The sequence below is a fragment of the Arachis duranensis genome, chromosome 6, assembly GCF_000817695.3.
Source record: "Arachis duranensis cultivar V14167 chromosome 6, aradu.V14167.gnm2.J7QH, whole genome shotgun sequence".
Classification (NCBI taxonomy): Eukaryota; Viridiplantae; Streptophyta; class Magnoliopsida; order Fabales; family Fabaceae; genus Arachis; species Arachis duranensis.
Genome location: NC_029777.3, coordinates 104744884 through 104801045, shown reverse-complemented (window position 1 = coordinate 104801045; position 56162 = coordinate 104744884). Strand labels below are relative to the sequence as shown.

At 32.2% G+C, this 56162-nt stretch overlaps 7 protein-coding genes across 8 annotated transcripts; 3 read left to right on the top strand and 4 right to left on the bottom strand.

Moving 5' to 3' along the window:
* Positions 1-13252: 13252 nt before the first annotated feature.
* Positions 13253-17751, bottom strand: LOC107495318 (pentatricopeptide repeat-containing protein At5g16420, mitochondrial). The gene is made up of 2 exons (XM_016116436.3): positions 17338-17751; positions 13253-15859 (listed from the first exon to the last, which is right to left on the bottom strand). Exon 2 carries the CDS (start codon positions 15596-15598, stop codon positions 13985-13987), a length of 1614 nt encoding a protein of 537 aa, XP_015971922.1. The 5' UTR covers positions 15599-15859; positions 17338-17751; the 3' UTR covers positions 13253-13984.
* Positions 17752-18810: 1059 nt separating this feature from the next.
* LOC107495319 (mitochondrial metalloendopeptidase OMA1) lies at positions 18811-20731 on the top strand. Of its 2 annotated transcripts, none has more exons than XR_001593462.3 (3): positions 18811-19085; positions 19244-19408; positions 19874-20731. XR_001593462.3 is itself a non-coding variant. In XM_016116437.3 (3 exons), exons 1-3 carry the CDS (start codon positions 19050-19052, stop codon positions 19977-19979), a joined length of 297 nt encoding a protein of 98 aa, XP_015971923.1. In that variant the 5' UTR covers positions 18811-19049; the 3' UTR covers positions 19980-20731. The 2 variants fall into 2 exon arrangements, 1 of the variants encoding a protein (XP_015971923.1); XM_016116437.3 differs by having other exon boundaries at positions 19244-19398.
* Positions 20732-24760: 4029 nt separating this feature from the next.
* On the top strand, positions 24761-26512 carry LOC107495321 (uncharacterized). Its single transcript, XM_016116438.3, has 2 exons — positions 24761-25056; positions 25529-26512. The coding sequence occupies exons 1-2, from the start codon at positions 25003-25005 to the stop codon at positions 26510-26512; spliced, it is 1038 nt and encodes a 345-aa protein (XP_015971924.2). The 5' UTR covers positions 24761-25002.
* Positions 26513-26570: 58 nt separating this feature from the next.
* Positions 26571-27641, top strand: LOC110272864 (uncharacterized). Its single transcript, XM_021125384.2, has one exon. The coding sequence runs from the start codon at positions 26571-26573 to the stop codon at positions 27639-27641; it is 1071 nt and encodes a 356-aa protein (XP_020981043.1).
* Positions 27642-28723: 1082 nt separating this feature from the next.
* LOC107495345 (E3 ubiquitin-protein ligase KEG) lies at positions 28724-33276 on the bottom strand. The gene is made up of 5 exons (XM_016116469.3): positions 33177-33276; positions 31601-31965; positions 31404-31495; positions 30458-30931; positions 28724-30085 (listed from the first exon to the last, which is right to left on the bottom strand). Exons 2-5 carry the CDS (start codon positions 31955-31957, stop codon positions 29104-29106), a joined length of 1905 nt encoding a protein of 634 aa, XP_015971955.1. The 5' UTR covers positions 31958-31965; positions 33177-33276; the 3' UTR covers positions 28724-29103.
* Positions 33277-42585: 9309 nt separating this feature from the next.
* Positions 42586-46244, bottom strand: LOC107495399 (uncharacterized). Its single transcript, XM_016116549.3, is given in 6 exon segments — positions 42586-42959; positions 42962-43119; positions 43934-44025; positions 44445-44544; positions 45089-45188; positions 45809-46244. Coding segments are annotated over 6 exon segments (699 nt in total). The 5' UTR covers positions 45999-46244; the 3' UTR covers positions 42586-42900.
* Positions 46245-46932: 688 nt separating this feature from the next.
* Positions 46933-52704, bottom strand: LOC107495360 (UDP-N-acetylglucosamine transporter UGNT1). Its single transcript, XM_016116495.3, has 10 exons — positions 52266-52704; positions 50936-51012; positions 50230-50391; positions 49980-50113; positions 49496-49626; positions 49353-49397; positions 49162-49259; positions 48094-48201; positions 47716-47772; positions 46933-47365 (listed from the first exon to the last, which is right to left on the bottom strand). Exons 1-10 carry the CDS (start codon positions 52417-52419, stop codon positions 47291-47293), a joined length of 1041 nt encoding a protein of 346 aa, XP_015971981.1. The 5' UTR covers positions 52420-52704; the 3' UTR covers positions 46933-47290.
* Between the last annotated feature and the right edge of the window lie 3458 nt (positions 52705-56162).

Here is a 56162-nt window from a genome sequence, read left to right as displayed (position 1 = left end):
TCATTTTTTTGCAAATTTATTTTATTAGTCATTCTACAAATATTTTTTATAAAATAAAAAAAGATTTAATTTTTTCATTTTTACATATATTAAAAATTTAAATGCTAGACTATATTTACTTAATTAATAGAATTATACAAATAATAATTATATCAATTAAATAATAATAATACTATATTTTTATTATTTGTTTTACTTATGGCATATGTAGTTACTAAAATTTGTGTGCTATTTGTGACTTATCAATATATATAAACTACATTGTTTGTACATAATAGTTTTAAATTTGATATTTACTTTTGTTAATAATTTTGTCAAAAGATTTAAATTAATTATATATTTTCTTGTGCTAATAAAATAAAGCAAAGTAAATAATTACTAATTTTTTTTGTCAGCATAAAAATAATATAATTTTAATTTATTGTCAATATAAAAATAATTTTACACATACATTCAGATCAATATCACCCCAATCTTGACAAACATATAATCCTGTTGTAGTAACTCATGTCAATGATGTCACAATAAAGCCATGTGTCCCAATTCAATGTGGATACAAGAAACCTTAAATGTGTCCTTCTATTTATTTTACCAGGTTCACTTAGCGCAGCTGAGACAACTTCTTTAATGTGCAGCTGAACCTCAATCAAGCCCAAGTGAATTGTTAAAGTCAGTTCTTTGATCCGTTATCTGACAAACAAAAACTTGCATGAATAAAGATGGTAATGCCAATAAAAAGCAATTTTAATATCTACAATGAGTGTATAACCAAAAATATATGTTCCTTATGAACTTTTTTGTTTTCAATAAAACTTAAGGAACTATATATTCTAATCAAATAAGTAAGTGACAATCTTAACATAAACAATATGGAAGAAATAAAATCAAATCAATGCAGATTACACATATAAGCTTAATATATGAGGGAGTAGTTACTTTAAAAGCATATATGTATTTCTTGTATTGGAGAATTTGCATACTTCCTTAAAAAATTACAACCTGTAAAAGCAAATCTTTCAATAAAATAGCATATGCAAGAGGGGTCACATATATCTTAATTGATTTCAAAAGGAAATATTAAAAAGAAAAAAAATAAAAGACGACTACAAAATTCTGACTATACTTAAACTGTCGCTAGCAGTGCAATCAGAAATAAGTAAGCAAAAATATGAAGAAATTCAAGGCATAGAATATGAGTTATGTGCATTCATAAATTATGCATCTTTAGAAACTCATGATTTTGTCAAATTCCAAAAGCATAATCAAAAGTTTTAGCTAAAATAGGGTAACAAAAAGTCAATGCAAATTACAAGCATTTGAAAGAGAATTTAAGAAAGTGAGACTTAAATTTCATTTCTCATCATAATCCATCATAACTCTTCTAATTACTATTTAAATTATTTTAACTTATAGCTAATTAGTCTACTAATGATTTTATGATCAAATTATACATTTTTCATGCCTAAACTTCAATAATAAAACTCAAACTTGTAAAATTTTATTCGTAGAATCATAAATTTGATTGATTTTGAACCTAAACTTGTATAGTTGAGAATTTTTATAACTTCTGTATGAGATTACCTTAATTGAAAAATTTTCATGAGCACCAATGGAGGCAAGAAGTTTGTGCCATGAAGACTTCTTATGAACCAAATGTGTTGCCTCAACACTTTGTCCCGAGAGCCCAAGTGTAACGGGTATAGTGCATTGCATGTCTCCCACTTCAACCCTCCATGTCTCCTTCACTACGCGTTTGGTTAGTGGGTGTGTCTACCCAAAATATAGATACGAAAGCACACACGTTCTTTGTTTGGTTAGTAAGACACAAAATTCTGATAGACACGAGAAGACATAAAGGCACACAAAAGACACACAAAATTTGTGTATAGCAAGGAGGGGTGGAACATTAAACTTGAGACATAGACACACTATTTTTAACATTTAATTTTCATAATTACCCTTCAACTTCTTCTAAAATATAGAGAGTTCAACCTCTCATCTTCTCTTCTTGTCACTCCGACCACCACCGCCTCCTCCAGTCGTAGCACTAGTCTACCGTCGGGTTTCTTCCTCCTTTCCTTCCACCCAAATCATTGCTGCCTCTCTTCCTCCTTTCCTTCCACCGCCTCTCTTCCACCCAGACCACCGCCTTTCCTCCCTTTTCTCCTCCCTCACTTTTTTTGTCTCTTCACAGTTGTCTTTTCGCCGTTACCTTTTGCAGTTGTTGCCTTTGCTTCACTTCTCGTCGACGATCCAAATCTGTGTACTATTCTCTCGTCTTTCACCATCTTTTCAGATCCATTCTCCGTTCTTCCGCGCACTGTATTTCTAGATCCGTGCTTTGTTATCATGTTCCAGATTTGTTCTCCCTTCTTGCACTATTTTTTTGTATAATTTAATTTTTTATTTTTTTGAATTTTTGTTAAATTTTGTTAAAATATTTTTGTTTTAATTTTATTAGATTGAATTTTTTGTTGATATTTGTTGGATTAAATTTGTTTTAGTTTTAGATTATTATTGGTAGTTATTTTTTGTTGAGATGGTGGCTGATTGTTAATAGTGGTAGTTTGGTTGAGATAGTGGTTATGTAGTGGTGGTCCTGATAACAGTTTGCAATAAGGGTAATATTGAAATTTAACAAGATTGTGATTTGTGTCTTCTGTTTTATATTTGTATATCAAACAAGTTTAAAAAATTTGTGTCTTGTTGTATCTGTGTCTTCAGTGTCTATGTCTCTGTGTCTATGTATTAAAGGATACACAAAACAAATGCAGCCTATTTGAACACATTAACAAAGAAACAAAATTACAAACAGGTGGTGAGCAAAATGCAAAAAGGAAAAAGCTGCCAAGCTCTGAAGGTATCCAACATCATAAAAAGAAGAATTCAAACCAAATTTATAAAAATTAGAGAGAAATGAAAGATGGATATTGATAAAATATGAGTGTACCAATTGCTTGAGTTGGAGAGCAGCATGAACAATGCCCTTATCTCATAATCGTTATAAACCTGAAACATCCTTGGAATTATTATTTTCAAAACTTTGACAAACAAAAATACAAAATTAAGTTTGGACAAAGTTTATCAGGAGGGTATTTAACCAATTCTCTTTATGCAAATATTTCATATACTCCTAGAGGAATTTTCACTTATAACAGAAAGCACAATCCCTTTCTTCTTCCCCCTTTTATCATTAACTTACTCTCAAAATTCACTTTACAATCCACTAAAACCGTGAAAAACAACCCCAGATACGTGTGTTTATTTCCTCCAACGAAAGAAAGAAAATTAGCATGGTGACATACAGAACATTCATTAAAGATTAGGGGTTGTCGTTGTAGGCTTCCCCAATTCCTAGCTCAAACATTCATGCAGCAAAAAACTACACTAACCTCGTGGATCTAAATCACTGGATCAGGTGGATAGAAAGCACAGCAGAGAGATATTGATATGAGTGTCCTGAGATTCAATCTTCCTCCGTCACAGCAAGTAGCCGAAAATACCCCTCCCTTGTAGCTCAGTCGAAGCAATTTCTCCCTATTTCTAAACAATTTCCTAAAACAAAGCTTTTTAAATAAATTAATATTTATAAATCAATTCCTACAACTTTTTTATTTTATAAAACCTTTCAGATCTTCAGAGGACCACATTATTCTTTTTTTATAGTAGAATCAGCCTTGTTTTCCTCACACAAAAATGATATGTGCATCAAATTGATCAATTAACTAGTTAATAAATAAATAAATAAACCCATAATAATAATAATAGAAAAAGTATAGGTGAATAATACTTCTAGTGAACAATATGAATAATTGGGTTACAAATGCAAATTACTCATAAATTTAATTAATGATGTAATTAATTTAATTATAATAATAACTATTTTTCAAATTTTAAAAAATAAGATTTTTGAGTAGAGAACAGTTACCCGTTTCCTATCCTCTCAAACCATATCTCCTCCCTTTCTTGGTGGTCCTTCCCAACAACGAAGCTAGCCTTCCCCGCCCACTCACGACCGACGCTGCCTCCCCCTGTTCTAACATCCGGTCAGCCCCCCAAGCAGAGAAATTTTTTTCACCATACCCCACAACCAGCGCACCGTGCAGCCCGCCGTAGGTCTCCGCGATCACGCACTGTGCAGCCCCTGCAGCCCAAGGCCTCCACCATTGCAGCCTCGTCGTTACCAACTGATCCGATGTAATACACGGAAAAGTTGCGGCTCCTGTTTCATACGTACGTGACTTCTCACAGCCATTTTAATGGAGCATAATTTCATTAAATTGAGTTGTCTCGCACCAGATTCTTTCACCGGTGGCATTACCATGCATTCGATTGACAACCTGTTCAATTCGTTCGACGAGGAAAGTGAACAATTGGACAAGGTAAACAATGTATCTTGTTTCTTTCAGACGTATGTTTATTTTCATATAAATTAGATGGTTATTAAAAGATCAACATTCTTAATTCATGATGATATTTTGTTACAAAAGGAACAATTTGGATGGTGTTCTTGTCCGTTCATGTAGTAATTAGTTAAAGTGTAATATATAAGTGGATGATCCCGTAAAAAAAATTAGTTTCAATTTTTTCTACCTAAAAAGAAAAAATAATTACATTTTTAGAATGGTGGGATGTCATAATACAATGTACTGGTTAGTTGTTACTACTTACTAGCTACAGATTGGGTTCTTGTTAAGTTTTTATAACTAGTTACAATGAACCATGGTTCAAGTTCTAAAGAAGATGAAGATGGAAGTTTATTTACTGGAGATGATAAGTTGTTACAATACCTTTTTAATAGGTTACCCTGAGATGTTTATGTATAGTGTTAAATAAGAAAATTTTGTCCATGGTTGCGGCTAAAATGGTAAGAATCCCCATCTGTATGCTATCATACCATGCATGCACTAACAAATGTGGATAAATATGTAAGAAAATTATAGGAGCTAATAACGAGACTTTTTCCATGATAGTAGAAGACTCTCTTTTAGTTTGTGTAGTGATATTTTATATGTGATAGATTTATGCATTTTCTATATAAATAATTAATATAAAACTAACTGGTTAGGTGCCACTTTGTATGAGTATAGTCTCATTGTTCTGATTTCGTTTAAATTCATGTATATTAATAAATTTTAAGATCATATTTTTTGATATAGTATTAATAAAATCTATTTAGTCAATATTTTATTATAGTATCTATTTACGTTGTGTATGATTGATTGTAGGCCATAGAATGTACGGAAATTACTGAGTTGGGATGTGATGACACAGAACTTGTTGATGAGGTTTGGACTCAAGTTTATTGTTGTTTTTTCATTAACCGCATGTTTGAATTGACCATTAATCATCGTGTTCATCAAATGATGTCTATTTTGAACTGATTCGCAGTTACCGGATCATAGTTGCATTGCTGAAGATGAAATACCAAGAATTGAGATGCGGTTTGAGCATTTGAAGTTGGCCTAGGATTTTTATGCGACCTACGCAAAGAAAGTTGGCTTCATAAGTAAGATACGTGCCACAAATTTTGACAGGATGACAAAGCAACCAATCAACCAATCTATTCATTGCAATCGGGAGGGTTTCCGGGGGTCTTATGTCAAAGCACCCACACGAAAGAACACAATTGCAGGTGTGGGGTGCAGAGCAAGAATATATGCAAAGTTTGACAGGAAAAAGCATGATTGGGTCTTGTTGAAGGTTGAACTAAATCACTCACACCCGTATTTAACTAAAAAGGCGGTGCACTACCATGAGAACAGGGAGTTAACAATGCATGCGAAGTGCATCATTGAGGTTAATGATGAGGCAGGTATTCGATCCAACAAGACCTTTCTAGCATTATCCAATGAAGTTGGTGGGCCTTCGAACTTGGGCTTCTCAGAGAAGGACGTCAGGAATTACATTTTATCAAGACTCCGATCCACAAATGTCAACGCAGATGTCAAGGAGATGCTGAATTACTTTATGCGAATGAAGGAGTTAAATTCGAACTACTTTTATGCAGTGAATGTAGATGACGATTATAAGTTTACGAGTGTAGTTTGGGTGGATGAAAGGTGTAGGGCGTCTTATGAATACTGACTTACGTAGTGCAGTTAACTTGCAAATTCAAGACAACGCACTATTTATTTCGATCTGGTGTGTCAAAAGGACTATTCATACTAACATACTCACTGTTTTTAAAGTCTAAAGCTGGGTTATTTAGAATGTTCCCAAATATTTATTGCGATGGTAGTCAAATATGCTGATCAACAGGTAAATAGAGTCTTTACATAGTCAAACTCAACGCCAAAACTATTTTCATTTAGATCCTATCCAATCAAATGCATCAAATGCAAGTAGACATGTGAGAAAAAAGTAAAATACACTTTCAGCTAAGACTAGAAAAATATAAATTGATTCCAAATTATACTTACAATTTTTTCCTTAAATAAATAAGCAGGATACCAATTCAAACCTATCTCTTCAAAATCAAATATGCATGATCAGAGAATTGAACAATTATTCAAATGTGACACCCTTTTAAGTTAGGTATTAGAAGGAAAAAAAGTTAACATCCTCAACCAAATTTCAAACAACTGTGCAAAAAATTAAACCATCCGTTTATGTATAGAAATGACCATCCGACTTAGAGAGATTAAACAACTCACAAAGCAACAAATTTAAAGCACATGCTTCACACCAATTGCTGACTTATTAATACTCGGTTACAAAACAAACCCAAAACAGTCAACCATTAAAAATCAAGACGCGAAAAATCGGATCCTCAACAACATGTACGGATCATTATTCTTTTTAGTTTCCTTATGTTAACAAACACTAGAAGAAGTCAAACAGGCCCAGAAATTCCCACAAGCAGCAAAATCCTTCTATGCAACCATAACATAAAAATTACTATGAACATCTAAACCTTGAAGAAATGGCTATCGGGGGACTAAGCTTCAATAGAGGCAAGCAAACACACACCACGGTTGCTCTGGTTTTATCCGAGGAAGACTCCAAGCGGCGCGGACATACAGGGGATCCAACCTCGGGAGATGGCTGTTAAAAGACAACGCGGGTGGCGGCTGGGCGACTTCCACGCGACGGCGACAGGAGGTTTACCTGCTGCTGCTCGTCTTCACAATGGAGACACCCGGGGGATAGTCGGTTCGGCGAGGGACGGGATGGACGACAGGATGCAGTAGAGAAGAAGCGCCGGATGTGGGAATGTCCTCTTTTGTCAATGTTGTTTCAATTGGGGGTAGGGGAAGACTACTACTTTCTGAATGCTGTTTGAATAGTGAAAAAGAGAAAAAGTTTTTACTGCTAGGTCAAAAAAGGGGAGGAGTGGGTGGGATGACTATGATGTTAGTAATTAAGATGATTAAAATTAGGATTTGGGAGAGGAAGTATATACAGGTATACTGTGTTAATAATCTAATTAGACTAATTTTTAAAATCCGTTGTTTATATTATTCAACAAGATCATTGTCTACCTAGTATTTCCCATAATAATAAGTACTATACTAGTAGCTAGCCAGTACACACATAGTAGTGTTAGAGCGTGGTGTGTGTAACGTACCGTACGTTGAAGTAACAATGGTGAAGCTTTTTTATTTGTCCGCGCTAGCCGCCTAGCAACGCTTCAATAATTACATATATAATGTTTTTCTTTTTTTTTATTCTATGCATGTATCTCCTGTGTCCCTCCAAATCGAGAGAAATGGAGAATGCATGGCTACTTCAACTCACAGGAGATAACCTCCGATGAAAAAGCCTGCTACATACTCCTGTGGTCCCTTTCGCTAGACGACAAATTTAACATCTATGTTACCACTCAAATATATAACTATGTTCATGTTATTCTTAAACTTGCAGATACCAGCAATAATTACAAGTTGGATTTTTTTTTTTGAAACAAAAAGTTTAACACAATAAGGTGGAATATCAACAGAAAAGTATTAAATAGATAAAATAAACTAATTCTTAATCTTCTTCGGTAAAAGCCATCAACAACCAAAAGATCAAATATCACTCTACTCTTTGTAATTTTTAATCGATCTGTTGACTACTCCTGTAAGGTCCGTTTCTTAATTCCTAAAGATTCTGTCATTCTTTTTTACCTAAGTCCTCCAAATGATAACAATAAAATCAAACTCACCAACATTCTATCAAATCGACTGCAAGATTGACTCCTGAAGCACGCAAACTTATGGTCATTCAGCTTTATATCCACCAGTTTCATATTGCTCTTAACACACTAGCGCTTTTCCTTTCTTCTAACTGCACAACCTCATTGAAGACACCTATGTAGCAAAGAGGAACTTGACATATTCTCGATAAAAAAAAACTCAACTCTTCCCACATAGCAAGCTCCTTTTCCCTTGTATACGCACTATACACCAAGCAAACCACACAAATGAAAATTATTGTTTGTCAATTCCCCTTGTAAACACAACCATCTCTCCTCTTTGTGACAATTACTCAACTTAAATATCATATCATCCCTCCATTATTAATAAACCTATAGAAGCACCTTCCGATCCCACAAATTCCAAATCCATCGCATCATTTTGCACTACATCAAACTTAGTAATCACCTCATTCTTTATCTCTATCAATTCTAACATATTCACATTATTTTTACGCTTAAATATTTACCATTTTCCACTTTCCAACACCCCCTAAAACCCTCATATTCCACGAACTAAGATTATTTAAAAACTTTATTATGCACCTTATTCTGGTTTTTGGGGCGGCTCCTTCCTGCTTTCTCTTTCTGTTTTGCTTGTCTTCTTTTTGTACCAATACTTCATTCTGAGGTCGAAGAATAGCCATAATGTCTCCATCCTTGTCATATAAAACAGCTCCTGATTTGCCTGCCAGATCTTAAGCAGCTCCATTTTTAGCCATATTTTTATCCCAACTTTCTCTGTGCTCATCTTGATTAGTTTCACTATTTACATCCTGCTCTGAGCCCTCTGAATCTTCCAAATTATTTACAGCCCCTTCATCTTCCAATCCAGTTTCATCCACCACTGTATTCTCATCCTCTAAATTTGAATTTTGCGCTGCATCAATCCTCATCAGACATATGCCAATATGTTACTTACCACTCCCGTCCAAACTAATATGGATTTCATTAACTATACTTGGTGAAATATTTTCTTCTGCTGTACTGTTCGAACAATTACAAGTTGAATTGTTGAGCATTAAATTGATCAATTAATAAATAAATAAATAAACCCATAATAATAATAATAATTAGGTATAGGATAAATATTTTAAGATTGATTAAAAGCATTTTTAAAATGATACAATCATTAAGTATAGAATCATTTTGAAAAATAATATTAACACAAATTTTTATGTACATCTTTTTCTTAAATTCTTTCTTATAGTATACAAGACAATTGTTTTGTAATTTATATTTTTCATTTTTTATCAATTATTTTTAACACAAAACACAAAAGATTTTCTATATAGCATAACTCGATCCCATTATAATATGTTTAATATGAAAGTCATTAAAATTTCACTCTCTCTTTCAATTTGTTATCCTCTTTATGACTTTGGCGATTTAAAATTCCATTTTTACATCTTGAAATAAAAAATAGAGTAATTATTCATATCAGTCTTTGAAAATTTACATCTTAAAATAAAAAATAGAGTAATTATTTAGATCAGTCTTTGAAAATTTTAAGTCGAATATTTTAGTCTTTTAAATTTTAAAATACATAAAATAATTCTTAACGTTTATTTTTGTCAAACAATACAGTCTCTTTCCGTTAGTCATTAATGGTAACTATTGATGTGAAACGTTAACTTACATATATGACCGTTAAATATCTATGTATGTATTTTGAACAAATAAATTTCTAAATTGAAGTACAAAATAGTCTTCAAAGAATTTTAAAAAAATCAAAACAGTCCTAAAAATTTTAAAAAATTTCAAAATAGTACTTTTGAATTATTTATATATAATTATTTATAAATTAATAAATTTTAATTTCTAACATTTTCGATTTATTTATCTCAAATTTAATTATTTATATATAAAATTTTTCTATGTATTTTCAAAATAAATTATAAATTAATTTTGAAAAGGCATATTTTTTCAAAAAAAATTATTTTTAAAATAAATAAACCAATATTTATTTTTGACCATGCAAGATATTAATTTAATGTAATTTATAAGTGTCATATTCTATGATCATTTTTTAATGATAAAGAAGAGAATGAATATTATTATTTAAAGAGATAGGAGAACTTTCATTTAACATAAAATTTTACATATAAACAATTAAAAGTATTTGTACAAATGCTTATGAATGCAACATTTTGGAACTTGCATGCAATATGAACCAATTCATATATAAAGTCAAATTTGTAAGTGTTGATCAACTACAAGATGAATGTAAATGATTTACAAAATTTCAATGTGAAACTCCTCGTACTTTGCAATACTTGAAAGAAAAAATGTCTTAACAAATCCTAAGTATTCTGTTCATATTCTTTAAAAAGTTTTAGAATTTAGTTGTTGTAATGTTGTACAAAATATGCTTGGTGTTAAAGCTGTTAGTGCTACCACAGTTAGCAATTATGCTAAAAAAAATATATTTTTTTCACATAGGAATATTTTTCGAAGTTTATTTAGTGTCAATATCTTAGGCGGTTAGGTATATAAATAATGACCTTCATAATTTAATAGCCTCTTAAATTTAGTTGTTATTATTATGGTTTCTACGACACTTCAATATAGGTATCATATGTTAATGATTAAATAATGTCATTTCTTATGACATTTTAGTGTTAATAAATAAAATTATATTTTAGTATATATTTTATTAATTTTTGTACTCTTTATTTATTGTATATTTTTAATAATATTTTATTTTTCATTAACAAAAATATTATAAGGCGATGACTTTTGACAAAGATTAAAAATATTCAAAGAGACTATTTCGGAATTTTTGAAAATTTTTAGGAATTATTTTGAGGTTTTTTTTAATTTTTTGAGACTGTTTTGTACTTTACTATTGGGACTGATTTGTCCAGAATGCATATGTAAACACTTAACAGTCACGTGTGCGAGTTAACATTCCACATCAGCTGTCAGTAGGGCTAGACGTGAGTAGGGGTGACAAACGGGTCTAAATCCGCTGGATCGGCTCACATAACCCGCCGGGTCGGCTCACATAACCCGCCAAAAAAGCGGGTCGTGATGAAAAATTGGGACAGTCAAATAGCAAAAGCTCACCTAATCTGCACCACTTAAAGTGCGGGCTTGACGGGGCGGGCGGGACGGACTTTGCCTCTGGATTTAGTGTTTTTTGGCAAGGGTGTAGTTTTACAATTTTTGGGCCAAAATCCAACTTTCTCACACGCAACTTACAAGAGAATAAATATGAAAATTAAGTGTTTTGGATTATGTTCATTTTGTTTTGACGAGAATATTTATAATTATGTTTTGAATTATGTTTATTTTGCTTTGGAGACAATATTTATAATTATGTTTTGGATGAAAACTTGGTTTATAATTATGTTTATTAGATATTTATAATTACAAAGACTTTAATGTTTGTGAATATAAAAATTATCATCTTTTTATACTTTTAAAAATTATAAATTTATTAAAATGATTATATATATTATTTAATAGTTAATAGTTAAAAAAATAGGAGATTTGGCGAGTTTAGCCCGCCAGCCTGCAGTTAGGCAACGCGGGGTGGGATTTTAGGACTGCCTCACTAGGCAGGACGGGGCAGGGCGGACTTCCCCGCTTGCCACCCCTAGACGTGAGCTAAGCTAGACCAAGTTTAAACTCGACTCATGAAAATTGAGCTTGCCTTACAGTTCGACTCATTAACAATCGAGCCTATTTTTTAAACTCAAACTCGGCTCACCAAAATCTCACGAGATGGCTCGAGCTCATGAGCTGGTTCAAATAATAGGAACATAATCTATAATTTTATATCAATAAATTATAACATATATTTTAAAAATATTTAAAAATATCAATTTTATATATTGTCTATCTATCAATAAATTATAAATTTTTTATTTATATCCTACATCAAAATATATAAAAAAATAAATATAAAATTTTAAATAATTAAAGATCATATATACATATAAAATCGAATCAGCTCACGAGTTAATGAGCTGAGCTTATCCAAGTTCAACCTCGGTTCATTTAATTTATGAGCTAAATTCCAAGTTTAAACTCGACTCATCAGCTCACAAGTTCAACTTATCAAGCTATTAATGAGTCGAATTTGAGCTAGCTCATGAACTAGCTTGACTCACTTCCAGTCCTAGCCGTCACCGTTAGTGACTAACAAAGGGAGATTATATTGTTTAACGGAAGTAAATATTGAAAACTGTTTTGTGTATTTTAAAATTTAAGCGACTAAAAATCTAAAATGTTTGATTTCAAAACTTTTAGGGCTGATTTAGGTAATTACTCTTACGAAAATTATGGAATAGGAAGCATAATTCACAATGGAAGAGTGTATGAGAAGCACATGTAGCAATGGGAAACATGAACACATGTAGTTTGCGCAACAAGTAGTGGACCGTGGAAATGTGTAAGAGAAACCCATCTGCCCATATAAGAGTGCACCTAGGCTTTGGCAAAAAATGTTACCAATAGACCTTGACCCAGAAGAGAGGTCCAGACCCAAAAGAAAGAAGAGAGGTGAAAATTGCAATGATGTGATTAGAAAATCATACCATATTTCTACTCAAATAAGATAAAGATTTTAAATTTGATCAAAATGATCAAATTATACCTGATCTTATTTTCACATTTTCAGTCATTTTCTCTTATTTAAATCGTCTATCTCCATCATTTGTCGCGTGTGTATATATATAAGCATTATTAACGATCCTCTATGATGCACATGAATTGTGACAAGTAAAAGTGAAGCATGCAGAATTGCGAATACAGTTATACACATGGTACAGATTCATAGAAATAGAACCAAACAATAGAATGTCTTCACTAAAGTTTCACATTACTAATACTTCTCCTGTCTCTTTCTTATTTTATGGTAAAAAAGAAATTGTAATATACAGATTAAGCAAGAAGAAGAGTGTTTTAGTTGAAGGATTACAACAAAAAAAGGGAGAAAACTTTTTAAAATACAGAAGCCCAAATGTCCCAAAAAATAAAAATTAGCCGAAAGCTAAGAACAGCTCAACCACTCTAATAATATGATCAGAAAACTTTTTTTATGAACCAAGTGCAAAATTCTGTAAATAAGCATAGAAAACCAATCAAATGCACCTTCATTATGGCAAAGAGGCATAGCTTCATAGCACCTTATGCTCCTTTCATCTCCTAAAATCTCCCAAATAAATTACGAGAATGAAATTCAACATAGGGATCTAGAAGGACATCCCAATACTTACAAATGATCCTAACAAATTTCTCCAAACAACCCTGCAAGTTGCAACCTCACAGCAAAATATAGGTAACACATTATAGCACCAAGTGGAAGAACTGAAAGAATACCTTGTCCATGCCATCCAAGTGTATTAAGAATCATTTTCTTTTGTTCCAGGAATTCTCGGTCTTCGACACTCAAAAAGAAACCCCTTATAAGGCCAACAATTTAATGAAGATGCTCATGCCATATTTAGAAACACTGAGAAGCAGCTACCTAAACTATAATACCAAACCATGTTGGCTACTTGCTCACTAACTTCACCATATTTTGATAACCAACCTTCTATAAATTTGCAGAACAAGATGAATCTGCTGCTGTGACGGAACCAAATCCGATTATACACAAAATACACCAAGAAATGGTCCCCTGTCAATTGGTTAAAATTTCCAAGTTCACTAACTGGATAGTATACAATGTAGAAGCATACCTTCACAATGGATAAACTGTTTGCGGTTGAAAGATCCAAGGGAAAAAGTGCACCTTGATGTGTTTACACTGACATGGTTAAACAACAATTTCTTTAACATGCTTTTCACTGCACCTCATGAGACACTCTCCAACAATATCCTATCAAATTCAGCTGCATTCAAATTTAAATTATTTGCAACAGATTTCAGGAAGATATCCCACATGTCATCATCAGCTCCAGCGGATACGGCCAATGCAACAACCTTGTTAATTTCTTCCATCATCCCTCTTGCACAAGAAAGCCCATCAATCAATATCGTGTATGTTGATTTGTCAGGCAAACATCCACTTTCAAACATCTCCTCTAGAATCCTTATTCCCTCCTTCACGTTACCAACCTTACAAAATCCTTTAATCAACATATTATAAGTAAATGCATTAGGTACGCGACCCTTCTCCACCATATCATCCCACAACCTAGCAGCCTCACAGAGCTCCCCTCTCTCGCACATTCCGGCAATCAATGTGTTATATGTCAATAGACTTGGAACCGCACCACCCCCAAATTCATCAAGCGCCTTCCTTGCCTCAATCACCTTCCCCTTCTTACACAGCCAGTGAACAAGAGTACCCGTGACAGCATCATCGCGGCTGCAATTCATCCTCAAGAGCTTCCTCCAAACCTCACAAGCGTTCTCAACATTCCCTTCCTCGCACAACATATCAACAACCCTACAACACAGCGCCGAACTCGGCACATGATTCTTCCCAAGCATATCGTCGAGCACATTAAGTGCCTCCCCGGACTTCTTCCCCTTACAATACGCCTCAATCATAACACTATAAGTAACCTCATTAGGCTCAAGCCCATTCTCCTCCATCTCATCCATCACCTTAATTGCATCAACAAACATCCCTTGCCTACAAAACCCACTCACCAAGACAGTGTAAGTAGTTGCATCAGGTATCCACCCTTTCCCCAAAATCTCCATAAAAACCCTCTTTGCACCCCTCATGTCACCCCTCAAAGCATACCCACCTAAAACAGTAGTGTAACTAACTACATTGGGCACCACACCTATTGCAGGCATCTCATCCAAAACCCTAACCGCTGCATCTACATTGTTCCCTTTACAAAGAGCCTTCAGCAAAATATTGCAACTAACCACATTGGGCACAACCCTAAATTTGGCCATAGAATTCTTAAAAACAAAATGTGCTAAATCATAGCGCTTGCACTGAACCAGGGCATTAAGCGTGGCGTTCAGGGCCTTCGTGGAGGGTTGAATCCCAAAAGATTCGATCCTCGTGAAGGTCCTGAGTGCCAATTTTGGGCGGCCAGCAAGGCCGTACCCGCGAATAAGCGTTATAAGCGGTTGTTCGTCAGTGATATGGGAATCACAGAGGATGGCATCGATTTGGGGGAAGTGGCGGGCACGGGAGAGCTTGAGAATGATGGCGTTGAAGGGAATAGGGTGGTGGGCGAGGTGGTTGTTGTTGCTATTGGGGTGGTGGGTTAGGGCGTAGTGGAAGATTTGGAGGGAGAGATTTGGGTCGTGTTGGCGGGAAATAAGGGAGGCAAGGGTTTTAGGAGTGAGGCGGCGGGGCCAGGGGTGCACTGGGGGCGTGACGGTGAAGGACGTGAGGGTGGTGGGTGCAGGAGAGGCGGCAGCAGTGATGGCGGCAGAGGTTGCGGCAGAGGTGAAGAAGGGGTGGGAGTGATGGAGGATGTGTGTGGAACGGGACATGCCTGCAATTGGCAACTCCTTTTCCTGGTTACATATTCATAACCTGCAATTTATGGCTCATTCTAAGTTATTTTCAACAGCAGAGGCGGCAAGAGAGAGGTAGTAGTTAAAGCATGAACGCTGTCCTGCTCTGCAGGTGAAGTTGTTGCCGTGAGTGAAGGTTGGGTTTGGTGGAGACCAATGAAAACCGGACAGTCATCAAACCGCACTAGTCACTGGTTCACTAGTCTAACCGGTCTAACCGTAGTTTAACCGAAAAAACTGTTCCAGAATAAAATAATAAATAAATTATAAATAAACATCCTAAAATATCTTTCAAATTTAAAACCCTATATAAAATATCACCAACTACATGTAATTAATCATCAAAATATGCAAAAACTTGCTGCAAATTTGTTGACAATTAACATAATTATACTTCCATTAAAAATAGCTGGACTGAATTACAATGCACAAGTTAAAAATAGAGAACATTGTCTTAATGTAGCTGAGTCAAAAAGTAAAACAAAAAATGATAGTGCTGCACAACAAACACACAACAGAGCCTGAAACAAAAAGAATCCAACAGGGAGGAGGGGCAGCGAGTCGGCGGAGATCGAGAGCAGGGACAGTGCAACCAAACAATGAACAAAACAATGAAAACAGAATCTTTTTTATATAACAGAACAATCAAAACATGAATCATACAATCACTAATTGCAAATTTTTTCTTCATAAGAACAGAACAATGAAAACATGAAGCATATAATAAATCAAAAGATCACAAATTGCAAATTTTTTAATAAGAACAGAAGTTAGAACAGTGAAAATGAAGAAGATTAACAGTTTTCAACCCAATTTTAAGTTAACAAAGCTCATCACAATGATTAACAACAAAAAAAAAAGCAATGAAGGAACAGTGAATCAGTAACATAGGCAGTGCAAATTCAAGAAACTTTAATAAAATTTAACTACAGAAACAGACAGTAAAGCAGTAATAGAGTTATCAATTTAAAATTTATCATTAAATACAGTCAGTGAGCAAAACCAATCAACCAAGCACTGACTGGGCATTCGAAAAAAGAAGGAAGAATCTTTCATTTAAATCACAGCAAAACACAACAACACCAATAGGAACATTTAAAACGAAGCAACCAAGAAAAGATCTAAAAATCACCATTGCTGAAAACAATAATTTGATACGTGTATGCTCAAAGAATAAAAGCTAAGCTTCCAGGTAAGTGAAGAATACCCAAACCAAAGAACCTTCAATCACAGCTTAAACCAAGAACAGAAAATCACAACAAAAAGGAAAAAAAATTAAAGATAACAGAACAACAACACAAGAACAATGAGCAAATTAACAAGTTCACAATAACAGTTAAAATCTAACACTAATGCAAGTGGAATCATCATGCTAATATGTTTTCTGCAAAGACGCTATTTGTGCAGCTAAAATTTCCTAATTACTAAGATCCAATTATTCTTAATTTCACATGCAATCAACTTACTAAGTTTCTAAAAGCTAGAAATTATAAAACCAACCAGAAATATGGTTAAAGCATTCTATCAAACATGTTGAGTGCGGTAAAATTAAAACGAAATAAGAGAACTCAAAGGATAGAGAAGAGAACATAACAATTGTATAATCTATGAAAAAAATCCAAACCACTACCAAATCAAATAGTTACTTATTGTAATAGAAATCAGAAGTTGCAGAGTTTGAAGCAGAGTATTGGTGGCGGGTTTAGGGAACTCACGGCGGCGACAAAAGAGAGCAGTTCGACGGCTAGGTGGAGCGCGCGGGTTGGTCGCAGAGCAACGAGGTTTCCAGACGAACGCGAATGCGAACTCGAACGGTGAACGGCGAGTGAACGCGAACGGTGAACGCCGAGCGAACGTGAACGGCGAAGAAACCGAAGGAATACGGCGGCTGAACGAAGAGACGAACGTGAACGGCGAAGAAACGGCGGCGGAAGCGCGGGTGAGCAGACAAAGACGACGGACGCCGAGCTCAAGGAAGCAGCTGCAATCGATGACAGCGAACAGGGGTTGAAGGCTTGGAGCACCACGGAAGCTAGATAGACGGACGGACGGCGAACTTAATGGACGGCGGCAATATGCCACTCCTTGCGGCGGTGGTGTAGGCTTAGTTTTTGTGATTTTTCATTTTTGTGATTATGAAAGAAGGGAAGGGTGAAAGGGGGAAAGAAACGAATGAGTAGCTTCGCTTTTGGGTAAACCGGCCGGGTCTCGGTTCGGTCCGACCGGATGCCGATTTAGCGGTTCTTCAACAATTTTCTGATCATCAGTTTTACATGCCTGACCGGATTCTTAATGTTGCCCGTTCATGATTGGACCGGTCTAATAGCATGTTCAGTCCAATTTTCACAATCATGTTATTGATAGAATATTTTAAATATTTTTTATTTAAAACATAAATTCATTAAAAACTGAAATTCTTTATTTTTCTAAATTTAATTTATTATCTTAACATATACCTTTAAGTAAGACTGAAAATGAGTTAAACTAGATTAAACTCACACACGACTTACAAAAATTAAGTTCAGTTTACGGCTTAACTCATTAATAATTGAGCCTATTTTTAAGTTTAAATTTGGCACACCGAAAATTCATGAGCTAATTCGAGCTCATGAGGTAGCTTAAATAATAGATACATAATCTATAATTTTATATATTGTGTATTTATTAATTATAATTTTTTTTATCTCCTCAATGACATAGTTAAAAGTTTCAAAAGTTGCAGCTTGCACAAGGGACAACACACCAATATGAAAATATATTTTATTATGCACAATGCTTTTTATTTAGATTAAGGAACTTACTTTGTAAGGATGTGAAGGAATGAGATGTTAATTTTTTAAATTTGGGATTTATCCATCTCGACTTGTTTTTAAATTTTGCTAAAGTTGTTAATAATTTTCAATAGATTTAGGAAACAAATTATTTATCAATATTAATTGTTATACATATTAATAGTGGTAAGATTTTTTTATTTAATATTAAAATAATATATATTGATATCAGAAAATTAATAATAAAATATAAAAATAATTGTTAACACAAATTTTGATAAAATTACAATTTAATAATTAAAAAATTATTGAAGAGTTTCTTAAAAAAATAATTTAATTGTTAAATTTTTTTAAAAAAATTTTGGTAAAAATATAATTTAACAATGGAAATCAAATCATTGATACCTTGCTGAGAGGTTTGAGCAAGGAACAAGTTTGGAGTGATGTTGGTTGTGCATCAGTACATATCACAGGGTTTGAAGGGCATACTGAGGAGACTTTGAAATCGTTGACTAATGCTAGTGCTTATTGTAAGGCAGAGAGTGGTTGGCACAAGGAAGATGAAATCCTTGATGACAGTTGGGTTCAGCAAAGTAGAAAGAAAGGGCCAGCTATCTCGCATCTCGATGGATTGAATTGGGAGGTTCTTGTTGTCAATGATTCGGTTGTCAGTGCCATTTTTCTACCTGGTGGTAAGATTGTTGTATACACCGGATTGTTAGAGCATTTTAAGAGTGATGCTGAGATTGCCACTATAATTGTGCTTTGTTTTTTCAGTTTAGGGTTTAGGGTTTATTAATTCGTCTGAAAGATCTCTGTGCTGATTTGTCTGTGTTTTCTTCTTAATTAGGTTGGCCATGCTGTGGCCAGTCACATCGCTGAAGGTTTGACGAAGACCTTGTGGTTTGCTATCCTGCACTTGATTCTTTTTCAATTTGCCTCCCGTGATATGGTGATCGTCAACACAATGGCTTCTGTTTTCTTGAGGCTAACATTCTCTCGACAGTATAACTTGGTTCATGTCTTTCTAATAAGTCAATTTCCTCTGTGGTTCTTTGATTACACTTGTTGCATTTTACTTAACATCATGTTTGCTATCACTGTCAAAATAGTGTAGAATGCTGTTGTGGATAAGAACTCCATTTCATTTACCATATGCTTTACCATACTTTCAATTAAGTGAATGATAGTTGATATCTTTTTTGAATAAAATTTCTGAGCTAGATGGAATTTAATAATTCATTTGAAACTGTGGTGTTGTGATACAGTAATCAAATTTTGACATGTCTTTTCTCAGACATCCTCAATTGTAGTACCGTTGAGACATTATTGTGTGCCATCTATCAGCATGTCAATGTTGTTTTAAATTTCGGATTATGCTTAAATAATCATCTACATGCTGCTTGTACTTGTTTCTCTTGGTAGATATTGTGGAAACTTTTTCTTCCTTCAATCTTTCATAACTAAATCCTGTTTTCAGGATGGAAATGGAAGCTGATTATATTGGCCTGCTCTTAATTGCTTCCGCTGGATATGATCCACGGGTGGCGCCCAGTGTATCAGAAACTGGGAGAAGTCAACGGTGACTCGGCACTTAGGTGTGTTTGTTTGAGGTGAAAATGGGAGGAAAGAAAAGGAAGGGAAAGAAATTAGAAGGAAAATAGTTATTTTCCTTTGTTTGGTTGAGGAGAGAAATGGGAGAGGAAGGACAATGAATGGAAAAATATTGGTGGGACCCACCAATTTTCTTTCCCTCCAACAATGGAAAGAAAATAGAGAGAAAACTATTTATCTCTCTCTACTTCCAATATTACCCCTTTACCTTTTTCAATATATTTTATAATATAAGGGTAAACTTGTCTTTTTATACTATTTCTTTCCTTCTTATTTTCCTTTCATCCAAACACATCTAAAGAAAATAAAAATCCACTCAATTTCTTTCCTTTCCTTTCTTTCCTTTCTATTTCTTTCCTCTCTATTTCTTTCCTTCCAACCAAACATATTATGGAATATTTCTCCACTCATCCAACTGGAAGAAAGAGAGCAGGGTTGCTCTCCCAGGCCAAAATAATGGAAGAAGCATCCACTATATACAAGAATGCTAGGTCTGGAAGAATTATTGAAGGATTTCTTTAGACCAGCAGAACTTATATTGCCCACACCAGAATCAACAAAGAACCTGTAGATCAAACTTAAAAGAATTCCGTTTTAGCCAAAAAGAAAAGCTAGAGAATTTTCTGTATGATGAAATTTTCAACAATTTAGTTTCATAGATAGATATTATGTATAGTGTTAATTGTACAGCGTTTCAAAGAAAATTAATGATTAGATCATCTGATGTAACATCTCAAAGGTAATTTCTAAGGTAGAAGTGACTATTTTTTCATTGCTCAATACATGTTATTGCAACAACCAAATCAAGTGTATGCTTGCTACTATGCTCATATAAAAGGTTAAAAAAGTATTGTTGAATGTATTTTTTAGGAGTTTGCTCGTGATGGATTAGGTTGGAAGGCTTTTTGATTGCGTTAAACTGTTGAGAGATGGAGAAAAGGTGGTGCTGCTTTGATATAGTGAAAAGCTGTTTAGTCAATTGAACCTCAAGTTTATGACTATGCATGCAAGGTTGATATTCTTATTGAGCCAGGTTCTTTGAGTGAAAATCATGCTTACAAAGGATTATATGATGGTATTGATGTTGACAGTGGAGATGATGGTATTGATGTTAGGATTATGCGGGGTAATTTTGGAACTAAACTAATTTTGACCATAAAAAAAATTGACAAAAGTGTAAAATTAGAAGTTATTTCAAAATATAAAATATCCTTTAATCTTTTTAAGAGTTTTTGAAAATAGTATATTATAATTCTCAAAAATACTATTTACACACTAAAATTAACTATTAAAATTAGTCACAATATAAATTTTTTAAATTAATTTTTTTTATATTGATTTTGAAATTCAAAAAATTAGAATAATAATTTTTTTTATAACGAACTTATTTTTTAACTAATTCATTTGAGTTGGCTTCACTTCTGTTGATTTTTTTAGTAGAACCGATAAAATATATATTGACCTATTAGTTTGTCGTCTACAATATCTAATATTATGTCATATGGTAGATAACATTTTTCATAAGAAACTAGTCAATTTACGGAGAAAAAAACTCGTCTATTGACCGGAGACAGAGCTCAACGTAGAGCCTTCAAGCCCCAAGGGTGGGTGAAATGGTGGAGGAATAAATGGTCAAGTTAAATTCTGAAAAATCGTTTATTCTTTAAATTTATTTTTGAAATTTATTTTAGTTAAATTTATTTTTTTTTAATTTTAATTAATCATATTAATGCTAATAGATTAATAATATCAAATTTTGTTAATATAATATATTAAATAACTCTACAATGACTACAACATATATTTAGTCATCTTAATTTACTATTAACACGATAAATTTATACAATTAAGTCTAAAATTGTATTTAAAAGCCAAAAATTAGAAACTATAAAAATAATTTGTATTTCCCTGTGAAATGAATTCTTTTCCATGCTTGGAAACTAATAAATAAACATTAAGATTACAACTAAGAAATTAATTATTTATAAAAATGAAAGTTGTTTAGTTTTACTAAAATAATAATTTTATTACAATAAGATTAAAACGATGTTATTAGTTTAGAAAGATAAAAATACCTTGTAAAGATTAATTATAAAAAGTTAAAATATTCTTTTAGAATTGAAATTGTTTGATTTTTATTAAATTTTTGAAATTTAAATTTAATTTTTAAAATATTAAAATACTTTTTAGTTAATTTTAAAAAATATTAAACATTAAACATTTGGATTCAATTTTAAAAAAATCTAAATTATTGTCTTGATTGATTTAAGAAAAATAAATATTACTTGTAAGATTAATTATAAAAATATTAAAATATTCTTTTAGAATAATGTGGTTTAAATGAGTTAGAAAATAAAAATTTGAATTTAATTTTAAAAGATTAAAATACTTTTTTTTCAAATTCTGCTTGTCCTATTATTTTATATATTAATATTTTATGATGCAGCACAAAAAAAAATTAAAAATTATTTTTTATTAGGTTAAAATTAATATTTTCACTGTTATAGACTATTAAAATATTGGCCAATTTTATGGTATCTAAATTTTGTCTAACTTATTTTTGTAATAAATTTTGATTTTAAAATTTATTTATTTTTATATCTCTTAAATTAAATATTAATTTTTAACCTTTTTTAATAAATAGACACCATCTTTTAAATATCATAACATTCACATAAAATGTTATACTTAGATGTGAGATAATTTACAAATAAAAATTATACCGTCTGACTTAGCACAGAAAATAAATAATAAGATTAAAAAAAACAATTTGTATAAATTAAATTATTAAATTTTTTTAAATGTTTAAATCAAACTAGCTGATTCCAATCCGAAGAATTTAAAAATTTTAGAACATACAAATTAAATACTTCTCCATCCAACATATTTGTAGAATTTTTTTTTTTTTGTAAAACTTACTTTCCAACCAATACATTCATCATTCTCTCCGATCAACCCCATAATAAAAAAGTTTAGCCCAAAGAGTATTTAGTTATAATAATAATTTATTATTAAAAATCAACTTGGGTTGGTCGAGTAGTTAGCTCATTCGTCCGTTTAAATAAGTGTCGGGAGTTCGAATCTCATTTTGTGTATGCAGTAATTTATTGGCTAGCGGCAGACCCTTAAATGGAGTTCAAATCCGCGACGGATTAATTATTAACCTGTTGGGTTGGGGGATACTCGTTTGGGTAAACCGAAAAAAAAATTATTATTAAAATACCCACGCCCCCCAAATGTATTGGACGGAAGTCACGGAACGTGATGACGGTAATGTTAACATGTAATGACCCCACGAGAGAGAACCTCTTTTTTTTTATAATTGTTTTATATGACGAACTCTTTTTGGTATTATATGTGACGAGCTTTTATAAATCCCATCTTCAGTATAGAAACAAATTAACAAATTACAGTCACAGTGACTCTTAATCCATATCCATTATTGCACTGAAAGAGTAGTGCAAGCCCAATTGATGTTAAATGTTGATAAGTTGATTATCCACAAACATTAATAGAAAAAGTGAATAAAAAAATTATCAATGAAAAATTTAATGGTAGAAGCATGTACACGTCTATCCAGAACGAAAAATACATGTACACGTGTTAAGCCCATATTGGTCCATGAGTTTCCATCCATTTCAACATCAAAAGTTCAAAACTGCATTCGTTGCTAGTTGCTACATCTCGTCCATAGGTTGGTTCTTTTTCCTCGGAAATTATTCGACCCACTAGTTTTTTTTTAATCATTTATGTTTGTATTCATATTTTCAATATTTAATTTAGGAAAAATAAATTAAAAAATAAACTTTTTAAATAAGTTAAATAGATTAAATATAAATGACATGATTTATGGTTATTTAATTTGAATACAGTGACATTATAAAGCATTTTATTATAATTACTTTCGTTTCTTTATATGGTTATTCACATAATCAATATAAAACATAGTTATATTTATTAATGTTACGTAATTAAATACACATATAAAATTATTTTACATTAATAAAGTATCAAAATTAAATTCTTATTAATGATTTTATGTCAAATTAATAATGTCGAATTAAGTTATGTTTTCAACTCCCAAACTTATAAATTATAAATAAAATTTGTTCAATAATCAATCTATTATTAAATTGGTTATAGTAACTTCAATTAATACTCCTTGCAAAAAAACCCTAAATCTAGTAGTCTTTCTTTGTAAGATTAGCAGAAAAAGAAAGTTACTAAATGGTCATAATAAGTGCTTAAAAAAAATGCAACAAATCTATAATCAAGTACATATGTTCATTATTCTTTTTGGCAATTCCTTTGTATCTAATTTGAACTCAAATCTTTGTATTTGGACTCATATTTTCCGCACAAATAATTTAGTTAAAAAGTATTAATTAAGAGAATAAAAACAAATAAATTTAAAATAATATATAAAATTTCTTTCAATTTAATATTTTTAAAAAGTGTTCTACTTGTTGTTAATAAAACTCATAAATAAATAATTGAAAAAAAATGGTGAAGGAATCTTTTTTGAGGGTTTTGATAAAGGGATCAAGACTTAAGAGGGACACGTCACTTTATTTACTGGATTCTTTATCAGTTGATCTAAATCCAAATCTAAATCCAAAACTTATTAATCAATAATCATAATGAATATATATTAAAAATAATATTTTTAGAATTAGGTGTTTATTAGGACCATATATTTATTACCACAAGATTTAAGCGGCGCAAGTTATATTACATTTTTGTTTGTTGAGCATCTTCTTTTCTTTCTTGTACTGAATTCAATCGAGTCCAATACTTTTCTCCATTCTCAAGCTTTTCTTTCAGTTTCTCACACACGCACACACTCTCTAGTCTCTCTGTTTCAATTACCAAGAAAATAAAGAAACGGATGGTTGTTGTTTCAAGAGCGTGGAGCTTCAACGTTTCGATTCGTTTGGTTATGGTTCCTTCTTCGATCGGCGATTAATCCTCTCACTCTCACTCGTTCCAATTCCAATGGCTTTCAACTCTTCGCTTCGTCTTCCTTCCTCTTCTCAATATTACTCACACGTAAATCTCCCTCTCTCTCTCTCTCTCTCTCTCTCTCTCTCTCTGTTTTTATTTTATTACATTTTTAGTTATGAACCTAGCTGAGAGTTTCGCTTTCGGATATTCTTTCTTCTTTTGAGAAATTGATAACAAATCTGCATATTGATGTTATGTACGATATAGATAGCTAGTGTTTTTGGATTCTTTAATGGTGGCTATATTATATATCATGTGAAAATTAATGGACTAATGAAAAACTATGAATCTTTATAGGGATATATGATTATTTAGTTTAGAATGCTGTTCTTGCATTTGTTACAAAAGCATTGAGAAATTCATGATTATATCGTAATTTCTTGTTTAGTTTTCTGATTTCATTTGATGTGCTTTTCTTTTTGGTTCAAGGACATTATGATTATTTTTGCTGATTAGACTTGTTATTTCACAAAATCATGAATTATGATGGTTGCAATGGTTCTGTTTCCGTGTGCAGTTTTGCTCTGTTAGGTTCAAATACAGCAAGCTTCACAATGTTCATAGCCAAATAGATTTGGTGACAACCAAAAAGAGAAAATGTTGTATTAAGTCAATACTGAATGATAATAGGCCAAGCATCAACGACTATGGAGCTGCTAAATCTGCAAGGCTGCTCCTTGAAAAGCTGTTTGAGCAAGCACAGAAGCTGGAACATCAGATGGCAACTGGGGCCACAGGCGAGTCTTATGATGGTGAAGATGCTCAGCTAGCTTACAATCTTAGCATGCTTGAGTCGGATCTTCAGGCTGCACTCAGGGAATTGATAAGGAAGGAAGAGCATCTGATGGAGGTAGAGAGGACGGTTATTTTGGAGAGCACTGAGTTGAAGCACACAAAGGAAGAGTTGGAGCAACAGGAGAGGGAAATTGCGGCTGCTCGCACCAAGTATGAGAAGCTGGAAGAGGAGATGAAGGAAGCTAAGACTAACTTGGTTTCTCAAGCAGGTCAGATGGAGGTACTGAAGCTCCTTCTCAGGGAGCGTGATCAAGAGGTTGCTACCATGAAGAGGGCACTGTCCTTGAAGGAGGCAGAAGTGGAGCAAATGAAGATTGACGTGGTGAAGAAGAGTGAAGAAGCAGCACTTATTGATGCTGAGCTTAAACAGAAAGCTCAACTTTTGATTGAAACAAATGAGGTTATGAACAAACAAAAAATTGAGCTTCAAGAACTCCAGAAGGCTGTCCATGTAAAAGAACAGGAACTTGAGGTTTCGCTGACTCAGAGGAAGTTCGAAGAAGAAAAACTGAAGTCTGCCGAGGCTACCTTGGAGCAGCAGGCAATGGAATGGTTGTTGGCACAGGAGGAACTTAAGCGGTTGGGAGAGGATGCTTCTAGACACGTGCAGGAGAGTAATGAGACTCTGGAAGATTTCAGAAGGAAGGGAAAATGTCATGTCATACATGGCAAGTTTGAACGATGCTCAAGTAGAAGTGGAAGGTGAGCGAGCGAAACTTAGGATTGCAGAGGCCCGGAACAGAGAACTCGAACGGGATTTAACTATGGAAAAGGAGCTTGTGGTGAAGTTACTAGAGGAGCTGAGGAATGAGGGAACAACTTTGAAGCATGCAGTTAGAGAAGTTTCTTTCCTTCAACAAGAATTAGAGAAAAAAAGTACTGAGTTTAATGAAACAAGTGCCATTCTTCATGCTAAAGAAACGGAGCTCGTTGATGCTAAGATGGAAATCCAGCATTTCAAATCTGAAAAGGCTTCTCTTCAGGCTATCTTGGAGGAGAAAGACTTGGAACTTTCTAAAGCTAGGAAGACGTTGGCAGAAGTAAACAATGAAATCTCTGATCTCAAGCTGCTCTTGAGGGACAAAGAAGCACAACTTATTGAAGCAACCTGTTCGCTGAAGGAGAAAGATGAGCGTGTTAAAGCGGTCGAGAACATATTAAAAGACACAAACCTGAAAGCTTCCCAGGCTGAAGCTGTATTAGAAAAAATCTTAGATGTTACAAACAAACTGGTTGCTTCCATAAAGGATGAAGATATTAACTCATCAAGAGCACTACATGAAGAGGGCAGTGAACTACTTGAGCAACTAATCAAGGAACCGGATAATGAAGTGAGGTGGCAGCAAAAACGGCTTGAGAGTGAGCTTCAGTTAACCAAAGACAACTTAAAAGCAAAGGAGATGGAGGTTCTGGCCGCACACAGGGCTCTAACAATAAAAGATGAGGAGCTCAAAATGACACTTGCAAGGTTGGATGCAAAGGAGGAAGAGTTAAAGAAAGTAAGGGAAAAGTTAACCGAAGACACAAATGATCTCAAAAGGCGGTATGCCTTGACGCAGGAGAAAATTGGTGAGAACAGCATGGAAGATTTGGCAGTTGAGAGACTTCAGCTGGAAGCAGCTCAGTCGGAAGTTGAAGCTGCCACTAGCGCTTTACATAAACTCGCAGAAATGAGACGACAACTATTGACCAAGGCTATCGGTATTTACCAAAACCCTGATTCGATGACCGACTTGAACAACGCCTGTTTTGCTGAGGTAAAAGAAGGAATTGCTAGACTCTCAGCTATGACTGATCAACTTGTGAGGGAGGTAGGTATTGTTTCTGCAAAATAGAAAGAGGTAATGAAAGAACATGAAGGAGGTTAAGGAGTACTTTTGTATATTGTTTTGCCTTTGTGGCCCAAAAAGCCATGCCAAGGTTGACTTTTTCTCTTTGGTGGATCATACTGTATTCACTTGTTTTGCCCGTAATATGTACAGATATCAAATATGTTTGCTGTTAGTTGTGGAGGTGGAAGCTTATTTTTGTTGTTCGAGTTTGCATTCAGACTTATCTGTTAACTTGTTTTTAGCCACACATAAATGGGATGGAGAGGTTTTTTAGTTGCTCCTTTCCTCCATCTTCTGTTCTGAATCGAATATTATCACTCATAAATTGCAGTCTCACTTTCAGTAGAGTATATAGGCTGAATACCAAATATTTAATACCCTCTCCGTTCTAAAATACATTATCAACACTAAATTTATAAAGCAACGTATTTTATAGCAAAGAGTACATGGCATGCTTGCAATCATTGGGCATTGTTTAAGATTTAAATGCACGTTTGAGAATGGTAAGAGGTAACATGTTTCATTTTAAGAAATGCAAGGGTTATTATTACAATGTCGTTTATAAATACAAAAATATTAGATGTATTGTTACATAAATATCACGATTAAATCTCACTGCATTTCAGAAAATACGATTGTAATTGGTCCCAAAAATTTTTGTTTAAAGGAAAGCATTATTTCAATCTATACCTGGGGTCGGTTCATTATTTTAAAAGCGCCAATTCAATTTTCTTTCGATGGAGCAATTTTACACCATACGACGCATACAATTAAGAATTCAATAGGGAAAGTACAGAAGTACCCAAATAAATAAAAAAAGAAACAAAAGCCATTTTCTGGGTTCCTTATCCTAGCTTAATGTAGAACGTAGAATAGTTTACAATAATCAGAACTAGTTCAAGGAGCAGATAAGGATCATTTATATTCATATACCATAATTCACTAGTAAATCCGTATTTGCAGCTTCAGAACCACAATATGACATTTTTTAGCCGTCACAAAAATTTTGATGCCATAATCAACATATTCCTGCAGCTCCCTCACCTTTGAACTAAAGCTTGTCCCGGATGCAGATCTCATAATACTAAATTCAGACCACGACATATTTCCCAACACTTTGAATTATCATAAATCAATAGAAATTGATATCAAGCAACAATCATAAGAAATGTGCCACTGCCACCCTAACAAACTTTTCTAACCTTAAACAAGCACATATTCAGTTTTCTTTTTGATAGCATGCATCATCCAAAAGCATCAGCATGGAAACATATGTACAATGTCTAGGTAATCCAAGTGAAGGATATGTACATTTTCTACTTTCATATTTAACCTAATTGCTATTTTTGCATAATTACAATCTTCATTTTTTTTTTTCATAGGATGGAATAAAAGCTAATGGAATTCATTGATTCATTCTGAAATAGTCGTTAGTAATCCAACCGTATTGAGATTGCATGGTAAACTACCGAGCTGTGGGAGTGGAACCGCCGCCTTCTTTAAAGAGAATGTTGGCAACCGAAGGAACCCAAGTTGGGTTGCCAGGATTCATAATAGCAGTGGAAGATCTCCTTGTAGAATTGTTAGCATTTTGACCATCAACTTCACTTTCTATTGCATTAACTTTCTTCATGCTCCTCCCAACCTTCTTTCCAGCAAACATGCCAAATTTCAAAGCTGTGAATATGCCGAACGCAATTAGAACAGGCCTAATTGCCCAATGATGATCCTCTACATGTTGATACTTCTCTATCATTCCGGGACAAGTCTTGAAATCAACCATTTCAACCTCAGAAGGATCAGCCAAGAAGGTTCTTGATTCGTTACCAAAAGGCAGCAGCCCTGGGAACTTGACGACCAAACACCCGTTTGGTAGGATCCATGAAATTTTGCCGGTAGCCCAGGTCCCTCTCCGTTTACGCCATTCAAATCGAGGACTCAAGACATTCTCTTTCAGCCTAACAAACTGGCCAACACAGTATGATTTAGCCATTTCGAGCTGCGAAGAATTTCCCTTCCAAAGGGTCTGCAAACCGATAAATCCCACAGTCATTCTACCTTCACGGTCAATGTGATGTAAGATGCCAACTGGCGAGTGTTTCTCGTTTTCATCCTTCAATCGAACCCAATCGCCAGCCGCAAGGCCAAATGTGACACGTTCAAGAGTTGACGCTTGAACTCTTATTGGGTCATGAATTCCATGGACCCTCACAAGAACAAATCCATTATCTGGATTACGTTCTAGGCCAACAACAGTTCCACCCGGGACATCCATATTTTGAGATGTGCATGAATTGGAAGACTTCCTGGATCGCACTGTATCATGCACTTGAAGAGGATCCTTTGAGAGAAACCACTCTGTGTAGCCAGTGCTGCTTGATTTTGCAGTAGCTTTCACATTTCCAAGATATCTCCATCCTCCATCATTTGCCAGTTCATCAAGTGCGCTGCAAAGTATGCAGTAAAGTTAAGGACTGAATGATTTTGAGTATCATATACTTCTTTTCTTCAAGATAATTAGAAAATTAAATGCTTAGTCACACACAATTTCATGATTTTCTCAAAGATTATTTGTTCAATTTTTCCAGGTTCAAAAGTGATCATGGATGAGTGGAAGCAAAGTGCAGAGCACTTACACTGTTTCTCAATTAATTAGCTACCCATGTTAAATGTTCAGTTACCTTGATTTATACTTAATAGTTAGCTAAATCCAACAAAACGGTAACTTTTGTGAAAGCTAACAAAAAGCTGCACCGCTGCATGGTCAGAACTATGACTTTTTTTTTTTTAAATTGAAAAAGAAATTAAAGGATACAAACCTTTTGAAGACACGCTGAATATCTTTCATCAGTGGGCGATTCCTCAAATCATACTCAAAGCATCCATTGAGGAGATTCTCAATTGAAGAAGGAAGGCCACTTGGAACAAGGGGTTTTTCATGCTTTTCGACAACTGAGTTGTAAACTACACTAACAGGACATCCATACCAAGGTTGATTACCAGTCAACATTTCAACAATGGTGCAGCCGAATCCCCACGAGTCTGTTTCAAAGGATATAGGGCCTCTGATCTCTGGTTCCCATTGCTCTGGAGCCATGTAATTTGCAGTTCCAAGCCTCTGAGCCATATCTGAGCTTAGACACGAGGAGCCAAGCAAGAGGTTGGGAATGCCAACATCTCCCAAAACCGCTTGATCATTGTCATCAAGAAGAACATTAAAAGGTTTAAGGTTGAGAATAAGGATCCCTTTAGAGTGAAGTTCCAAAACACCTTGAGCCAGATTGATCCCATACCTGCAAACAGTAAAATGGTCTTAGTTTCGACCAGTCCCCACCCCTGTTGCCATATATATACACACACACACACACACATAAAGATGGGACTGTTTTGGGTTTGTGTCTGCTTTTGTTTCCCATTTTAACCCTTATAAATCTACTCGACAAATATAATTGGGTTAAACATATAATGAGAGCAAACTACCCATTGTGTGTAAGCATATACATTTTTGTTAACCCATATTCTCTAAAATGTTTTCACATTTTTTATTCTATTTACATATCATCTTATCGCTCTAAGCATCACTCAATTACTTATTATTTCGAAAAGTTTACAAATACAAGAGTTTGATCAAATGAGACAATGTAAAGTTTACACCATTCCTATGTTAATTAAACTCTTTAATCTTCACACTAAAAATAGGTATATTGAGTCACTAGTATTGTGAAAGATAAAGCAATGATAATTCACTAAATAAACCAATATTACCTTAAAACATCTTTCAACGAAACCCGTCCTTCTCTAAGTCTAGCCATCTTGTCACCAACTGAACCCTCATACAAATTCATAATGATGCATATCTGCGAACATAAACAAACATGTAAACTAGATAGAGATCAAACAGAAAGTTAAAACTCAGCTATGTTGTTGAACTAAATTGCACAGTGCCACAGTCCAACTCTAACCCTTCCATTTATGATTGAAATTCCATGTAGCCAGCAAACACTAGCAACTCCTTGGCACATAGAATATAATTCATTGAACTTCTCTAATATAATCTTTGTATTATCCTCTCTGATTGGATATAACATCTTAGCAGCAACTTCATGGTACTCATCATAATCTTCAGTGGAATGATGATGAGTTGCTAGCCATAGATCCCCAAAAGGTCCCCGACCAATCCTGTGTCTGAGTTTCAATCTTTCAGGTTCTATCCAGGGACTTGTGCCCCTGGAAACAGTTCCCGGAATGTCAGAATCACCTTCCAAGAGATCATAGTCAAATGAAGCACCAGGTGGAGTGGAAATGACTTCTCTAGCCATTCCTGAATCTGAAGTTGTAACATTCATAAATTAACTTAGCAAAATGTACAAATCCAACTACAATTATTCAAATGTGCACGCATATATGACAATTGGTTGTTAGTCAACACTGTAAAAACACAATAATTAAAGGAAAAAAAAAAAAACAAGAATGCCATAATGATGATAACTTTCTCCTCTCAACAATAAACCAAACAAGTAGGCATGTCGACGAATTTAAATTACTATTAATGATGTAATGGTTTTCAAGGAATAACAATCTACCCACTGCATATGGTGTCGAAGGTTCGTTCATTAGACAGAGTCAACAAACACAGATTTGTTGAACATCTGTAAATATTTGGCTCATACCTTGTGAAAACCACACCCAACACTGGAATCCCATAACTTCAATTCTAACATAACTCTTGAAAATGGCACCACAAATGAACCTTTTACTGTGTTATTGCCTCCCATGAACATTCAATTAACTTTTGATTTTGAATGTTCTGCATTTTGTTTGGTTTAAATTCAAGCCCATATCAGAATCAATTCCAGTCTTTTTTTTCCAGAACCACCTCCATATAAAAGGAAACTTTTCCTTTGTATTAGATATAAATAATGTTACATCAAGATCAATTCTAAACTAAATCAATTTTGCTAGAAATGATTCTACTAAACCGCAGACACACTTAAGAAACATTATGATAATACTAATATCTACCATAATTCACTCAATTGCACAAATTTCTGATCAACAAACATAGGGATATAATGAACTGAAAATAATAAAGAATCCCACAAATTCCAGTGATAAACAAGTCAACACACGCATGCACACAAGTAAGCAACCATCATCAGCTCATGCAAACTCTTCTTTACCTTCTTAGAACCAAAAAGAAGAATCAAAAACTGAAAACAAAAACATGTAACTTTATCCACTTCTTCTTAATTTGATTTTAGTTTCAACCGGTTTGACAAATTGAATAACCAAACCGAAGTTCAAAATAAATAAATAACAAAATTGCACAGCAACACAGCAAAACCAGAAGCATACCAAACCGAAGCAGAAAACGAAAGAGAAAAGAAGAAAATTGGGAAAGAAAATAGGAGTGTAAGCTGAAGCAGTAAGTGTGAGTGAGAAAGGAGTAACAAACCAAAAGCTACAGCGAAGAGAATTGAAATTTCAACAGAGATTAACAAAAAAAAGTTGTTTTTATTGTGGAAGAAAGAAAAGGACCTTATTTCTCTGCGTATGAATCTCCCAGAAAATTAAACAAACGAGGAAATGGAGGAATGCAGTTGCAAAGAGAGAAACATGAACTGAACTGAGATGAAAGTGAATACTGAATAGTAGGATTAAATACCTAAAATGGTCAATTTCTTTGGGTAAATTTTTAACAAAAAAAAATTTTTAAATATTAGAGAAATTTTTTTTAATAAAAGATACATTAATATCTAATTCTTTAATTTAAAACAAATAAATATATCAGTCACAAAAAAAAAATAAATATATCAATCAAGCTATTCTTTTCTTTTCTTTTTATAAATAAATCACCTTTTTTATCATAATATATTAGAGAAGAATTTGTATTTTTATTCCATCCTACTAGGATTTTTTTATATTGTTAATTGAAAAGTAATCTAAAAAGTAAAAACATAATTAACTAATAAAATCATCTTGTTTCTATACTAATATTAGAAGTATTTGATACACTAATAGTTTTTTTGTATTTTATTTTATTACATATTATGTTCTAAAATTTTAGAGAGTTATATATATTTTTTATTTTACAAAAAATTGCCGACCAAAATTTTGTCAATGATAATTTTAGAGTTTACTCAAAAAAATACAAAGAAAAGTGTTTATACAATAAATATATTTATTATTATATTAATTCTAAATTATAAAAACATTATTCTTATCAAAATAATCCTTCTAAAATATTATATATTTTATATTATAAATGCATCAAAATTAATCATATAAAAAAAAGGTGGTGGATGAATAATTTTACTTATTATACAAAGATTTTTGTAATATAAATATTACTTTCCTTTTTTACTCAATATTGAAGAAAAGCAAGAGAAGATTTTTAGTTGAGGAAAAAAAGGAGGATAAAGTGGTAATTATGGTTGCGGGACCCACATAGACGGTGACGCAGAAATGCGGTGGAGTGTTCAATTAGTCCGTTACAAACTACAAAGCTGCACGCTTCCTTCTATGACTCTCCGATTCTAACGCCATTGCTCTATTTGCTCCTTTGTCATCTTCACTTCAACGATCTTCGTAAACTACAAGTCTCAGGTCTTGTTAACATTTTGGCGCCATTCTTAATCTTCATTAGATCTATAATTTGCAAGAGCCTCAGTTATCATCGATTATTTGATCTATAATTCTCAATCAATTAATTGGTTGGTGGGATGATAATAATTGATTTGTATAAATTTATATTTTAATATATATTTTATACGAATCATTAAGGTATATATAGTTATATACTTTGTTGAGTTCGAATTTTAATTTATTGAATGATACTGTAAATTCATAGGTTTTCATTATAATTTATAAACTATTGGACATATAATTATGAGGAAAAGGAAAATAGCCTTGTGTTAAGGAAATAAATAGGCATGCACTATGAGATGAACTTGTATTCAAAGTTTAACACAAATTCATACCAAAAATAAATAAATAAATAAATAAATAAAACATGTCAGAACGCTGTTAGATAAGTCATAAATATTGACGTCAAATAATTTAAATGAAGTTAGATGCATTTGGATAGTACAACTTGATCTTTCATATTTAGAACATCAACCATCCTTTTTATTTTGGCTTCACGCAATCATGCTCACTAGAATAAATAATGTTGATAGGACAAGATCATATACATTAATATAGTTGGTTAGAGTTAAGTTTACTGTGGTCTCTAAAATTAGTAAGTTACATTGATTTAATTTTTGAGATCTCAATTATTATAATTTGGTTTCTTAAATTTAAGAAAGTATAATATGTTAACTTTTTATGTATTTTTTGTTACTGAAACTCAACACTATTAGTGATATGGCTTAACTCTTGATAGGTTTAATATATTAACAGCATGCTGAACTATATTAAAAATATAATTGCATTGATTTGGTCTTTTTTTCCTTTTATAACCTAAACTACAAAATTTTATTTTCAATTTTTTTTTTCTTCATCTTCTTCTACTTCTTCTTTTCGTTGTTCTTCTTTTCTATTGTGCATCGTTGCAGGTTTAGGATCATGATTTTAGGTGATAGCCAAAATTTCATGCACTCAACCATCAAGACCCCAAGTCAAAGAGGATTTGGAGAGTATCAGAACCCTCTACTACTTTGGATAATGACACAATATACTCAAAATAAATATTAATAAAATCATCATATTTTTCTTATTCATGAAGTATATCTCTCTTAATTCATTGTCAGAATTTTCTTAAATCAACATCTAAATTTTTCTTCAGGAATATGTCGTCAACATTCTTTAATCTTATCATAATCAAAGTAAATATCAATAAGGCAATTTTTACTGTGTTTTACCTTTTTTTTTGTGGAGCTAAGTGAAAAAAGAGAAGACGAAATAATCAAAAAAGATGATATAACGTTTTAATATGAAAAAGATTTCAAACGATATCGTTGTAAGTTTTATTTAGATACATATAACATCGTATATGTCCATCATGGCAAGAATTAGGCCACCTCAATAACAACAATGAGATTCGGTGACGAAAAATATTCGAGGAACTAACATGGTGCACATTTTTAAATTTGGGGATTAAATTATAACAATTAAGATCTCAAAAACTAAATCAGTGTAACTCACTAATATCAAAACTAAGGTGGAGGTTAACTCTATTTGGTTAATTAGAAAGAAGCATCATGTTCTTAACTTGGTAAACTTTTAATTGATGAGGCGAAGAAAAAAAGCTAACATATTGTGATGATTTTTAAGAAGTAACAAGCGTAATAACTCGTGTCATGCACGTAATAAGATTGAAATTGTAATTTTAAGTTATTTTATTAAAATTAATTTGAATTATAATAATTTGACTAATAAAAAAGTAACATGCTATGCATTGTTCGTTTTTTCTTAATCTAGTATTAAGTATATCAATTCTAAAATAGTTATTAATCAGTTTTAATAATTTACTTTTTTCAATAAATCAGACATGTATACTTAATGTGACCATAAATAACCTAGTAATACTTTCTACTAACAAATTTTTATATGTTATTTTACCGTGAAGTAAGAACATATCAAAATCAGTTTAAAATGAACAACAAATTATTAGAAAATTCTAATACACAAAGTTCTCTAATAAATAATAAATAATTTAAAATTACTAATATTTATTTAATACATCATATGCTAATACTAAGAGTATTTTTTAAAAATATATATTCATAAAAATAGATATAATATGATTACAAATATAATATAAACAAATATGCTAAATAACAAGTTAAACCAATATGCTTACCAATGCTTTTATTAAATTTTACAAATTGAAGAATAAGTATGTATTCGGTTGTTTGCTGATCACATAGATAATTGAATAATTGAGTTATAAATTAATCCCACAGTGTGCACCTTATTTTTTTTCATTTCTAAATAAGAGTAAGAATTAAGTGAAATAAGTAATAATATATAATGAAAAAGATAAAATATTTTGCATATGTATATATAATTGTTACAAAACAAAATCTTATTGTAAAATATTAAAATTTCACATACTCCAAATAACGAAGATCAACCACAATGTAATGGTTACTTCTTCTTATTTTTGATCATGATATAAGCTCTTTTTTTCGGTCAAGAGTCTAATAACATCTAATTGAAAAAAAATGAATTAAAAGTATTAAATTAAAATAATAGAATAAATTACTTATAAATTAAAATTTTTTTACCAATTTATTTTATATTAAATGATAAAACTAACAATATATTAATAAAATGATATACCTTTAAAGAAGTCACAATACAATTTTAAACATTTGCATAATTTAAAACCACTAATATTTATTTAATACTTACACCATATGCTAATACTAATTATATTAAACGATAAAACTAACAATATATTAATAAAATGATATACATTTAAAAAAGTTGCAATACAATTTTAAATATTTGCATAATTTAAAACCACTGATATTTATTTAATAGACCATATGCTAATACTAAGAGTATTTTCTAAAAAGATATATTCATAAAAATAGATATAATATGATTACAAATATAACATAAACAAATATGTTAAATAAAAAGTAAACCAATATGCTTATCAATGCCTTTGTTAAATTTTACAAATTGAAGAATAAGAATGTATTCGATTGTTTGGTGATCACGTAAATAATTAAATAATTGGATTGTAAATTGATCTCATAGTATGCGCCTTATTTTTTCTTATTTCTAAATAAAAGCAAGAATTAAGAGAAATAATTAGTAATATATAATAAAAAAGATAAAATATTTTGCATATATATAGATAATTGTTATAAAACAAAATCTTATTGTGAAATATTAAAATTTCACATACTTTAAATCATGAAGATTGACTACAATATAATGGTCACTTCTTCCTATTTTTGATTATGATATAAGCTCTTTTTTTCAGTCAAGAGTCCAATAACATCTAATTGAAAAAAATTAAAAGCATCAAATTAAAGACAAATAAATGAATAACATAATAAATTACTTATAAATTAAAGAATTTTTACCAATTTATTTTATATTAAACGATAAAACTAACAATATATTAATAAAAAGATATACCTTTAAAAAAGTCGCAATACAATTTTAAACATTTGCATAAATAAACTATTAAAATCTATGTTATCGATAAAATGATGCTATTATATGATTTCTTTGCAAAAATTAAAATAAACAAACAGTTTTATGTAGATTAATACAAATTAACTACGTACCAAATAAGTTGGATTGTTCATTTATTTGTTTTAATATATCAGTATGAACAAGAAAATTGAAATGATTGTCAGGAATTTTACGATCATCGAGTGTATTTATTATATGTGACTCCTTCTTAAAAATTATTCTACATACGTGTGCAGTCGGAATATAAATTTTGCTTGATTTCTCAATCACAAAATCTGAGAAGACATAGACCTTCCCCTCAATCAGTTCATTCTCAAACATCTTTGCCAAATAATTATTTATTGAAGAATGAATTTTATCACACTGTGAAAACAAATTAAATATAAAAACTATTAGTACTTATAAAGCTATTAAATGACACAGTCTTTGATTGTAATGGTTTACTTATCAAATAAATTTAAAATACGAACAAAAAATATTTATAAATTGGACCTAACATCACTTTAAAGAATCATGAAAAATAATCGACTAACTTTAACATCTATTAGAACTATTTCTATGTAAGTTGTCTTGCTCTTGTAAAATTTGGATGAGACTTTTCATAACCTTATAATTATTGCCTTTATTTTCCAAACTTTTTTATCACATAATCTACCATAAGTAATATTATTGATAGCATCGTAGCTATCAGCCATTAGGTATGAAAAATAAAAAATAGAAAAAGAACAATGTATGAATTATGAATTCTCTAAATGATAAATAATTATAAAAATTCACTATATATATTAGCCAATATTTTTAATAAAAATACCTACTACAATTAGATGAAAATTATGTCATTGTATTTTATTAACCTTTATGATTAATTCAATGAAAATACTTACTCGATATATATGTTATCTACATTAATTATATGTCAATATTTTTAGGAAAGAGCTAAAAGAGGAGATATATAAATATATATAATATTATTGCTATATAGGAAGCAGATATAAATTGCTACATTTTTTATTATATTATACAACTTAAAATCATAGTATCATGTTATTATTAATTGTATATACTTGGTACAATTATATCAAATTTAATTATGACTCTAAATAAATAAAATATATAACAATTAATATTTTTTTCTTACATTCAATATTTACTGTAAATATAAAAAGTAAAATAATTAATGAATAAAAATAGGAATAGAAAATAAAACATATTAATTAAAATTCAATTTGTTAAATAATTGATCTTGTGTCCATGCAATATAATTTCACAAAAATGTTATGAATCACAACCTTTTTATACCACAAAAGAAATACTATATGTAATTTTTAGCAGATAAAAATAATTATAAAAATTAATTATTAATATTGATATCAATCACAATTTATTATTGATACTTCAATCCTTTTTAAAATATATTTTACTTTTTTAAAATACAATGCATGTACCATATATACCTTTTCTATTATTATTATTATTATTATTATTATTATTATTATTATTATTATTATTATTATCTAATTAATATCAAATTAAATGAGTCATCATTAATGTGTATCAACTATCTACTAATAAAATTATTGTACATGAATGAGAATTAGAACTATATCAATTAACACAATTAGAATAATTAAAAATATTGATGATTGATAATTAGTTTAATAATGTATTGATGCCTTACTTTCATTAGTTGATAATGTATTAAATATTGATTTTATATAATTATAATAAAGATATTTTTCTAAATGAGTATAATTATTTATTAAATGTTAATTAATATAATTATAATAATTAATAAAGATATTTTTATAAAATAAATTTAGAATAGAGAATAATACTTTCATTTTGGAAGAAAAATAAATTTATGAGACATTGACACCTCACTTTCATTAGTTAGAAAAAACTCAGTTGTAGTATATTAAGTAGATTTTTTTACGTATTAATTTTATATTTAATATTAAAACATGACAATTTACTATGTTATTTTACTATTACTGTATGTAGTATTACATTATAAAATATAAAAATTGATGTGATTATTATATAGCTCAGATGGATTGGATTAAATATAAAAATATAAAACAGAATATTATTATTAAATTTTAGTAATTTTAAGTAGTCAATAATTTAAAATAAGATAGAAGTAACTATTCATAATTGAATAGTTTTGGTTGATTAGACTAAAAAATCGAAAAACACACTAAATAAAAAGCCAAATTAACTTTAATATTAAATTTATTAATACGATTTTAATTTTATATAATAGTTAAATAATAGATTAGTAAAAGTAAATGAATAAGAAGAAAACAAAATGAAATAGAAGAGATAAAAGACTACAATAAAATAAGTTCAGTGTGAGATTTTTTTATAAATTTTATATCACATCCATTTCAATAATAAATAAATAAAAATACGTCAACTTGATATCTAAGAGAAAATGATGAAATAAAATCATAACACAGTTCTAAAGTAAAAGTTTAAATTAGACCATAATATCATTGCACAACACAAATTGAAAGTAATTTTACACTACAATATACCACACAAACAGGTAAATGACATAAGTTTAAATACAATTTTTTTTATTTATGCATACATGATAACATCATGATTTCTAAATGCCTCATGGATACCATATTTGAATGATGAGCAGGGAGTTGGAGAACGTGTGGTGGTTTGTGTCTACGATAGTTGCCTTTTTGCGACGACGCCTCATAGGAAGAAAAAAATTGTTGTAAAAACTACCCAATGAAAGAGTAATTGGTAAATAAATGATATTTTCTTCTAGCATATATGGTCTTTTATAGTGGTAAAATAAAAATTAGAAGTAATAAAATTTTGTATTTTTATATTAGGAATAGAATTTGATATTTATCCTAATAAAATTAAATAACTAATTAGTTATAATCCATGTATTTAAATAAATAAAATAAAAATATTTTTAAGAATTAATCAAATCAATTAGTTGATAAAAATAATTAGTATAATTTATTTTATTTGATTTATTGAATTCAAAAAAAATTAAGAAATAATTGATTGAATTAATAATAATATACGAGTAATTGAAATAGTTTATATACAGATTTTTCAAGTTATTATTATTATTATTATTATTATTATTATTATTATTATTATTATTATTATTGGATAATGAATAAGAATTAGAATTATATCAATATTTTTAAAATTAATATAATTAAATTGACTAAAAATATTCAAAATCAATGTGCGTTATTAATATCATAAGATTTGATCATTTTATGATTAGAATCAAATATTCTTATCATGATTATCACGACCGGTGCCATTACCATATCATTATCATATATTATTATTATTAAAATGATTAAAATATTTTCAATTGATATATAATCGATAAGTAATTTAATAATGCATTAAATATTGATTTGATATAATTATAATAAAGATATATTTCTAAATTAGTATAATTATGTATTATTCATTAAATATTAATCATAATGTAATTATAATAAAGATATTTTTTATAAAATAATTTAAAATAGAGAAAAATATATTCATTTTGGAGAAAAAATGGAGTTACGAGGGATCGATACCTCACTCTTATTAGTTGGGAGAAAACTCAGTTTTAGTATATTAAGTAGATGAAGCCGGGGTTGATTTACCAATATTTATTAATTTTTTTATGATTTGATTAATAGGTATATTATATTTTATTCTCAAATACGACTTTACTAATAATTTGCTAGGAAGAATTATAAATAAATAAAGTACAATTTTTTGTCCTGTACTAATAATTTATGGAGAAAAAGAGATAAGCGCGTGATAAAAAGGATATGAATTTAAAATAGTGTGTAAAAGTATTTTTTTGTATTTTAGCACACTAAATTATTTTAATTCTCACGACATTCTTTAAAAAATAAAGAGATTCATTTTAGTTTTTTTGGTGACTAAGAGATTCATTTTATTTAATTCTAGATAGATAAGATTTTGAAATTAATACAGTTTTAAATTTTTATCAATTCCAATATAGAGATGTAAATCAAATCAATTCCAATGTTTTGGGTTTCAACATCCAAACACATCCATGATGTTTTTTTCCCCCAATATTCTTCAGCAAATCCTTTCTTATTAGTAGTGTGGTCTCTGATTGATGAACAAGCATAACAACTTATAAGCGAAAGAAGAGGTCGTTGTTTGCCACGTTTATTTAGCCTGTCGTACAAACAAACAGAAAAAATTCCAATACGTCACTCAGATACACAAAACGAAAATGTGTGCCTTAGCTTATGAGACTATTTTACCTGACCAATGACTATTGATTGAAAAATAGATAATCAAGTGATTATGGCATCAGGATCTCATCCAGCATGCTATATAATATATACATAGCTCTTGGAAAAGTATTAACTAATAAAGAAAGAGGGTTGTGTTTGTGTGATTGTGTTAAGGGTTTGTCATATGATTGCGAATGTAAGGTTGCATGCGATGAATGATGTATGCAACTAAGAGTATGAATAAATATTGCTAATTTGATAACAAGAGAGAAATTGAGATAGAGGATAGCCTTATTAACATTTCGTATTTATTACAATTTTCAATATTCTTATTTATTGACAGGCTTATTAGTCTTGATAATTTCTTATGGACAGAGCAAATGAAAAGAAGACTTTATCTTATTACTATCTTGCTTTACGCCAAATGAAAAGCGATACAAATATTTATTGACAAGAAGAGAAGGACAACAGCTATATAAATATCAAAATACACATATCAGAATCAGAATGTAATATCTTATTATCATATGTACAGATAGTTCAACTCTAAATGGTAAGGTAAGAACACAAAATAGATATTTATGTTGTTCTATGATGAGTTGATGACACTATTGCCACCACTACTAAAAAGAAACAAAAGTGCATAAATTATGAACAAAAAATTTTCCAACAATCTTGGCCTTCATTTGCAGTATGTATAGGAAGTAGAGAAACACATTTATTCAACAAATCAATACTGTCTTCTGATATCCCTCCAAGGATAGTGTCCCCTCCTGCGAAAGCTTATGACTCTTCTCATCTTTCTAAAACTTCCTAGTAAACATTTGGCGACCACTGAGGGGAAGAATATCCTACTTTGAGTTCTCGTTTTCGGTACAATGGGCAGCCTGTTGTATGAGAATAACTCTGCAACAAAGCTGGTTAACTTGTTCTTTCCAACATGAACTCGTACTTTATTGTACAGCTCGATCTTCCTATCCTCAGTGGCTACCTCATCGGAACAAATTTCTTCTTCTTCATCATCATCACTATGTTCTTTAGGTTGATAACTATTCACTTGCGAGGATGACCTGCACTTTCCATTTATGTCACTCAGATAGTGCAAGGACATTTTTTTGGGAGTAATACCATATCAGCATGCATGAATCAATAATAAAGGATGTTCATAGCAATATTTCTGTAAATTTACAATTTAATTTAGGATCACCATCTCTACTTATCCAAATGTGGGTCTAGCAAACTCCAAAAAATGAAAGGGAAAAAAAAAGTGTAGCCAGTAACTGATAGAAAAGGTACACAAAGAATAGAAACGAAATACAGAGACAATGTAGTATTTTTAGCAGATTTCAATATGCGGAATTGAAACATTTATATACAATATAAAAATCATTAGCTAGGTAGAGGTGTCCCTCTATTTAGAAATATGCGGTACTTAACTGCCTCCATCAAAGGAAATTAGAGATAGAAAGAAATGCATGAGAGAAATTTTGATATGGAATGATAAATGCAATGCACATTATTTAGTTGTTGCAGATGGAAAGCTGTACCTTTGCAAAATGTGATGAGATCAAGCTATATGGCAAGAAAAAACAAATAGCCAAGAAGCAAGTCCTTGTGTAGTCCAACATGATTTCACAAATATTTTGACAGAGTAGTGACAAAATGGTTAAAACCAATGTCCCCTACAATCTAACATGTGAAGATTCAAGCACAAAACAAACAAATTTTCAGTAACCCTAAACAGAGCTGCTTATGTTAAACACATTGCAAGATTCAACTAAACTAACTGCAACCTGGCAAACAGCATATTGATCCTAAATCTCCAGCCAACTGCTGAATATTTGTTTTTATAGCTAACCAATGAGACCGTACGAAATTTAGTACCTGCTGTGCTGTTTAAAATGGAAAACTCGTTTCTTTGATCGCTTTCTTCTTCGAGCACTATAATAGTTTGAGACATGGCGGATGAAACGAAGCTTTGCATAGCAAAATAAAACAATAAACTATTATGATCAATAAAAACCTTCTAACAAGAACATAGTATAGATATTATGCTAAACAAGTAGTTCAAGAATGAGGTAGTTCTTAGACTATTTATTCACACATGGTACTTGCCAATGCCACTTATGAGATATATTCCATTCCTCAAATACTATAGACACCAAATTAAGTTACAAATCAACATTCCTGACGACTGAAACAAATTAAGGCTTAGGAAGAAAATTAAGTTACAAATCAACATTCTTGACGACTGAAACAAATCCTATAGACACCAAATTAGTACAATGGGAGAAGGTTTAGAAGAGCATAGGAAAGAACAGTTTAAGGGTGATTCAGTGCATATCATTAACACGTGAATATTTAGATGAAATATGAAAGACTTGCATCTACAAACCTGATCACCGTCCTTGATGCCATAATTTCTCAGGTAATCATCATCTTTAACAAGCTTCTGTCCATCATAGCATAAGCAAAACTGCCGCCAAACATGTGGCCTTCACAATGAAAGTAAAATATGTGATTATATAATCAGAGAACATATTACATATTAATTTGTACAGAAAAAGGAAAAACAGATTAAGTTGACCAAGTAATTGTCTGAACTACAATGAAAAAACAATAACATCTCACTTTTAATCCAAGGTTGAACAACAAAGTGAAAAGTTTCCTTTTGCCCAGGTTTATCAGGTATTCAACAACAATTTTCAATACTCCAGAACTAGTTATAGTCCACTGGTTGCAACAGACTAAAAACTAGTAAAGTACACAGCCAAGAAATTCTTCAACAATAAAAAAAGTAAAGAGCAATGCTAGGAGAGCAGCAACTTTTGTGATTGGTAGCCATCAAATAGCCATCAATGATGATTTAATGGTGTGAGATTGGTGTGAGGTTTCATCCAATGACTCACCTTTCTCTGCTAGTTACATGCTAGCCAAAATTCAATAAAATTGCTGGCCTCCTAGACTTTTCCAAAAGTAAAATCATACATTGCCCACTGAAAACCAAGTAACCAACACAGTAACATACATATCACACACCATGAAATCTTCCCTGGCCCCTTCTGAGGCATGTGACTGAACACCACCTTCACCGCCTCCTTAAGCTCAGCAATAGTTGCTGTCTTCTCAACTTGAATATCTGCAAAGTACCAATGGTCTCTGGTATCAATGTTCCAAAAACATCGCCAAATATTGTTTTCAGGTGGGGGAGAAAAAGATGTATAAAAAAATGCTATTAATTTCGGTTATGGTTCACAATTTCACATTTAGAATTGTTGCCACACTGCAACATACCGGCAACTATAATCACAGTTGCATACTAAACAACCTCTCCACAATTTCAGCACAGAAACTCTTCTACCAATTTCACAGGTTATTTTTGCAAAATTTTCAAAATTTCATCTTAATATGAATGAAAGTTCGGTAACAACAAACAATTCAATGCAATATAGTATGCATATGCTCCAATTAAGTTATTTCAAATAACAGATTTCCTTGTTTTTTTATATAATTTAGTGAAATCATGCATTTCATATTATGGTGCGGGATAATACTTGCACCTGCTCAACAAACAAAGGCTATGAGTTGAATCGTTGTAAATTCAAGTCCACAGATACAACTGCATTGCAGTTTTTGCATTTTCCACAACCGAATAAATAACTAACTCATTCGTTTCTCTTATAACCTTTTCAGAAATGTAACAACCATAACCGTAACCGCAACGGCAAATTAAAATTGGTGCAGGGAGCGAATACATACCGAAGGTAGATCCATCCAATTTGAGAACAGTAAGGCTGAGAGGCTGAGATCGAAGCCTATTATAAAGGAAACTCTTACTGGAGAAAATGCGGTCCATGGTTGGGATCGAAGAGAATTGAATCGACAAGGGTGATCGAGAAGGAGAGGAAGCGTGGTTAGGGTTCGGCATTATTAAGCTAGTGTGTGCCATGGCGGTGACTGAGTGAGTGAGAAGAAGCGCGTGAGTAAGGACATTGCGTGGAGAAGAGAGTGGTGCATAAATGGGGAACGAGAAGAGATTCTTAGAGAAGAACGAATAGAATACGCAATGTTATTGTTCTTTGGCTTGTGTCGGGGGTGATTCTTCTTCCATACAAACTGTTGAGTGAGTGGTTTGTGTTTGAAGCAAAAAGCGAGCCATTTTTGGAGAACGGGAGGATGACCGTTAACGACTCACTCAAACTCTCAAACATGAAACAACACAACCAACGAAAACCTTACACGTGCCCTCAGATAACAAGCTCTGACTGGACTTGCTCTTGGGCCTAGGTCTGGGCCTGTGCTAGGCCCTCTCTTAATTTTTCCGAAGGTTGGACAAATGGACAACGTATATGTCTCGTGTCCCTTTGCTAAAAACCGTTAGTTAAAACAAGTGTTGGAGGTTCGAATCTCGCTTCGCTAAAAACCGTTAGTTAAAACAAGTGTTGGAGGTTCGAATCTCGCCTTATGCATAGAGCAACAGTACTGCGACGGATTAGTTCTTGATTTACCGGACTTGGGGATGTCGTGAGAAACAAAAAAACAAAAATCATTAGTTGGACGAGGGTATATGTCTTGTGTTTCTTCGCTAAAAACCATTAGATTATTTGATATATTTGACTAAAGGTGAAAACTCACGTGCAGTTGTCTTTATATGAAGTTGCATGTAAATTTTTACTTTGACTAAATTATCATCTAACAGTTCTCAACAAAAAATCTGTTTGGAAGATTTTTATCTTCATTATCTGTACTTTTTCAGAGATTTTTCAATACTTTTCATATGTAAAATCAGTAATTCAAAACAGGCTGAAGTAAAAATCTGTCTTCCTTGAGTCATGTTCTCAATTCAATCATTATTTGAAGGTGATTGAGAAGAATAATACAAAGAGAGGAATACATAGGATTCAGCAAAGCAAATAGCCAAATACAACTATGTTAACATAACATTAGATCAAATAGATGTTTTTCTTTGTACATACATCAAATAAATAAGATGTATAAATATACACTGAAGCCATGACTGCTGCTATGCCCTGAAAATTGTTGATACAATACACCAACTTCTCAGTCAGCAAAAATTTCCTAAAAATGTGGATTAGTTGATCAAATGTTCCACAGACCACGGTATGACTAAGATTCTTCTCCCTTTTAAAAGGTTTGTAGTGATGATCACTACATGACTCAACTCAAGTGAATGGCTTTCCCTAATTGCAAAAAGAGGTTTGCACTAAAAGTGTTGAGTTATTATTTGCCCATGAGCTTATAGTAAGCATATAAGCCAGAGCCAGTGAAACCGAGTAGCTGCCCAATTATGTTCCACTGAAACCAAAACAAAACAATATTCTATCAAAATAATATACAATAAAGTAAAAAAGGATGCCCCATAGTGCAAAGCTCTGCAAGAAGAAAGGCTCCTTTTTATGATTTTAACGTGCAACAAGCCACGGAGCTACATTTTCTTATTGGAAATTGCTTCATGGGCAGAAATTTTGCCAGCATGTACTTGCCAGAATTATGTAACAATTGGTTCTGGCAACACTGCTTCCGGCAACAAGCTAGGGCTCTCTAGCACTGTTCTTTCTATTGTATCAAAATGTGGCTGTGTATGTGTGTGTGTGGAAGCGTATGTATGCTCAATAGGAAATAGCTGTCTGGACAAGAGCACTCACAAAATCAAATGGTAGCCCACCAAAAATTACCCAGCCAAGTCCAATAGTAAATAGATCCTGCACATCAACATAAATAATTAGAATTTGGCACATAAAAACTGAACACACAAATCATGACATTGATATGAAGTAAAAAAGGTCATATATTAGAGATTCTCTGTTTAAATGAGTGCATTCAGACTCTGGCATTACGTAGTAGTTATGACAACAACAACCTAGCCTCATGCAGACTCTACTCCACACAATCAGTTCTAGAAAGAAAAGCTATACTAACATCAAGAAAAAGAAAAAGCAAGGCCTTACAGCACCTCTAATGCCAACCTGTAAATTATAGGGGAATTATTCATGCAAGGAGAAACAAGTAGCAGCAAAACAAACCTTCAGATTACCACAAATCGTCTGTGTCACAGCTGAATTTAGAGTCGTGTTCAAGAAAATGCAGTAGTTCAAGAAGAACGCCAGTATGCAGGAAAAGAGCAAAACAACCTGTTCAAGAAACAAAAAAAGAATGATCCTTAAAAAAAAAAAGAAACAAAAAAAGAACATATAAAAAACACGTTATCCTAAAATGAAATTAGGAAACTGGGTTAAAAGATTGATGTTGATGCTGATTGATATAGACAGAATGCAGTTGCTACTTAATGAACAAAACTATTGGCAGACCTTTTACAGCAACATTAAGGCAATTTTACATGGAGACGGACCTTATTCCTTTTGGTTTTAATTTTTAAAGGAGCTTCGAGTACAGCTACAGAGATGGAGGAAATTATGGACATGTGGGATTGAACCAAGAGAGGTGCCACATGAGCTTATAGCTCACTGGCAGAGACAAACTTTTGATTGCAGGAAAAATTGTACTCAACTCTCTACTCATTGAAGCAAATAAATTGAAATGAAGATCCACATAGATATTGAACATAGGAATGCAGTAACGTGCCACAAAAGAGCAACAACATAGCATTGGATTGGAGTTTTGGCCACCTAAACTTCCATTTACTTTATTGAAAGTAAAACCATTGACCATAGATGTGTTGGTGTTTTCACAGTGATATTTTCAACGGAATTTGATGTCAAACCCCAGTTTTGGTCAAGGCAACTCTGAGTTGCTTCCATGCTCAATGTTCTCTTCCTAATTTTTCCATCATTTTACAGGAAAAAGGATGATACCCTATATGGGTCATTTGCATCTTTCCCCCATTTTGTTTATTCTGTTAAGAGTATAATCCCCCTTTCCTTCAAAAAGTGGGTGGACATAGAGTTACAAAGTATAAATGTGGGGAGAGAGTCTATTCTTTAAGCCTCCATATTATTTTATTCCAAATAGACATTGTCATAATCCTCGTTAACTTCACAAAAATATTATTATTAATCCTTTTACAACTAACCAAGGAAGCTCCAATGATGACTACTACTAACTCAAGTAAGAAAGGCTCGAGCAGAACTTACAATAAAACCAGGTGAGAAAAGATAAGGAAAGTTAAGTGTCATCTTCAAGTCACCACGAATAAATGTCCAAACGAGCAAAAATGGCCCACATACAACGCCTATAATACAATATAAAAGTATTCAGAGTCAGAAACTCCATTACATAAAAGTGTAGCAAGAAAGTTTGACCATCATAGAACCTCTAAACTTACCATTGCACCACATAAGTCCAAAGCTATTAAGACCACTAGTTTTTCCTGAGAAAAGCTCATGATACAAAATGATTAAGTTCAAACTGACCGGGAAACACAGTATAAAGTTTCCACATGAGAATATGAGAAAGTAGGAACACAACCTATGCGGGAAATGGTTGCCAGATATATTGCTGTGGTAAAGTTTGCCAAGAAAACAACACTATAGCCATAAGCATCAAAAGAGAAGTCCCGAACTCCCGCAATCAGCGCACCAAAGACAATCAAGCCAACACTGATAACAGCCTTATAGATTTCAGTTAAATGAAGGAATCAGGCACATGCTTTCTCAAAAAATTTGAACTTCAACTTTATTGAGTTATAAAGGAAAAGGGGGTAATAATAAAAAGGACAGTGAACCAATCATGTTATCCTTATTGCAAATGCATATCAAGTCAACACTGATAACAGCATCATCAATTTCCACTAAATGAAAGGAATGAAGCACACACTCCTCCAAATAAAAGTTGAACTTTCACATCATTGAGTATAAACGAAAAGGAAGAAATAACCAAAAGGACAGTAAACCAGTTACATTGTTCTTACAAACAGTAGATAATATCATGCAATCGAGAGAAAGCAAGTTACCTGAAAATAACAGAGGATGAATACCTCTGTTGCACGAGAAGAAACTCTACAATCATTGTAAATACCACAGTTGTTCGCCTAAGGGTGGTGTACATTGGAACATTTACTCCACGGACAGACTCCATGGTGACTAGCTAAGGAGAAGCAACAGGAGTATATACAAAATAGTTAGAAAAGAAAAGAAAAAAATGAAACAACGGAGTTTGTCATTTCATAAAAGAAGAGAAAACGATAAGAAATAAGGGACTACCATGTAGAGTAAATATGCTCCTGATAGAGGAAGAGTGTGCTTCAAAGTATTCAATGGTACAAATTTTGTTGAGTTATCTGATATTAAAGATTTTTCACCTGCTGAGAAAGAAATTATCCTCCAGCGCCTCAGTACATAAAGAAAACAACATGAACATACCATCTGCAGAAGAAAGAAGCATACAATGTGAAATGGATCAAACGGATCTCAAAAAGATATCGGTAGTTGTAACTTGTAATGCAACAGTGATCAACACAGCTATAACTCTTGCTGTTTCAAATTAGTGCTTTAAGTAATTTGAATAATCTCTTACAACTTAGTTTCAGGAACTTCAACTCTTAAAACATAGAGAATGAGCTTAAAGTAACTACCATTTTAGTGTACAGGAAAACCACACGAATGAACAACATAAATCCAGAATATAAGAATGGAATTAGAGCAGCACTAAAAAATTGGTTTCCACCCTCAGTAACTGATAAATTAAGTACTGTAAAGAGTTATCAATCAACCAAGTATGAATATATAAGACTTAAGGAGAACGATGTTCATGCTCTCATGTAAATAAGGTGGATTACAATGTCTTTCTGTTCACAGTTTTCTCCAAAAGATTACTGAAACTTCTAAATACTAATGCCAAATTAATGGTCTGTCATGTCTTGGCTCACATGTAATAAAGAAGGAAACAGAACCCTTTTTAAGTATCAACCTGAAGAAGTGTGATGACATTTGCAGATGGGAAGTTATATGATGAAAGAGCTGCCTTATTGAACATCACCAAGAGAACTACAAAAAGGGGAAAAAAATATTTCTTAGTAATGGTGCATTTAGCAGTTAAGAATCAAGATTTGAAGCAGCATCTACAACCTACATGAGTTTTTGTGTACAAGTTGCAAAAAAATTTTCTAAACATCATGTCATTGATCATTAATATTTCTTTGAACAAGAGCTCCCAAAAACATATCTCCAATAATCTATATTACATTTCTTCCATATTCAAGTACACAACAGATATTAACAAACTAAATGAAAGATGCACAAAAATTCCCATACATTTGGAAGTAAAGAGTAGGGCTTGTGAGTGTTTCAATTCATGTTAATATACTATTCGAGAGTTCTTTTAAGTTTTAAAATGAAAGAATAAAATGACAGATTATCATGCAAGGTTATCCTTTATTCATTTCTATAAACAATAAAGTATAGTTAACTGGTACTCTAAATAGCATTGCATATAGCAGACCAAATTTTCTAAACCTCATATCACGTATGAGAAAAGGTGCAAGATAATTTGATAGAAACCCTAGCAATTGAAGGATGAAACGAAATGAAATGAAATCACAGGTCCTCTTGCTCATCTTAGAATCAATACCACATAATTTTTCTAACATAAAGTTCTAGCTCTAGCCACAATCTTGGAACCAGTACCAGTACACACCACTCAGCCATCTACTATCCAGTAACTATGATAACATCATAAGCCATCAAAGTTTCAAATGAAACTTAAACACTGTACCAAGGGAATTGCATTATTTGCAAACAGGAGCCAATGGACAACACATCTACTTTCTTCTTTCCCTCCTACTGAACCCCAAAAATAAAATTCTAGAAAATTATATCTAACATATATCTTATATCTATACAAATATTATAGGGCTCTCCCAATTTGGTACCCAACAGTTTAATTCCATAAATTGCACTGCAATATATTTTTTTCTTCTTTTACAATTAAAAAATTCCTAAAATATGTAACTACAATTCAAAATAAAACTACCTAAAATTGTCTTCTGCAAGATGCTGAATTTTGATTTTTCTGGACTTAGATGCCATAACTTTTATTTTAAAATTATTTAAAACACAAATTAACACACAATCCTGCAAATTGACTGAAACTTAAATTATATATAATATATAATATTTCCGGCGATCAAATGAATAGAAACACTCGTAAAATCAGAGAATCCGATCATCATCATCATTCTAAAATTGAAATTATTCAAATAAAAAAGAAAAGAAAGATATTTGGAGATTAGAGAACAAACCGGCGCAAGACATATAAGAGACAGCGGCGTAAGCACCGCGTTTGGTCATGGCGGAACCTTTGAAGAGCTTGTCCCCATCGTCGTGGGTCCTGCCAGGATCCGACACCGGAAGCATGGGGTTATTCTCCGACGAATTGGATACTTTGAGAGACATCTTTTATTCTTATTTGGTGTTCACGGAAAAGCAATGAATTGAATTGGTTCAGGCACAAGGATGGAGTTTTGATTTGGAGGAGTTGAGAACTCCGAACTTGACTTTTGACTTTGTCAACTATCAAGAACACGACGGCTCCCACCACTCTCGCTACACTCACACAACCTTCCCATCGCATAAGAATCTCCTTTCTTTTTTTTCTTCTAAAATTAAGAAAGAGATTCGAATTCGCGATCTCTACATAAATAAAGAAAAACCATGCTATTTGACTATAGCTCTTTGTTATATGAATTTCTTGTTTTAGTTTTTAGATTCTTCAACATCAAATTTGCTGTATTTCATAGAAACTAAGGATGCTTGCCACTTTAAAATTGTGAGTCTAATTCTTTTAGTATGTTAATTTAATAACATATTTTATTTTATATTTTTAAATATTATTAATTAATTAATAATAATAAATAATAAATTTTGATAATTTTTTAATATTTTTTTAAAATAATTATATCCATATATTAAAATTAAATCCTTTATTAAAAAACTATGCTAATGCAGAAACAGAAAGAACTTATAAAGAAAATGAGTGTTGATATTATTTATTATGAGTGTAAAAATACTATATATTGTGATTGTTAGAAATACAAGAATAATTTGAAAAGTGTATTATTAAGTTTATGTCAAAGTACAATGTATAAGAAATATATATAGGTGTTAGAAAAATCAAAGTAATAAAAGTATACAATCTTACAATTAATATACATATATGTTATATAAATATAAATGATACTAATTGATCTAAATTGATTTTAATTATTCTCTAACATCCCCCTTCAAACTCAAGTGGAAGCTAAGGATACCATCTTGAGTTTAGATACCAAAATCCGAAAACAACTTGGATGATGAGTCTTCGTGAAGATATCAGCAGTCTGATCCAGTGTTCTAACAGCAAAGAGACGAACAACATCAATAAGGATACGTTGCCGAACAAAGTAACAATCAATCTCAATGTGTTTGGTGCGTTCATGAAACACATCATTATGGACAATCTGAATAGCACTACAGTTGTCACAAAAAAATCAGTTGGGGACGACTGCGGTGCACCCAAGTCTACGAGAAACCAACGAATCGAGACAACCTCAGCAGTGGTGTCAGTAAGAGCACGGTATTCAGCTTCTGTACTTAATCGAGCAGTGAATGTTTGCTTCTTAGCTCGTTACAAAATGAGAGAGTCGCCAAGAAACAAATAATAACCAGTAATAGAGCAACGATCAGTGGGATTATCAGTCTAATAAGCATCTGAGTACACCTAAAGGGATAACGATGAATCGGCAGAAAAATAAAGGCTGTGAAATAGGGTGTCTTTGATGCAGCCAAGAACGCGAAGAACTGCCGCATAGTGAGTAGTACGAGGAGTTGACAAGAACTGCCTAAGAACATGAACCGGATAGGCAATGTCTGGTCGGGTGATAGTTAAGTAGATGAGTTCTCCAACTAACTGTCGATAAAAAGTAAGATTATACAAAATAGTAACATCCATAGGAGTAAAACAAACATTAGGCTCAAGAGGAGTAGACTCAGTGCGAATATGACGGTGTTTATGCTCAGCTCTGCCATTTTGTTGAGAGGTACCAGGGTAAGAAAACTCAGACAAAGTACCCTATTCAGCGAGAAAATTTAAAGGTTTGGAGTCACGATATTCCATAGCATTGTCACGTCTGAAGATTTTAATGACCTTTGAAAATTGAGTTTGAATCTTAGTGGCAAAGTTAATATAAATCTGAGGTAGCTCATGACGTTTAGTCATCAAATAAATCCAAGTAAAATGTGAATAATCATCAATAAAGACTACAAAGTATCGAGCCCCTCCCATAGAAGCTGTGGGAACGGGCCCCCAAACATCAGAATGAATAAAATCAAAAGGAGAGCAAGCAAGAGATAAATTTTTAGAAAAAGATAAGACAAGTTATTTTGCAGTTTGACAAGAGATGCAATCAAAAGACTCATTGTGAACTTGACCTAAAACACCCAAAGACATAAGAGGATGCAATTTTTTTAAGGAGCTGTGGGTAAGATAGCGGTGCCACAAGTGAAGAGTAGATGGAGAGGAAACAACATAGAGATTTGACGTAGAGGGAACATGAAGGTTCTCGAGTTCAAATAATCTTCCGACTTTACAACTAGTCCTGATGAGCTTTCCCGTCCGACGATCCTTCACACGACAACCAGAAATAGAAACATTGACATTAAAACCGAGCTCAACAAGTTGATCGACAAAGATAATATTAAAATTTAATTTTGGAATGAAATAAGTATCAGGAAGATGAATATTGGACTGTGAAATAAAGCCTTGATGTGTTGCATGCAAGAGGAAACCATTAGTAGTGTTGAGAGAAGATGTATTTGTAGTGGTAGACAACGACGAAAAAAGATGACGCAAAGGAGGCATATGATTAAAATAACCAGAATCAAAATACCATTTAGAATTACCTAGAGGGGTGGAAAGAGTAGTAGAGGTATTACCAGAAAAAGAGAGGAGTTGCTTAAGAAGAGATTCAATGTCTGATAGAGAGATAGAAGATGGGTTGAGAGAGGTAAAATTGGTAGAATCAGTGGTAGCAGCAGCAACAATAGAAGCAGGTACATTCGGAGAGTTGTTGGGACAAGTTTGATACTTGTTCTGATCTGAACGTGGTGGTCTAGTAAGACAAGTAGTAATCAAGTGACTTGAGAGTTTACAACAATGGCTGAACAGTTTCGGGCAATTGGGGCCAATGTGACCTTTCTGTTTGTATTTACGATATTCAATAGAGGGACAGTCAGAGAAGGAGTGCCAGGACAATTATAGTTTTGATAGAATTTTCCCTTTCTGTCAATGGCAGCAAAGACAGTTTCACTCTTAGAGCAAGTCAATCCCAAGTGTGTTTCTTCAGACTTAAGACGAGAAAGAGCATCTTCAAGACTAGGCAAGGGATTCTGATGAAAAAGAGAAGCCTTAATCGGCTCATAGTCATCAGTAAATGCTATAAGAAACTGTATAAGACGTATCCGGTTCCAATAATCCTCATATGCCTTAGCATGAGCGGGATCTTTAAGAACAGGCTCATAAGAAGTCAATTAATCCCAAATAATTTCCATCTAAGCGAGAAAATAAAAAATCGCTTGCCACGTTCTTACTTAAGGCTATGAACCTCCTTTAGCAGTTGATACTGATGAGAGAGATCAGAAATAGTGTAACGCTTTGCCAAATGATTCCATACCTCTTTAGCAGTTTCAAAACGCCCAAATTGTAAATGAATGCTGGGAGTAGAAGTGTTGTAGAACCAGATGATAATCTTATGATTTTTACTATTCCAATCTTCCAATTTTTCTATAAAGTCTTTCTCAACATCCTCCTTGGATTTGGAGGTCCCATCTTTGGATTTGTCAGTCACAATTGGCTTAACAGGATAAACAATATCACCAGTCACATATCGTCATAATTTTTGTCCTTTAAGAAATCCTCACATAGTTTCAACTCAATGAGCATAGTTAGAGCCATTAAGGATAACAGGAATAGGCTGAAAAACATATGGTTTCTCCATAATAACAGAAAAAAAGGCAAAAAAGAGAAAAAAGTGCAAATTCGGGACAAAGAACGAGAAAACAGAAGGCAGAATCAGAAAGAACTCACCAAAAAATTTTAGAGAGAATCCCACTTGTCTGCCACATCAATGCCACATCAACAGCCACGTCAGCAGAAGGATAAC

What these genes read in the sequence shown, in the direction of transcription:
- LOC107495318 (XM_016116436.3), bottom strand. Translation starts at nt 15,598, where the DNA reads ATGTCCCGTTCCACACACATCCTCCATCACTCCCACCCCTTCTTCACC.
- LOC107495319 (XM_016116437.3), top strand. Translation starts at nt 19,050, where the DNA reads ATGATTCGGTTGTCAGTGCCATTTTTCTACCTGGTG. An exon ending in TGCCATTTTTCTACCTGGTG is followed by an intron (nt 19,086 to 19,243) that starts GTAAGATTGTTG and finishes CTTCTTAATTAG; the next exon opens with GTTGGCCATGCTGTGGCCAG. An exon ending in AGGCTAACATTCTCTCGACA is followed by an intron (nt 19,399 to 19,873) that starts GTATAACTTGGT and finishes TCCTGTTTTCAG; the next exon opens with GATGGAAATGGAAGCTGATT.
- LOC107495321 (XM_016116438.3), top strand. Translation starts at nt 25,003, where the DNA reads ATGGCTTTCAACTCTTCGCTTCGTCTTCCTTCCTCTTCTCAATATTAC. An exon ending in CTTCTCAATATTACTCACAC is followed by an intron (nt 25,057 to 25,528) that starts GTAAATCTCCCT and finishes TTCCGTGTGCAG; the next exon opens with TTTTGCTCTGTTAGGTTCAA.
- LOC110272864 (XM_021125384.2), top strand. Translation starts at nt 26,571, where the DNA reads ATGGAAAAGGAGCTTGTGGTGAAGTTACTAGAGGAGCTGAGGAATGAG.
- LOC107495345 (XM_016116469.3), bottom strand. Translation starts at nt 31,957, where the DNA reads ATGGCTAGAGAAGTCATTTCCACTCCACCTGGTGCTTCATTTGACTAT. An exon ending in TTTCAATCATAAATGGAAGG is followed by an intron (nt 31,496 to 31,600) that starts GTTAGAGTTGGA and finishes TTATGTTCGCAG; the next exon opens with ATATGCATCATTATGAATTT. An exon ending in ATTCAGCGTGTCTTCAAAAG is followed by an intron (nt 30,086 to 30,457) that starts GTTTGTATCCTT and finishes CATACTTTGCAG; the next exon opens with CGCACTTGATGAACTGGCAA.
- LOC107495360 (XM_016116495.3), bottom strand. Translation starts at nt 52,419, where the DNA reads ATGTCTCTCAAAGTATCCAATTCGTCGGAGAATAACCCCATGCTTCCG. An exon ending in CTCTTATATGTCTTGCGCCG is followed by an intron (nt 51,013 to 52,265) that starts GTTTGTTCTCTA and finishes CCCTTTTTGTAG; the next exon opens with TTCTCTTGGTGATGTTCAAT. An exon ending in TTTTCTCACCTGGTTTTATT is followed by an intron (nt 48,202 to 49,161) that starts GTAAGTTCTGCT and finishes TTTCTTGAACAG; the next exon opens with GTTGTTTTGCTCTTTTCCTG.